This window comes from Centropristis striata, chromosome 11 (assembly GCF_030273125.1).
Source record: "Centropristis striata isolate RG_2023a ecotype Rhode Island chromosome 11, C.striata_1.0, whole genome shotgun sequence".
NCBI lineage: Eukaryota > Metazoa > Chordata > Actinopteri > Perciformes > Serranidae > Centropristis > Centropristis striata.
In genome coordinates, this window is record NC_081527.1 from 9,371,756 (window position 1) to 9,443,844 (window position 72,089).

General features: G+C 37.7%; 5 protein-coding genes across 5 annotated transcripts in view; 3 read left to right on the forward strand and 2 right to left on the reverse strand.

The window, feature by feature from the left end:
• Nucleotides 1–5,077: 5,077 nt before the first annotated feature.
• Nucleotides 5,078–35,770, forward strand: LOC131980601 (MAGUK p55 subfamily member 7-like). The gene is made up of 19 exons (XM_059344858.1): nucleotides 5,078–5,177; nucleotides 6,206–6,324; nucleotides 7,279–7,356; nucleotides 8,775–8,855; nucleotides 13,975–14,109; nucleotides 16,866–16,947; nucleotides 17,358–17,443; nucleotides 18,116–18,190; nucleotides 18,823–18,825; nucleotides 18,879–19,075; nucleotides 20,056–20,114; nucleotides 20,300–20,311; nucleotides 20,780–20,824; nucleotides 25,672–25,845; nucleotides 28,365–28,445; nucleotides 28,544–28,637; nucleotides 29,617–29,725; nucleotides 32,535–32,678; nucleotides 35,349–35,770. Exons 1-19 carry the CDS (start codon nucleotides 5,153–5,155, stop codon nucleotides 35,577–35,579), a joined length of 1,830 nt encoding a protein of 609 aa, XP_059200841.1. The 5' UTR covers nucleotides 5,078–5,152; the 3' UTR covers nucleotides 35,580–35,770.
• Nucleotides 35,771–39,686: 3,916 nt separating this feature from the next.
• LOC131980774 (homeobox protein Mohawk-like) lies at nucleotides 39,687–50,377 on the forward strand. Its single transcript, XM_059345073.1, has 6 exons — nucleotides 39,687–39,999; nucleotides 40,297–40,456; nucleotides 40,577–40,730; nucleotides 41,424–41,765; nucleotides 48,459–48,492; nucleotides 49,728–50,377. The coding sequence occupies exons 1-6, from the start codon at nucleotides 39,773–39,775 to the stop codon at nucleotides 50,068–50,070; spliced, it is 1,260 nt and encodes a 419-aa protein (XP_059201056.1). The 5' UTR covers nucleotides 39,687–39,772; the 3' UTR covers nucleotides 50,071–50,377.
• Nucleotides 50,378–52,245: 1,868 nt separating this feature from the next.
• LOC131980881 (ras-related protein Rab-18-B) lies at nucleotides 52,246–59,837 on the reverse strand. Its single transcript, XM_059345189.1, has 7 exons — nucleotides 59,636–59,837; nucleotides 58,717–58,772; nucleotides 58,538–58,599; nucleotides 57,453–57,525; nucleotides 57,108–57,226; nucleotides 54,468–54,534; nucleotides 52,246–53,751 (listed from the first exon to the last, which is right to left on the reverse strand). Exons 1-7 carry the CDS (start codon nucleotides 59,701–59,703, stop codon nucleotides 53,579–53,581), a joined length of 618 nt encoding a protein of 205 aa, XP_059201172.1. The 5' UTR covers nucleotides 59,704–59,837; the 3' UTR covers nucleotides 52,246–53,578.
• Nucleotides 59,838–61,268: 1,431 nt separating this feature from the next.
• On the forward strand, nucleotides 61,269–66,185 carry LOC131980880 (patched domain-containing protein 3). Its single transcript, XM_059345188.1, has 4 exons — nucleotides 61,269–61,982; nucleotides 63,133–63,254; nucleotides 63,336–63,481; nucleotides 64,666–66,185. Exons 1-4 carry the CDS (start codon nucleotides 61,269–61,271, stop codon nucleotides 66,183–66,185), a joined length of 2,502 nt encoding a protein of 833 aa, XP_059201171.1.
• Nucleotides 66,186–69,681: 3,496 nt separating this feature from the next.
• Nucleotides 69,682–72,089, reverse strand: part of yme1l1b (YME1-like 1b) — a 13,153-nt gene continuing 10,745 nt past the window's right edge. The window contains exons 15-18 of the mRNA XM_059343732.1: nucleotides 71,404–71,530; nucleotides 71,206–71,279; nucleotides 70,665–70,751; nucleotides 69,682–70,542 (exon numbers count right to left, since the gene is read on the reverse strand). Coding sequence (XP_059199715.1) covers nucleotides 70,399–70,542; nucleotides 70,665–70,751; nucleotides 71,206–71,279; nucleotides 71,404–71,530 — 432 coding nt within the window. The 3' untranslated portion in view covers nucleotides 69,682–70,398. The remainder of the gene's footprint in view (nucleotides 70,543–70,664; nucleotides 70,752–71,205; nucleotides 71,280–71,403; nucleotides 71,531–72,089) is intronic.

Here is a 72,089-nt window from a genome sequence, read left to right on the forward strand (position 1 = left end):
CAAAATCAAATTTCAAATAAAAAACACATCAATGTCATTAATTTACAATAATAATATAATAATTTGGTATTGCCTCGCGGGCCAAATAAAATTACACTGGGGGCCAAATTTGGCCCGCGGGCCAGAGTTTGACACCCCTGCTCTACGACCTTATAGATAGATAGATAGATAGATAGATAGATAGATAGATAGATAGATAGATAGATAGATAGATAGATAGATAGATAGATAGATAGATAGATAGATAGATAGATAGATAGATAGTTAGATAGATAGATAGATAGATAGATAGATAGATAGATAGATAGATTACTTTATTCATCCCCGAAGGGAAATTCGGTTGTCACAGCAGTCCGGTATTCAAGTACAATAAAATACAATAGAACAAAATACTGAGGTAGCATAAATAAAAACAACAATAGAAAAAACACAGATCAGAATAGATTCTGATTAGATCAGAACAAGGACACTTAAGAAGTTAAGAAAAGAACATCATCTGTTGGTAGGATGGTTGGCAAGATGATGGTAATAACTAAACTGGTGATATGATGGCAACAATGCTATAGTGACTAGACGGTATATAATAATAGTAATAATAGTACAGTATATAATATAATATAATATAATATCATATAATATGTAATAGTAGATAATAAACAATATAAAAGTAAAATGAAAAAATATAAATAGAGTAATTACAAGTAAAGTAATATAATACTACTACTAATAATAATAATAAATAAGGCCTGTAAGGCCGGTATAATAATAATAGTAGTATATTACAGTATATAGTAATAATAGTAAACGCAGTGCATGTGTTGGTAGTCTTCAAATAAACCTTTTAATATATACCAAACATGTTTTGCTTTAACATTAAATATGGAACCAGCAACGCTTATAAACATACAATATATAACTAAATAGTGCAGACATGCAAAATCAAATTTCAAATAAAAAACACATCAATGTCATTAATTTATTAAATAAAAATGTAATAAAAATCGTATGCCTCTTTTCTATTTGCATCCTTCTGATTTAAAAATAAAGTTTTTCAACAGGTTAATACATTTAAAAATAAAATAACAATAATAAATCTAGTATTAGCGGTAAATGCGCCGTATAATACTGGCGGGTCAGCTTTTATAGTACAATAATAATATAATAATTTGGTATTGCCTCGCGGGCCAAATAAAATTACACTGCGGGCCGAATTTGGCCCGCGGGCCAGTGTTTGACACCCCTGCTCTACGACCTTATTGAGTAAACGCAGTGCATGTGTTGGTAGTCTTCACAGATTTTTTGTTTTGTAGACAGGAGAGAGTTGAGATATACTGTTCAAACTCTGACTTCAACAAAAATAAACTTGTTTTTTTTACTTGAAAACTTACATTCGTGTATGTGGTATTTGACAAAAAGAAACATTTAATTTATAAGAAAATATGCATCATCATTCTACTTTGTTGTATTCTTTAGACAGACTTTATTGTCTTTACGTTATACATAAAAAATGCACATTGAATGACATTCTTTTGCATTGGCTTACAGTGATTGTACTCTTGAATGTCATAGGCTAAATAAAATATAAATATAAGTATAAAACTGAGAGAGAGAAAAAAAACATTTATTGTTTTGACGAGGTTGTGTAGTTTTTTCCCCTGCTTTGCCATACTGAGAGGATATTGTTTTCGATACATCAAAGAAAAAAAGTAGAAGAAAAAAAATATAATAAAATATATAAAAATTACACAAAAAATAACAAAAAAATACACAAAAACACAAAAATTACAAAAATTACAAAGACACACAGAAATCACTCCAAAAAAATACAAAAAACACAAAAAATTACAAAAAACACACAAAACAGAAAAACAGAAAGAACACAAAAATCACAACAATTGCAAAAAACACACAAAAAAATACAAAAAAACACATAAAATAGCACAAAAATCGCAAAAAAAAAAAAAATGCAAAAAACACACATAAAAAATTACAAAAAAACACATAAAAACACGCAAAAAACATTATACACAAACTATTGTATTAAAAATGCATTGAAATGCTGAATGCACACTGCAAAATTCGAAAAAATCTCTGCAAAAACTTCAGTAAAATCATTTAACACTTGGTCAAGGTGGTTTTAACCTTTGCTGAAAAAGAGTTGACGTGCTAAATGGGACATGGAAACTTCTAGAAAAGCCAAAACTTTAGAGGGAAGCTGACAGCAGGGCTCTCCGGCGCTTTCATGGACTCCTAAAGTCTAAAGTCTCACTGTGGTACTTTTGAGTTTGCGCTCTTATTTTGAAGTAAGTAGCTTCATTTCCGGTATTAGCCTAGCTGTCTCTGGCTAACGTGACGCAGCTGAAAACTGTGGACTCCTCCTCCGTGTTCACATCTCGTTGGCTGGAAATTTTGTGAGACACACCCACGGCCTGTCCGCTAGTCTGCTCTGTTGTCTCTATAATGGCATTAACACTTGACTTCCATGTAGAGAATCTCTCATAATGTGTTTTCCTCCTGGGACTTGAGGTGTGTGGATAAAGAGGCAGAACTACAGACAGTGTTGAGCAACAGATTAACATTTATTTCTGCATTTATTACACAGCATGTATGTTTTGGTAATATTTTAGTAAGTTCTCAGTAAATTAGCTCCCCCACAGAAAGGTCAGAGGTCAGGGTGATACTTTATTTATTTTTTATTTTATTTGCACAGTTAGAATTACATAAAATGACAAAGATAACATATAGTGTAAAGTGCAGGGAGAGGCAGAAAACCCAGATGGGCTTATTTAAAGCCTCCACCTAAAATGTCATGGTTATAAGAAAGTAATAAACTGATAATAGAAAAAACATCAGCAAGTTAAAGTAAATTTTAAAACAGCAGTTAAATGAGCACATCTTTTGAAACATTTTAAAAGATGGGAAAAGGTTTTCCATAATTTGGTCCCCCTAAATTGAACAATAAATTGACGTGTTGGATAAGAGTGAACCTGAGAATTTAATTTAAAATAAGTCTTAAAGTGCTTTGGAAAGTTTTCATGATCTGAATATACCTTGAAAATAAAAACACATATTTGAGAAATACTGATGTCATGGACAGTTTCTGAAAAAGGGGTATAGATGAGGCATGTGACTCAGATCGGGTTGCCATCCTAACAAAACTTTTCTGAAGAACCAAAATTCTATGGAGTGTAGTAGGAAAGGTGCTTGCCCAAACTACATTACAATATGAAAGATATGGATAAATTAAACTATAATAAAGTGTACTGAGCAGCCCCTGCACTGGGTAAGTATGCACTACATTGCACAGGGTCATGCTCCTGGTAAAAACACTTGAACCTAATGATAGGAGTGATTAGACTCATATTGTGCAATCAGCATCACCCAAAAATGTAACCTCCAGTGACTGTGAAGTGTTCCCATGGACACACTTTATTACCTTAAAAACCATAACTCCTGCCTGTTGTATCACCACATAGAAAAGTGTGAAATTTAAACAAATCAATTCAAACGGTACTGAAATGATGCAACTGCTGACCTGCTGATTCAATTGAATCACTGTGACGTTCATATGTGGAAAGTGAACTGATATAGGCTAACATGCTCTTTGATTGCTGTATCGATTGCCCGCTGGCTTGATTTAGGTCAGGCCTGACACATATTGACTGAATAACAGACTGTCCCTTTTTACAGTCTGGACGGTCAAACACCATACAACCGCTCTCTACAAGTGGATGTTCAAATGTGCATCATAATGTTTAGGTATTAAGCGATATGGCCTGCCTGAAGTGGGCCTGATGGCATGGACAGTCTCTGGTGAGTGCCATTTGAGTTTTGTGTGGTTGTGCTGTGCTGCTTTACTCATGGCTGCGTAAAATTAGTTGTAATGTACATCATCATTGGTGTTACACTCCTAATCCGTATAGCAGATTATGTATATAAATTCAAATGTATTGTTTATTTTCTCAGAATAATTAAATGTATTACCTGCTATTGAAAAATGTAAACATCTAAAAGACAAATGTTGTGGATATAGTATTGTTTTTCCCTGGCTGTGATAATTCAGTGAGAATATATGTGGTTACAGATTCTATTATCTAACAAGTGCAATTATGTTAAACTGATGTTCAAGCTTTTATATGGAATATGCATATCTGAATACCATCATTAAAATCATGGTCTAAGAAAGGATACAAATATATCAATTTGAGCATAGGACATTCATTATTTATACTTTAGTATGAGCAGTGGTGGAAGAAGTATTCAGATCCCTTACTTACGTAAGTAAAAGTACTAACACAACACTGTGAAATTACTCCACTACAAGTAAAAGTCCTGCATTCAAAACTTACTGAAGTAAAAGTACAAAAGTATCAGCATCAAAATGTACTTAAAGTATCAAAAGTAAAAGTATTTACTATGCAGAATAGACCCATTCAGATTGTTCAAATATATTATTGTATTATTATTTTTGATGCATTTAAGTAGCTTTAATTTACTGTTGTCAAGGTAGGGCTAATTTTAACTACTCCATATTATTTTATGTGGTTTAATTAATAAAAATGCATAATAATTTTCAATTTATTATGTGAAATCTCAGCCTGAAAAGTAACTAAAGCTGTCAGATAAATGTAGTGGAGTAAAAAGTACAATAGTTGCCTCAAAATGTAGTGGAGTCGAAGTAAAAGTTACATAAAATAGAAATACTCAAGTAAAGTACAACTACCTCAAAATTGTACTTAAGAACAGTACTTGAGTAAGTGTACTGAGTTACATTCCACCACTGAGTATGAGTTATGTTCTTATTTTTTGTTCAAAGTAATACAGTATTTAATAAGTAAGTAATTAAAAATAAAAAGTTTATTGTAATAAGGAAAAAAACTTTTATTGATCAAATATTGACTGATTTAATAATTTATAGACACAGTTGTATGGGCAAGGGAACAATGCATTACTGTGATGTTGAAATATCTCATACCAGCATTAGGGGGCAGTAATATCTCAGTAGAAGCCTCTTTTTACATATGCTTCCTCTCATTATTTCTCTTTCTCTGTGTCACACTACAGTCTCCCTATTTGCTGATAAAAACAAAATTAATCTGGAGCAAGTTACTTACTTGTTGAATTTTTCTTTACCTTTCTCAGAGAGAGGAGGATGCTGAGTCGAACAGAACACAGAGGTAAGTCCAACTGTGTCAAATTAATAGGTGACATGCACATTAATACATTTGAGATTTTTATTTTATTTTATTTTAAGAGCCCTTATCCTGCCCTTATAGATAAATACCCATAAAACTAGACAATAAAGCAATTATTGCCATGAAAATTTATAAGGCGTCCCTATGGGAGTTGTTTTTTTTATCACACCCTCCATTTAACCTTTGACCTCCCTCTTTGGGTTCTTGACCCTGCCTCATAACCTCCAACATAAGCTCTGTAAATTAGTAGCAGGTGCAGGTGCTGATGTGGTGTTTATGTGTATGTGTGTGTTTAATATCGTCACCCTGTTAAAATAATCTCCAAACTCATTTTTTTCAAGTTTTGCAGGAAACACAAAAAACTTCACCAAAAGTGTAACATATGACATTTATTGATCATTTCACTCAAAAAGGATGTAACAAAGGATGGCTATTGGTATCGTAATAACACTGTGTGTAAATTATGTAACTTAAGAGAAATAAATGACTTAGGCAATTTTTTGAACATGCCTTTGTGACTTAAGCAAGATATGGTAACACTTTATTTTGAAGGTGTCTACATAAGAGTCACACAAGCCTGTCAGAAACATGACATGACAAGTATCATGAGCGTTAATGCTACTTCAAAGTGTCATTAATGTTCATGACACATCCCATGTCATGTTTATGACACGCTCATGTCACTCTTATGTAGGCACCTTCAAAATAAAGTGTTACCATATCTTGCTTAAGTCACAAAGGCATGTTCAAAAAAATTGCCTAAGTCACATTTTATTTTGACTTAAACATAATGAATCTTCTTAAGTCACACACTTGACATAGGCCATTATCTTAAAGGGGTAAAATCACATGATCTGATCAACTGAGGATGTAGCCGATTTTACTATAGGTGGCCGGCGTCATGAGGAGATGATTTAGGCAAAAAAAACTATTTTGAAAAAAATGACTTAGGCGATTATTTTAACAGTGTGACGATATGTTTGGCCTCGGTTCTGCCTCTCCTCCTGTAGGTGTGTGCAAACTGCTTTCATCCGTGATGTCTGGAACAGAGTCTCATACAGACAGGGAGGAGGACTACAGGTTCCTCCACAGCATGTTGATGGAGAAGAAGCTTCACCTGCTCTTTAAGGTGAAGACACTTTTGTGCTTATTTACTGCCACTCATTTTAGTAACTGGTCCTTTTTTTCTTTACTTGGTTGATCTTATTTGTAGTTGTGGCCTACAATATAATAAATATATTAGACCACCATTGTTCTTCAATGTCTTGTTCATTGTAATGCCTGGTACAACTAAATGTTTATTTGCTTGGACAAATATTAAGACAACAACAAAAATAGCTAATGAGAGTTGAGTTTAATTTAAAAGCTGATATCTAGACATTTTCCATGGTTTTCTTGATAATGATTTTGGTTATTATAGATATCAGCTCTTAAGTTAAACTCTTATGAGCTATTTTTGTTGTTATGAAATATATTTGTCCAAACAAATGTACCTTTAGTTGTACCAGGCATTACAATGAACAAGAAATTGAAGAAAAAAAGTGGTCTAATAATTTGAGTCCTTTGACAAAAACAGTAATTTTACTTTGCCTACTTCTCCAAAAGTTGCACTTATCAGAATTAGGTTGCACTTCAATGCTGCAGTTGGTTAAGATGGAGCAATTTTTTACTGTATTGGGAAAATGTAGCTGTTGGGTTATTAAATGTATAAAAATGATATTTTTATATCATATTATTGATTATTGATAGTGATATCATATTTTATAAGCTGATTAAACACTTTGTGTTTAAAATATAATATCTGCTTAGTAAGTGAAGTACAGTTACCTCAAAATTATGTACAGTACTTGAACAAATGTATTTTCCACCACTATTAAAAACAAAGAAACATTAATGCAGTTTCACGTACACTAAACTGAAATACATCTTTACACTGCAGGTCTTTTAATAGATTAAATGTTATTAATATTAATGTTATCAGTAGTAGAAGTAGCAGTTCTAGTAGCTGTAGTGTGTGGAGTTGCAGTAAGAGCCTTTTCAGTGAAGAGAAAACCTTTATTTTGATACTTTCCTGTCTTGACAGATCCACGAGCGACTGAAGCGTTTTGAGAAGCGAAGCCCCATCCCGGTCCAAGAGCACGCAGCGAGCCTGGCCTCAGACGTAAGTGACTCTTTCCAAACATCTTTTGCAGATAGACGCGCTGCCGAGGATGACAGTTTGACAGCAAAGGGAACGGGGAAGATTTGCTCAAATACATTTTTTCCACATACATGACAGCTTTCCTGTCACACAGAAGCTTGATGGGAGCATACAGTCATTCTTATATGTACTGAATGATAAAATGTCATCTCGAAACTCCGTCACCTCGCATAGTATCACTTGAAAGTCTGTGTTTTATAGCAGATATCCTTTTGTATCTGCACGCCAGGAGTTAGGTCACTGAGGACGAGCAAAAGGCTGCTAAAATCATTGTGTGTAGTCTAATGTTTCAGGTTGGAGGAATACAATTAATTTAAGATTTAAGATGAAGTGACAGAGAGTGCTCCCACTACTGCCGCTGTGACTCAAAACGCCACCACCAGCCTTTATTCCCCTCAGATGTGCATCATATTTCATATACCAGTCCTCTTCGTTCCTGTTACCAACCAATCATTCCATCTCAACCCGCTACCTTCCTTTTTGGTCATGTTCCACCTTTATTTCCTGATTTTCCCCGTCTTGTTCCTGGACAAAGTGTTAAACAAGGATGTTCTTTTTGCACTTTTCCCTTACTCTATGCTTCCATCTTTTCTCTTTTCTCCATCCTTAAACCACATTCCCTTCCATTATCTTCCCCTTTCTCTGTACCCTTTCCCCTTTCTCTCCATTTGCTTCCCTTTATCTTCTCCCTACACCCTGCCATGTTTCCATGCTGTCTATCTCCCCCTATCCTCTCCCCCTAAACTTCTCTCCATCTCCTTCTCTTCACTCCCTTTGCTTCAGATTCTGTTAGACAGCCACTCTCCGCCTGGCTTAAATCATCAGGACCTACTGGAAGGGCCAAACCATGGGTCTGTTTCCCCTCAGAGAGGCTTCTGTTTGCTCACAGTGGAAACTAATGACCTTCATGCATTGTGTCTCTGGAGTGTGCCTCGACATCTTGAAGCAGTAGAAGTCATTACAGTAATATGCTTGACAAGACGGGCGACTGCACACAGTCAGTCGCCGCCTCTCCACTTGCCGCTGACGGTCAAGGCTACTCTGTTTAAGCTGTCGCCGCAGCTGTCGTGTAGCCTTGAACATTTGGGAGCTTTTTTTTCCGACGGTGGCTAAAAGACACAAAACCAAAACAGGAAATAGTTAATATGAAGAAGAGAAAATCCCCCGGTGAGGTGAACAGGGTCACTGAACGCAGTCTGAATCAGATACAAGTTTACTTTCACTAACATTTTTGTCTCTCTGCTCGTTTCTCTCTGTCTGTCTGTCTTGGCCGGTGCACTGTAGACTAGAGCTAACCTCACTCAGGCCGTGATATAAATGCATACCTCTAATTATATAAAATATATCCTGCCTCTCCTTCTCTTTTTCTCTGTTTCCAGTTGGCGGAGGAGCTGATATACCAGGGCTGGAGAGATGAAGTCAAAGAACTGGTTGCCCTCTTTTCCAAGCCCAGCTTTAAGGTGAAGAGTATTTCCTTCCATGGTGATGATGTGTTCCTGTAGCTTCACACATGTGTGTCGACCTAAAACTGCCCCAGCCAAGTCCTTTGTCCAGTCAAATCACGTCATTTCCACCAAAGAAAGTCTTAAAATAAATAACTCAACATGTCGGGAAAGACTCTAGAGACTCTGGGCAGTTACTGTGGTTTATCTTAGGAAAGAGACCTTTAAAATATAAAAAAAAACTACAGCCAGGGTTAGCTAGCTAACCTTAGCTTAGCATAAAGTGTTATTATATTATATATTATATTTTACTGGGAATTTAGGGAAACAGCTCGTTCTGCTCTGTCTAGAGGTAAAAAAAATTAGCTTAGATTTTTTTTGTAAGAATTAAAGCGTTTTTGAGGTTTAGGTTCAGGCTAATGTGTCCCTGTTTCCAATCTTTATTTTACATTATTAAAGCTAACTTCAGCTTTATGTTTGAAGTAATTATCTCATTTAAATACATGTCTGTAGTCTATTGCTAATTGAGGTAACACAATGGGGATTCAGCCTATTGCACACTGTTCTGCAGCGACATTCTGAGGAAAGATCACAGGGGTAGACTACTTAGTTACGTGTTTTCCATCACCCTGCAGTGTTTGATCTGGTAGGTGGATGTGACACAATATACTCCAATAATATATATTGACTTTTGTCAGATAGACCATTTGGTTTTTGCAAGCAGTGGGTCGGGGGTCGCTTCCAAGTGCACAAGAGTTCGGTTCACTGCAGGTGAGAACAGTCCCAACCAAAGAAAGGAAGCGAAACAGAACGCAGTGCATTCTGGGATTGGGCAGAAATGTGAGTATCAACACCAGATTAGGTAGTCACAGGCATGAAAAATGTCTCTTGGACAGACGTGGTCTAATGGTGAAGTAAAGGCCCTTATGGAAGTACAGTCAGACAATCACATAACACAGTTACTTGTGGCCTCTCACAAAAACAACAAATTCTTCAAATTATTGAGTGACAGAATGGTGGCTAATGGATTCAATTGCACAGCGGATCAATGCCGCATTCGAGTGAAAAAACTCAATACAATACACAATACATTAAAGTCTGCAACCTGTTTCGCAAAAGTTTTCAGCTTTTTCACTTACATATTCAATCCTATAGACAAAAAGGGCAGTGCCAACAGCGACATTTGTTTACAATGCTTGGTGCGCTTATTAAAGCACAGTGTGACAGAAAACCAAACCAAATGAAAAATGCAACAATGTTGCATCCTCACCACAGAAATGCAACAAGTCTAACAGACTTTATACGGGAAAGCGGCCATAGCAACTTATCGCCATAGATACCGCCAAAGTGAACTAAAGTAAGATCTTGGAGAACAAGTGGTCTCACTCCTCTCATCTTACTTTTGGCAAGAGAAAGAATAAGCATATTTCCCAAGATGTCTAACTGTTCTCTTAAGTGACTTTTTAATATCTGTAATGCCATCTCGGAACCCATCGTCTATTAGTCTAACAACCATTTAACCTCTGGGGAAAATGGCCCATATTTCTGGGGTTCTGGTGAAGCCAGCAAATAACGGGTATCCAGGCCAAGACTTTTCCTTTTCCATATTCTAGTCATTGTTTAGAGTCTGATTTAAGTAACTGAGTTAAGTGAAATCGTTATCAGACAGAGCCAATGCGTTCCAATATTGTATTTCTGCCAATGCATTTTGCTTTTTCTTTGCCCTCAACACACTGTTTACCTGTCTGAACACTTCTGATACCAGAATATGGTCCCACTGCCTGCAAATTCTGCATTCATATGCAGATATCTGTTTACAAAGCTTATATTACCACACATTCATGCACATAAACATGCCCCAAACTGTGCAGGAGTGTTTTTTTGTCACTGAAGCACATCCAATGATTGCCTTTGACATGGATCATTTAAGCAAGAATGTAATCCACTCAGATGAGGTTGTTTTGCTTCCTTCTACCTCAGTGCCCCAATGGAGCATTAACAATAAAAGAAAGCTACTCATGGATGGTGCGGTTACATGTTCAGTCATTTTACTTGACCTAGCTAATACTAGAACTGTAATCTGAGAAACTAATTTCCATGCAGGCATGCTTCATCTGAGCTATTCTGATGCTTTGTGGGCGACTGAACACTGGAGCTTACGCACATCAAAAGGCTTATATGGGTCACACAAAGTGACAAATGAATCCAACTGTAAATTATATTTAAACGTATTTCACCTAATCATTTTGCCCATTGAGAGGTGCTGACATCTATTAACCACACAAGAATTGATGCTAATCTACTCCCTAGTTATGTTTATTAGTGTTCACTCATGAGGCCCAGACTACTCAAATGCATGTTTCCTTATTTCAGATCTGCTGACAGTCGTATTTGAGACACACAAACACACACACACACACACACACACACACACACACACACACACACACACACACACACACACAGCGTATGGTTTTCCAGTGAGCTGCAGAAGTCGTGGCTTTTCTTAATGAGGAGCCGAGGCCAGCCGAGAACTAACAGGTTTGTTTAAACAGTCTTAATGACCTGTTTGTTCTTGGCCCCAACGCAGGAGCTCACACATACTTATGAGAGACTCGGGGTATAATATTCTGTGAATGAATGTTTGTTTTTTGAAAACCTGTCTCTGAAAGTGGCCAGAGACACATTGCTCACGCGTTGGCAGCTTCTGAGCAGAGCAACTGTTGATGGACAACATGGATAAGTAGACTAACTGACAGATGGATTGGCTGATTGTTAAAATCAAGTTGATGAGCAGATGTTTCCCTCCTCGTCTCCATTCTTTCTTATTACACTAAATTCCCCCTTTTTTTGAAATTGTACCTTGTGCAGGCTCACAGCGAGAGATTAACGTTTATCCAAAATATTGTTTTTCTGCAAACAAACCTGGAGTTTTTGCTCGGCCAAAGTTAACAAAGAATGAACTTAAATGAACTGTCTGGGCATTGATAGTGAGTCATATATCAATTCACAGTCCCTTCGCTGGAAAAGGAGTTTTTCCTAAGACATGTGTGATGTCTGAGCCGAGCCAGAAGGACTGTTAGTAGTGTGGGGGGTTGCTTTCAGGTGGCCCACAGGCTGGCAGTACATACCAGACTAAATCAAATGTGGCATGTTGGCATCGGCAAAATTGGAGGTTTGTGACCAAGAGGAAAGTGCTGTATTTGGATTCAGTTGCTGCACAGAGTGCAGGCAGGCCAGCCAAACTTATTGGAATTTTTGCACAGTCTCAGTCACTACCCAGTCACCTTTAATTAGTCAACAGGGATTGATGGCATTTTTGTGTGAGTGCTTACCATTTTTAACCTCACAATTACACTTAACCTTCTCCGGCTTAACCATTTGGTCTAAAAATGTTGGTCTTCAGCAGCACTGGAGACTTGATCCAAAGGTGAGCTTTTTGGATCCATTGACTGGATGCAATAAGGTATTCTGCTATTAACCCTCTGGGGTCTATGATCAGATGTGACATTTAACAAAAAACTAGGTCACATGGAGATACTGCGCTGCTGTCAACTTCACTCCAAAGTACAGACTTGAGATTTTCTCCCAGTTTTTGTTTGACATTCATGTAAAACCAAAGATATGATTTTAATTTGAAGTACAGAAATATTTGAGCGTTAGTGTAGCTCTTTGTGTAATTTTGCACATAGTTTGTTTTGAAGAGTTGCAGCTAACAAGGGAAAAAACACCTATAAATATACATGTTTTTATACTTTTTTGTATATAGTTTTATTATATTTAAATTTTACCTTTTTATATGTTCATATTTGTATCCTATGTTTACATTTTCAAGTTCCACAACAGTTCATTGAGCACATTTGTGGTTTTTATTGTAGTAAATAGTATCATTTTTCAGCTCAATATGTTGATAAAGTAGGTTAAAGTTAAAATGGATACCAAATATGGGTATAGTAAACATTTTTTATGTGGTACATGAAGGGCAAAATCAAAAGTATTAAAAAATGGCCAAAATAGGCTCAGACACCAGAAGGTTAATGAGGATTTATAGACTTTACATGTTTTTTTTGGAAAATTATGTCCTTTCTCCAGTGGTGGGCTCAGGCTGAGGGGCAGGGGCGAGAAAAATAAAATACATACGTATTTTGGAGTGCCTGGATTGCTTTACTGTTTATCCAAGAGCGACCCAACACATTTTAATCTACAGTCTAATATACCGGAGAAGTACCTCCATACTTATTAAGACCACTTAATTAGAATCATGGAAACTACTTGACATGATCAAATAATTGGTTTACTCTCACAGTTCCCCATGTGCAGACTGAACTTGGGAAGTCAGCCTTTTGTTTTAATGCTCCCACAACCTGGAATGACCTTCAACTCACACTGAGGATCAATAGGCCCATAGCAATTTTTTCAATTTCGTGACTTGATTGCAGCCTTTCTCACAACTGTCTGCAAATGTTTTTAGCTTTGGTCATTTTACTTATTATTTTTCTTGTCTTTTATCTGTATTTTGAATTTGTATTTCTGTACTGTTTGTAAATGTCCTTGTCATCACTGTAAATGAGAGAAACCTCAGTGCCTTACAAGTTTAAATGAAGTGTCATATTTATATATAAAGAGCAACCAGTCATTTCTCTTTTTCCAAGGTTCACCAAACTTTTAGCTTTTTTAATTTTTGCTCATTCACTACCTAGTCATCATTAATTAGTCAACAGAGATTTGGTGGAATTGTGTTTGAGATCTTATCATTTTTAACCTCACAATTCCATTTAACCCTCTCTAGCCTAACCTCGTAGCCTAAAAATGTCGTTCTTAACCTGTCTGATGACAGTAGTTCTTTAGTATACTTCTGACTAGAATGGACGGCATTATATAAACAGATTTTGCAGTGATTACGCTGGCATTTGTTCACGATGCTGAATTCGACAGCAGCTTGACAGCCAACACTTTGGTTTCCATTTAGTTTGGAGAATGCTGTTGGCCTTAGCCACTGCCATTTTTCCATACACAGTGAGATGCATTAGAGAATACTCGCAGCCCCAGCGCCACATCTATTCACAACAACTACAATTCAAAGTGACATACGTAAATGCAGATCAGCACCCTCAATGTATTTCTGTTTCCTCTGCAGAGTCTCCTGTCTGTCCATGACGCCGTAGCTCAGAGAGACTTTGAGCCTTCTCTGCCACCAATTCCTGATGATGTGCTGGACGAGGATGAGGATTCAGTCAAAATTGTCAGTCTGGTCAAAACCAAAGACCCCCTGGTGAGTAAATACATTTTCATGTTTCAAAGTGAAAAAATGTTGGCCTTCATGAATTGACATTTGGAAAATACACTTGTATGAGAGTTAATGAAAGGATACAGCACCACTCTCATGCCTGTACTTAAATGTGCAGCTCACACCAGCAGGCAGTTAGTTTAGCTTAGAATGAAGACTGGAAAGGGAAACAATTAGGCCCACTTTGTTGAGAGGTATGGAGATTTTGTTTTTTTATTTTCTTGACACGTCCTGAATTAGATATAACCATAGACTGGATAAAAGAAGTGGACCATTACCCATTGGTTTGTCAATTACTGTTTTGAAGCCAAGAGTTAAACATTTTGGTTCATGGCCATCTTGGTTATTTGGAGCCATAAGCAACCATATTTCAATGAGAGGTGAAGCTCTCTGGGGAGGAGGAAGCTCACAATTGTGGTAGCTAACTAGCTTAGTTAGCGAGGTGCATCCCAATTTGAAAAACAGCTGATTTAGAGTCTTTTGGTGCAACTGAAAGCCGAGCAAGACATTTCTAAGCAACCAAAATGTTACAATTAACTTTGATGAGCTGAAAACATACTGTGAAAGGTCAAAGTTTTACATCAAAAACACACAATGCACAATCATAGAAACCTGTCAGTTATAGCTTTATGGTCTATTTGACTCAAAATAGGACTTATGGGACCATAATTCACAAAGTGAACATCATGATGTATTGCAGAGGACTTGCCACTATAAGAGACTATAAAACTGTTAGAAAAATATTTACTGAGGTATTAAATCAAGTTAGAGGTAGGGTAATTTTCCCATAGATTTCTATAAATTTGACTTTTTTTAGCAACCAGTGGAGTCACCCCCTGCTGGCCTTTGGAAAGAATGTAGGCTTCAGGCACATCCACATTGTCTTTTTAGATACAGAGGTTTCCTGTTGGATATAATGGGTTAGTTAGTGAGCTTTGGAGCTGCTGGAAGAACTGGTGAGCTGCTTTCCCTGCTTCCAACCTCTATGCTAAGCTATGCTAAGCTAAGCTAAGCTAAACTAAGCTAACCTCCTGCTGGCTCTAGCTGCATATGTCACTGTACAGACATGAGAGTACTACAAATCTTATCATCTAACTCAGCAAGAAGCCAAACAGCTATATTTCTACATGGCTCTAAAAAACTGCTTTATCGCCTGTCAGCCTGTTTCTGATTTGGTCTACCTGGCCTTGTAATGCATAAAACAAACACAAATGTAAGTACTTAAGTAAAGACAACCATGTAACAGGACAGCTGCACTTAGAATTTTGTAATTTGTCCAGCCACAATATCTGACATGCACAGGCAGTTCAAAGCAATAAACATATCCACGGGATAGTTGAATTTTTCTCTGGTGACTGAATTTATGTCATGTTGTCGAACTGCGTGACCGCTAGAGCCTTGTATGCCAAGGTGTAGCAGGACTACAGTCCTTGGAAGCACAAGAAATACAAGCAAAAGGCTCCTGCAGCAGCCAGGAATGGTCAGAGTCAATTCTTCCACATCTTTGTTGCCATATATCTGCTGTGACGCACAACATAGTTTCAGCATTGTTGTGTGTGTTTGTGTGTGCACATGTGCATCCACTGCAAAACTATGTCTCTTAAATGAGTCCTTTAAAGCCGGCATTACAATGGATTGGGATAATTTCGTTTCTGTTTCTAATGTAAATTAACTAGTTTCAAGGTCTTTAATCATACCTCATTTTCTTGATACTGCCGGATTGATCTGCCTCAGTCCACCTTCTTCCAAGCCATTGTCACTTATTTCTGGAAATTTCCTGGATCAAGTAAAACTGGACTGAATCAAACTACAAAGAGCGCATACCTCCGCCAAGGCAGCAAATCCTCTAAATTTGTTATTTTAATAATAAAACAGAGTTCAGTTTTTTTTTTTTTTTGCTCTGCGTCTGGATCAAGAACTCCAATAAAATACATATAGTGATGGACAGCCGGGGGTACATGTGCCAGATTTTTTTCCCCACTCAAGTAGATCCAGTAGTTCATTAGAAAATATTAGGAAAATAAAAAAATGTACTCACACACAAAGTAAAAATTCCTTAAAATATAGCTGGATTCACATCAAAAAGTAATTCTTTTTAGCCTGTGGCCTAATTTTCCACAATATAGTAATGAAATCTGTTGGCAAGTAAAAAAATTAATTTAAAAAAAAGGTAAATAAAAGACAATGAAACAGCGGCAACATATGGTGGAGATGTAATTTATTTATTTATTTATTTTTATATTTTATGGATAAATATGAGAATAATTTACTTAATGATGAACATTTTTGCATGCTTGTGTGTCTGAGCTTTGAGAGCTGACTATGCTTAGGCCCAATAATAGAGAACATACTTTTGTATTGATCCCAAAACTAGATTGGAAGGGGACTGACCTTTTTCTGACACAGTCTCTTTGATCGATCCAGCATGTTCCCGTTTTCCAGACAACAGGGTTACACCCCGAGAGTGCACTGATTGTAGTCAGCTACATAAGATGCTCTTTCCATTGCGATTTGCTCCACATCAATAACATCTGTTGAATATAAATGCTGATTTGGATAACCTTTTCCAGCGCTTTGTGTGTTACATGAAGGCAGCCGGCTAAATGGTCCCGTTTTGATACAAATAACCTTCGCTGGAATGAAGTGACTGTATTAAAAACAAATTATCCATCACTTGACCTCTTGACCTCTGTGCATCTTTTTGTCCATCACCTTTACATTCACTAATCACCATCCTCAAGGGGGCAACAATTAAGGTGGATAAATCCACCGGTGCTATTGTAGTGGCGAGGATCATGAGAGGAAGCACAGCTGATAAAAGCGGTAAGCTGATGAATTTATACCACACTTACACCTGTTGTAAATTGCATATTTTAGATGATTACTTACATACTAAGAGGGGGAGATTTCACTTAACCATACCAACAGTGATGGTATTACACTTTTAGGAGGAACGGTCTTCATTTCAGATAGGCTACTCATTATTTTTTACATTGAACATGTGATTATCTATAGTCTATAGATGGATATAGTCAGATTGCAAGAGAAATACAGTAAGAATTTCAAGCATTTACAAGCACTTTATCCAAAATCCAAGCACTTTTTAAACATTGAAAATACAACATTTAAATTCAAACATTTTCAAGGATTTCAAGCACCGTACAAACCCTGTAAATGTTACAGATAAGAGCATGTGGTTCAGATTTTCCTTTTGTATTTCCAACACTTTGAAGGCCTAATCCATGAAGGAGATGAGCTGAAAGAGGTGAATGGAGTCTCGCTGGAGCACAAGAAGCCAAAGGAAGTCATTCCTCTTCTGGTTAGTCTCACCTGCTCAGTTACATTGTTTGAGTCTCTCCACAATGGATGTTTTAGTGTTTTCTTCTCTTGCTCTTAACTGTCTTCTTGCCTGTGTTGTAACTTCAAGGATAAAGTTGACATTTTTTGATATTTTTTTTATTGTGAGCAAATGAAAAATCTAAATAGAAAGCATCAGCCTTTCGTATGAGGGCTGTATGGGCCATAATTCATTCTGCCCTCTCACATACACAGAAAATATCTCTCACATTAACAATTTTACCTATCATACACAATTTTACCTCACCACACAAAAATGTGTGTATGTGGTAAAATTGTGAATGTGAGAGGTAAAATTGTGTATTAGATGTAAAACTGTGAATGTGAGAGTTAAAATTGTGAATGTGAGAGGTAAAATTGTGTATGATAGGTAAAATTGTGAATGTGAGTGCTAAAATTGTTAATGTGAGAGGTATTTTTTGTGAATGAGCACAAACTGCATTTGATGGTGACTATTTCCAACATTTGGTGCACTGGTGAGTGTGCACAGACCCAGAACAAACTTTGTTCAGTTCAGTCTTTATGTTAAGCTATGCTAATTGGCTGCTGGGTGTAGCTTCATATTTTTGTTGTATGGAAAATAAATAAAATAAGAATTTCCTGAAATATCTGACTTCTCCCTGTTACTCCTCAGGCTTGTTCTCAGGGTGAAGTTACATTCAAAATCATTCCTGCCTCCTCCAAGGAAGACATGTCAACAAATAAGAAGGTACAGTAAATATTAGCTACACATATTCCTGTGCTGTGTTTTTTATGTTAGCATGCAATCTGGCTGCATGGGGAAAGCTGCCCAGCTGTTTTCAGTAAAAAGAGATGAAATCAGTGGTATCTTGTGTGTTTGGTTATATTTTGTGTTTTTGCCATAGTGCTGTCACTACAGCAGTTCATTGTCAAGAAGAAAATTCAGATCAGACATTCAAGGATAAAACAACCTCTAACTTCATTACAATTTACAGCTTTTTATCATTTAACCACTTGATTTATCATTTTGCACACATCACACGTTGAGTGAGAACTCAATGAGAACTCAAGTGAGAACTCAATATAACAATGAATCTACACAGCTGAGGTGGAAAATTTCAAGTTCCACAATCCTCTTTTTGTTTCGGAAGACGTCTCGGCCGCTACCATCACATACATCAAGCTGGAAACTGTTAGAGCTGGGAGCATTTGCAATGGATTAAGACAAATTATTTTCTATGATCATGGTCATTCCTCAAAAATGACACCAACATATGTGAAAGAGCACCAGACATAGATGTTGTGTCCATTGCTAGGATACAGAACAAGTTCACAAAGCCGCAGCAGGAAAAGTGAACAATGAACAAGTTGATTATATAGAAAGTCTATTTTCCTTTGTCACCTAACGAAACATGCAATGATTTGTCTTTCCTCAGCTGTTTATGCAAGCTCTTTTTGACTACGATCCTTACGAGGATCCCGCCATTCCCTGCAAGGATGCAGCAGTGGCCTTTAAAAGGGGAGACATCCTCCAAATTGTCAGCAGAGAGGATGACACCTGGTGGCAGGCCTGTCACCTCGGGGAGAGCAACGCTCGGGCAGGGCTCATCCCCTCACAGCAGCTCCATGAGAGGTGCTCGTTTTAGGCTTTTTTCAAAGTAAATGCACTGAATTTGAAGATAGTAGATATCTGATATAACACTGTCACAGGGGCGTGCACAAGGCCTGGCCGAAGTTGCAAGAGCAACAGTCTTTTCACCCTCTCTGGCTTAGCTGAAAAGAAAAAAATATTGTTTTATTTTTGCTGTTTGCGGTTGTTTGAATTTAAGTCGTACATAATTGCTAAAGTTAGACCAAATTAGATCATCATATCATCAAAAACTGAAAAACTGTCAAAAGCTGTGGTGTAGTTAAATGTACCCCCAACAAGTTTTTAAAATCAGACGAACCAAGAAACTGAACTTTTAAAAGTAAAAAAGTGGATATTAGCTAACATTAGCTAACATTAGCTTTCTAATAGCAAACTTGTCCTTTCTTAGCTTCCATTCAAGCGTTCCATTTTAGAAACATTTGCTAGCGCTTCAGCCCATGGTGCCATTGTAACTGCTGATATCTTACGTCCGTATCCACTTTTTTTCTCGTAAAAGTTTTTTTTTTTTCAGTTCGGCAGTTTACAAAAAGTTAGTTCTGGGTTCTTTAACCTGTTGGTAATTAATTCTACCAAACAGCAGCTTTTGACCTTTTTCCGTTTTTTTGCTAATTGATGAAACTGTCAAGGAGGCACCGTCTTTCAATACAAAGGCAAGTCATATCCTGATGGAAATGTTTGTGCAGGACTGCCTGATTAAAGTGGGCACCACTGTATGTCCAGCTCAGTGATATACTGAGTCCCTAAATTGGCACAAAGTCATCCAAACTTTGAGCACCCCTGGTATAACCAATGAGATGCCCTGAGAATAAAAAAAATCTCCAGATATATGTCCAAATAATGTGCAGCTTTTAATGTTCGCATCATATTGTGCAGCATAGTCTTATGTTGTGCTTTTGCATGAAGCAGTCTCAGGTAGCTGAATAAATCCTGTTTTTATACTTGTTTTATTCTGTTTTCTACAGGAGAGTTGCACTGCAGCGACCTAAAGCCCTGTTCAGGCCTCGGAGAGTCAAACCACCAGGTGATGAGCCAGCGTTTCTCCATAAAATCACCACACCTGAAAAGAATAAAACCTTCTAACACTTTCCAATAAACATATTAGAGCTCCTAACCTGGGAGGTGACAGGTCAGGGTCATGGGTGAGCTGAGCTGAGCTCGCCTCCTGTTGTACTCACTGCTTTTGTTTTCTGTCCACATGCTCCACAGATGAGGGGGAAGGTACTGTCTGTTTCAATCTGCTTTTGAAAACTCACCTTGAGCATAATGTACATGATTATAGCACACATGTATAGTTTCAGGTTTTGGTTTTGTTTTTTTTAAAGATTTAAAGAGGTGTGTTATCCAAAAATAATAATCATGTAATGTTCTCTGCACTGTTTTTCCAAAATGGATTATTCTGTTAAACGTTCCTCCAAGCAAGTTTATAGTATCTGGCTGCTTTTGGTGTGCTAGTTTTTCACTAACAACCAATTTGTAAGAGTAAGGTAGTTATTAATATTTCTAAATTGTGGATCTCATTTCTAAATAAAACTATTATTAGACTTTCCAAAGCAAAATATTAGCACATTTAGGTCAGAACACATGTTAATACTTTAGGTATGAAATTTCAGTCATTTCATGTCTCCCCTTGTGGTTTGAGTCCACGATTTCCTCACTCTTTCCTCTCTTGTCTTCCTGTCTTTCCAGTCGTGGAGGATGTCGACTACCAAGCTATTACAGGGATCCACATTGGTGAGATGTTTGACTTGTTCCACTCAAACCCCACTGATACTGGAAAACGGGACAGTATGATACAAAACAACACAACTCGGGCCAATTGGACACATATATTGAATATATATATTGAACTGAGCTGCAAAAAATAGACGAGGAAAAGCCAGCAACAAAAGGAGACCCTGGTTATATTTATAGTGCAAACCAGTGCGTATGATGATGTCGTTTTGTGGTTTGGGGATTTGGGGGAGACGACTAGAACAGCAAATGTGGTTTTAGCCTCCCCATTTATCCCATTTGTCTTGATCTCGTGGATTGGATGTGATGTGCTTGTGTGTGTGTTTGCGTGTGTGCATATGAGCAGTGCAGGATGTTCATATGGGGGCGTTCATATGGCTGATTGTAAAAAGGCTCTGTATGTCTGTACGAGGCAAGGTAATTACAGATGTTGCCTTATATCAGTTCCAAAAGTCATGTGCATTTAATAATGTGCATTTCATCTTATCTCAGGCCAGCTTCCACCTGATGACGTGATTCAGACTCTGTGTTTCCTCTTTGTCTGGCATGTAAACCTTTATCGATGCTGCACGACAAAACGACTGCATGCGGAGTAATCAGAGCATTGAGCATGTGAAAAAGAAGGTGACATAATGGAGCACTATGTAGATCAGGGGTCTCAAACTCGCGGCCCGCGGGCCAAGTGCGGCCCTCGTGACGATATTTTGTGGCCCCCACCCTGATATGTGAGTTTTATATGAATGGCACTTTACCGTGTTGTGTGTGGAAGGTCCCTTTATTGCGCAAGCTGGAGCTTTGTTTCACTTGTTTCTATGACGCCGTGAACAAAAAGAAAGGCAGCTGCTACCGGACCGTTTATTATCTGCCGTGTTGTTGTTACCGGAAGAAGTGGAAATGTTATGTAATGTAATTTTTTGTCTTTTTTTGGTAATTTTGTGTCTTTTTTTAAATAATTTTGTGTCTTTTTTTTTATTTTGTGTCTTTTTTTAAGTAATTTTGTGTATTTTTTTGTAATTTTGTGTGGGTTTTTTTTATAATTTTGTGTCTTTTTTTGTAATTTTGTGTATTTTTTGGGTCATTTTGTGTATTTTTTTGGTCATTTTGTGTTTTTTTCAGTCATTTTGTGTCTTTTTTTGGTCATTTTGTATCTTTGTTTTAGTACTTTTGTGTCTTTTTTTTGGTCATTTTGTGTCTTTTTAAGTAGTTTAGTTTTTTTCTGTCATTTTGTGTCTTTTTTTTTTTTTAATTTTGTGTCTTTTTTTGGTCATTTTGATACTGCCTCCAGCGGCCCCAAGGTAATTTGAGTTTGAGACCCCGATGTAGATACACAAGTGAAGAGACAAGATGGAGGACTAAAAGAAACACTTGTCCCTTTGTAAATTTTTTTTTTTTTTTTAGATCCACCTAAGTTCTGCTGCCAGTGCTTTAAAAAGAACAGTTGTTTTTGAAATATGCTTATTCGTTTTCTGGCGGAGAGTGAGACAAGATGATTGATACCCCTCTCTCAGACAATCTCTTAGGAGGAAGCACAAAACCCACAGCTTGTTGTTATTACAAAGAGTTTTCATTCAAATTAAACAAATGAGATGTAAAATGTTAATTAATGAGTATTAGAGGTGCTGTTAGAGGTGGAGTTTCCTGATACCATTGAACCAATGGTGGAAAGTAACTAAGTACATTTACTCAAGTACTGTACTTAAGTACAATTTTTAGGTACTTGTACTTTACTTTACTATTTAGTATTTCCATTTTATGTAACTTTATACTTGGAATCCACTACATTTTTAGGCAAATATTGCACTTTTTACTCCACGACATTTAGCTGACAGCTTTAGTTACTTTTTAGATCAAATCAAATCAAATAAAAATTACTTTATTTATCCATGAGGGGAAATTCAGTAAGTCAGGTCGAGGTTTAACATAAAAAACATGATCAATTTAAAGTGATAATACTTTTTAAAAATGAAATCTTATAACAGTATATTAAGTAGTTAAATGAGCACAGTCTTTACAAAATTAAAACACTGCTTACATAAAAGCATCAATACAAATAATGTAAAAATATATTTAGAATATATATAACAATCTTAGTGGGTCCATTCTGCATAACGAGTACTTTTACTATAGATACTTTAAGTACATTTTGATGCTGATACTTTTGTACTTTTACTTCAGTAAGTTTTGAATGCAGATTGAATTAATCATTGAGTTTAATTATATCCAAAACTTAAACTTAAACACAAATCACATTTAAATATGAAGATTACTGTGAAAACTAACCTCATGCCGACAGGAAGTCTCTTTTCGTCGATTTTTCGATATATATATATATATCTTTTATTTTGCCCATGTATGCATGTTTTTATACTTACTTTAAACTGTATGTGTATAACATAGCGATTAATGGATTAATTGATCGTTAACATTATAGATGCTCGAGTTGGCAGGTTACTTCCAAACACCCATCCTTACACACTACTGTACATCACAGTGACTTTAACTGATATCAATAAAAGTAGTGTGGATCTTGTCATCTCATGTTACGCAAAAAAGCGGAAGTGTCAAAATCAGATGTCAAACTATTCCTTTAAGTTGTAACGACTGACTTATTCCGTACCGTGCAAATGCACTAAATGGTCCATGACTGCAGAGCTTCATACTGAGAGTTTATCTTTTGCACTGAAGGCTCGTATCATATCATCTTGACACGAAGGGCCTCGGCCCAGTTCATGACAGGCATTGCATGTATTCACTCTTATCTCTGCTCTCACCCTTATTTCAAACTATCGAGTGAAGCACAAATAGCTTGCAGCATTTCCAAAAATGTACTACGGTTTTACAGCTGAGAGCATTTTCACTAACACATGATGAATCTCACTGCCAGAATTACTTAAGATTGACAATTACGATATGTTTTCTCCTAGACCTTACTTCATTCTAGGAAATAAGATTCCTCGTTTGCTGTATAACAGAGGTTGTGTACAGTGTGTGTTACCCCTAGTGAAATCATCGCTTTAATTCCCATGTAAACAAAAGATTGAAATTTCTACTCACAGTGCCATGTTTCTTAAAATGAAGAGGAAATGGACAGATACGCTTACAAAGTGAAATTACAGCTGACGTCAAAGAAAGCCTGGCAGCATCACTTAGCAGCAGTTAACATCATGAAAGAGAGCGAGCCTGCCAAGCCCGGCCAGACCACAGTCGCATGGCAGACGCTGGCTGACAGAAAGCCTCCGAGCGACGCGTGACACACTGAGTTGTTCATCTGGTGACTGAGATTTGTGCTGTTCAGGACGGTGCTTTAAACCAGAGTTTGGGTGGTGGCGTTGATCGTTTCTTAGATGATGTTTCACTTTTTCTGCCTCACATTCCTACAGCAGCTCTCCATGTTGTCATCCCTAATGCTTTTTAACAATGTTTCAGACTTTCAAGTGCTGTCCAAGTGGTAGAGAAAGGGAAGTAATGTTGGTGAAAAGTGGAAGTTAATTATTTCTTGAATAAATCAGGCCTTCCATGCTTGTGTATTTATGCATGAAGATAAGTTGTCTCAAAAAGGTGTGGTTGGAATAAATATCAATAAATAACATAACATAGATTGTCATGATGGATAAATATGTACTGGTTTTAACCTTCTTGTGTCAAGGTAAACATTCTCTGTCTTCTTTATGTCAAGTTTGATATGATTTAACAGGAAAATAAGCACCTGACTTTGCTGTTTCCCCTCAGCTGTATGAACTGTTTTAGCCTCTTTCAGCCTCTTGTTTTTATTTTATAGTGATCAATTAATGGTCGTTAAGAATTTGGTCGTTCACGTGTAATATTTAATCAAACTCTGTATTTTTTTTATTTTAATTTTATCTCTGACTGCGTATCAGTGTCACTGAACTGAAACACACCGAGCATTCAGTTCTGCGGTCGTACATCAGTAAGCCAATGAGCTGAGAATTAAATTGGATAAAGCTACAGTTTGCAAACTGAAAGTTGCAATAACAATTATAAAACACACAGAAATACATTGATTTGAGCAAAACTAGCTTACTGTATCAAACATGAATTACTGAGTTTAATTTGATCCAAAACGTATTTAAACACAAAACACATTTAAATATGAAGATTACTGTGAAAACTAACCTCATGCCTCTTCGTGGGCTAAAACATAAAACATTGAACTCCTTGACGTTATCTTTACAGTATCACCTCACTTGAGTTAGTTTTACGATCGACAGGAAGACACTTTTTGTCCTTTCACAATAAAAGCGTCCATTACCAAAACAGGCTTTTGCATAGTACTATATATATATATATCTTTTATTTTGCCCATGTATGCATGTTTTTATACATATTGGAGTATGTTTAAAACATAGCGATTTATCGATTAATTGATCGTTAATGTTATACATGCTCGAGTTGGCAGGTTTCTTCCAAACATCCATCCCTACTGCGTTGACTTTAATGGTTCTGTTTCACTCTCACAGCACCAAATGGCAGACAGACAAAGTTAGCAACTAGCTGGTGAACTTAGCAGAGCATGAAGCAACTGAAGAGCCAGATATTCCCCTCAGGGGTTGGTGGAGACCAAAAACAGAGATAAAAGGAGAGTGAAAAAAATACTTATATTAGCGCCAGAAGCTGCTGGATGTGTAATTTAGTAGGGGATTGTTTGCTAACACAATTACCACATCAGCTTTATAAACCGACAATATTCCAGATGTTGTGTTGAGCTGCCAAGTCATCAAAAAAAAGGATAAAATACAGGTTTTAGGACCGTCACAATGAGCCTATTCTCCTACTAGGTTTTCAGTTATAAACCTGGCAGCTCAAAGGTCCCTCTCTCCCTTTTCTAGCTGGTTTAAGAAGGAGTTTCCGCCTCGGGAGAAAGAGCAGTTGGGCCAAAGAAGCTGCTCGGTCCAGGAGGTGGAGCACAGGGGTGCACAGCTCAATCCGTCCTCCTACCTACAAAGAGGTGATCCCCTACCAAAGAGACCCCGAGGACAAGCACCGTCTGGTCGTTCTGGTCGGTACGTATGAGCTAAACACATGGTTGCATAAAGAAGCAGATAAATCCCCATCTTGTGTAGAAAGTTTGCTTAAAAAATCTTGTAAAATAGGTTTGTATGGTGTGGATACTTAAGTGGCAACTACTGTGATATTACATGCTATGAAGCCTAAAACAAAGTAGATACTGTGGTTTTATGTACAGCATTGCTCATTGTGGTCAATTGTGTTCTGTTTTATATCACACCACTGCCTTTTTTGTCCATATAAAATTAAAACAACATGACCCCATTCACTAAAAGGACAGTTTTATTGTTGATCAAAAGGAAAATCAATGCTTTGATTAAGATTTATGTCCCCACTCTTGAGTGCAAGAACAATCCTTTCCCATCAGACCCACGTAAACACTGTCAGGGAGCTCCAAGTCAGAATATATTGTGTTCTCTTAAGTTACCAAGTGGCCCACCCCTGATTCACTTCCCTGCCAATCCTGCAGGTCTGCTCTATGTATTTTTGAGCTATATCTCCCCATGGGGAATTCTACATTGAGCCCTGCAGAAGGTCTTTTAAATGTCATATTATGATACGACGGTAGGTCATCCGTGACTGAGGGAAATCAAAGAAAGGAGAGAAGGGGAGAAATGCAAAAAGGAGGACATTGAAAGTGGAAGTGGAAGGCAGAGTTAAATAGAAGAGGTGCAAAAACAAAACCAGATAGAGAGATAAATGATCGGTGAATGGAGAGAAGGGGACGAGTGGATTGTGAATAAGATCCCTTATAATGTCATCCAAGTGCTCCATCATCAAACTGGAACAGTTAAGACAGCTTGGATTTAGATTTAGACCTCTTTAATTGAGTTGGAGCTTACTCCGACTCTGGATTACGTTTTACTGTCTGCTGTGAAGGCTCTTCATTGAACGGAGGTCATCATTAAGAATATATAGTTTATTGGCAATGAGGGGTTATAGACGGGAAAGCTAAAACCCGGATCGCTAAAACAGGACCAGCTGGATAATGTTCGACCAGGTTGGAAATATATCTGTTTTTGTTTGCATTGCATACGCACTTTGAATGAAACAATAGCCCGTTATGCCCCGGGACAGTTGGTAAAGCGACTGCCAGCCACTTTAAGCCCTACAGATCGTGTAACTCCTGAAAAAAAAAGGGACAGGAGAGAGTATCCACAGAGCCCGATGATGCTCCTCTCCAGTTCTGTGGAGCAGCTGTGAAAGATATCAGCAGTGTAAGAGTGGAGAGTCTATAAACTTGATATTTTGTAATGTATCGAGCTCATGCAACGCTGTGATGGAAAAGGCAGGTATGTCAGGAATCCTACTTTCAGACAGCGCTCCATTAGAGGCTGATGCAATCTGGGGCTGCACAAACCTGCTATAGAAGAAAATCCCAGATGCTACAGTATGTGTGTGTGTGTGAGTGTGTGTGTGTGTGTGTGTGAGTGTGTGTGTGTGTGTGTGTGTGTGTGTGTGTGTATGTGAGTGTGTGTGTGTGTGTGTGTGTGTGTGTGTGTGTGTGTGTGTGTGTTCTTGTACTTCCTACATAGTGAGGACCAGAACACGTTTTTAACCAACAGAGTGAGGACATTTTTGCAAAGTGGGGACATTTCGGCCGGTCCTCACTTCTTTAAAGGCTTTTTTGAGATTTCAGACTTTGTTTTAAGGGTTAAAGGTTACATGATAATGATAATTAACTGACACTGTATTGTGTGGTTCCAAAACGAACTAAAATTATAGTGAAAATGTCCCTCATTTTTGTCTTTGTCAACTTTTTTCATACATAATGAAGGTGGATAAGGCAAAGGAAATCAAGGCAAAATTTACTGTGACCTCTTTTAATCTCCCACCCAACAAATACCCCATTACAAAAAACTAAAACTAACACTAAAACAAAAGCATTTCAAAAAATAAATACTAAACTAAAACTAGCAAACTGACTCTAAAAACTAATTAAAACTAACTGAAATTGAAAACAAAAATTCGCAACAAAATTAAAACTAAAACTAATGAAAAATCCAAAACTATTACAACCTTGCAAGGGAATTCACTGTTCCAATGAAGGTCCTCACAAAGATAGAAGTAACAAGAATGTGTGTGTGTGTGTGTGTGTGTGTGTGTGTGTGTGTGTGTGTGTGTGTGTGTGTGTGTGTGTGTGCTTCATCCTGTGCATCCTACACTATAATGACACTGATACTGTGTGGCTTTGCAGATGTCACGTTTTAAATGTGATGCTATGGATTTTCCAGAGGGCATAGGAGCATTTAACGTTCAACAGAGAGAAACCGGCGGAGAAAAGAAAAAGAGTGAGAGAGGCTGGTTGGAGAATCATTTTCAGACTGAAATCAGTATGAAATCAGAGCTCTGTCTGTCTGACTCTCTCTCGCTCCTCTGATGATAAAGACAGATGTGTCACCAGATCACTAAGCCTATTTGATGTCAGACTTGTCGTGAGGAAAACATTAGTCGGCAGTGATATTGGGAATGAATACCCGCGTACAGAACACAGTGTTTTGATCTTTTTCCCCAGGGCCAAGCGGCGTTGGCGTAAATGAACTGAAGAGGAGGCTCCTGATGTCCGACCCTGACCGCTATGGCGTCACCGTACCGCGTAAGACAGACGTCCAAAAGTGTCACCTTTACCTCCCGCGCATACAGTCGTCTTTTTACAGCTGTGTGTCTTCAGCCTCCCGTCCTGTTCTCTTTCAGACACCACACGTGAGAAGAGACGGCAGGAGAAAGAAGGAGTGGATTATCATTTTGTGTCAATCCGCATGTTTGAAGAGGATATTCTCAATCATAGGTACTTAAACAGGTGTCACTCTTAAGGTTTCCTTTCCCATGGTAGTAAAAATAGTCCCACTCCCTCTCCCTTTACAAGAAAGTGATGTCAGTCAATCTTATTGTCTACTAGAGGTGGAGGAAAAAATCGATACACCATAGTATTGCGTTATTTTGCGTGGCAATATTATATCGAATCATGGCTGCTAGGTATCGATATTTGGCATTCTGGCGGCTGTCACTTTGTTTTTTTCCTCCGGAGATCGTACTGCCTTATAACTGCAGTAACTACATTTTTGGTCAAAATTGAGTTATAACTAAAAATGAACCCCTCAAAGGTCAAATAGTTCGTCATGATTTTGAGCATAAAATTACATCATTAACACATGTAGAAATAAGTGTCATATCACTTATCTACATATAACATTTTTGACATTAATAGACTTTTACCATTACCCACACATCAATCAAAAACAGATTAAATGAATGAATGAACCACTCAAAATCAAATTAAATTGTTCTTGACAGTGATTGTTCCCATGCTGACACTGTTGCAGACAGACAAGAGGCCATCACAAATAGTTGAAATGACAGTAAAGGTTTTGACCAGCAGGGGGGTTTGTGAGCACATGAAGCCTCGAGAAATTAACCTTTTTTAACCAATTGAATGGAAAGCTTCAAGGCTTCATGTGGCTTCACCTGGCCATCACTACTAAAGACATTGGAACCCAGACCATAGTGTTGTCCTGAAAAAAATTTCTGAGGTAATAAATAAAGTGAGAAGTTTTCGGTAGAATGCAGCTTAAGGCACTTCCTGGTTTGCCTCCATGCTCAGACATGGAGGTTGCCGCCTGATTGTATTGCAATACTCACCATAAAATCGCAATAATATCATAGCGTGACTCAAGTGTCGGTATAATATCGTATCGTGGGGCCTCTGCTGATTCCCACCTCTATTGTCTACCCTGTCTGTTCATGTCACTGTTTTTTTTTGCCTCTAGGTTTGTAGAATATGGGAGATATGGGGGACACTACTATGGGACAAGTCTGGACTCTGTGCACAGAGTGATGGCTGAGGACAGAGTGTGCCTCCTGAATATGCATCCTAATGTGAGTGTTCTGCCATTTAAAAAAAAAAAATGACATGCATGTTTACGTAGCCAACTGAGTGTCTGAGGAGGAGGATGTTTTCTAGCCAAAATAATTAATGTGTCCGCATCATCATCATTTGCTAACAGCTAGGTATGTTGGACCAGGCTTCCTCCAGGAACAAAAGCATTCATTTCAAAAGTTCCATCACTGATACTTGAAATGTTTTGAGTTTGCTCCAGTGTAACATTTCCGGTCTCTCTTCTCATCTGTTCTTGAATGTGCTGTAGCGAGCATTAGGGAGAGAGTTGTAGTCAGCATGCTGTTCAGCAGTGTAGGGTCCCCTCAATAAACACTGCACAGTGTGTAAATAATGCCATACTGACAGTGGTAGAAGAAGTATTCAGATCCCTTACTTAAGTAAAAGTACTAATACCACACTGTGAAATGACTATTCTACAAGTAAAAGTCCTGCTTTTAAAACTTACTGAAGAAAAAGAACAAAAGTATCAGCATCAAAATGTACTTAAAGTGTCAAAAATAAAAGTACTCGTTATGCAGACTGGACTCACTCAGATTGTGTTATATATTATAAATATAATATTAGATTATTTGTATTGATGCATTTATGTAAGAAGTGTTTTAATTTTGTAAAGATAGGACTAATTTTATCTACACTGTAAAAAATGTTTGCAGAAATGATAGTAAAACACTGTCAAATTGCATCAGAAATAGGTCATAAAATTAAACATCGTACATCAACATAGTAAATACTTTTAATGACTGTAAATCAAAGAATGGCATAAAACTTTAAATTCTACTGCCATAAACTGAAAATTTACAGTTTTGCTGTAAAAATATAAAATTTTCATGTAAAATTAATGGAGTAATACCATGATGACACAATTATCCTAAAAGCAATGGGATTATTCAGTATAAATTACAGTTTTTGTTGATATTTACATTTACATACACTCACTGTATTTTTTACGGTGAAGTTCTGACAAATTAAACTGATTTTGAAAATCAGTTTTAATTGATCATATTTTTATGTTAAATCTTGACCTGAAAAGTAACTAGAGCTGTCAGCTAAATGTAGTGGAGCAAAAAGTACAATATTTGCCTCTAAATGTAGTGAAGTAGAAGTATAAAGTTACATAAAATGGAAATACTCAAGTGAGGTACAAGAACCTCCAAATTGTACTTAAGTACAGTACTTGTAAGTAGTACCAGTAAGTTTACAACACTTCCTTGGGTCCCAATCAAATCACCCGCCAAGTGAGAAGTCGATTGGATGAACGGTTGTCAAGAAAATAGAAAGATAGAACAAACAGACAGAGAGACAGACAGACGGAGACTCATTACATTTTAGTTAAATAGAAATTAAGTTTCCAAGGACCCGTGTGTGTCTCACCACTACAGGGTTTAGTTCCTGGCAGTGGTGCTTCCCTCTTGGCCCGGCCCTCCCATCAAACACAAATGGCAGTGTTCCCATGGTGGGAAGCCAGTGAGGGATTATGTGCTGCTGGTTTGTTGGGCTGCCTGGGCAGAGGAGGGATAGCATGAAAATCCACTTGTTACGCCGTGCCAATCAAGGTCCCTGCTAACAAGTAGGGACTGCTAACTCTATTTGTGTCACATGAGGCTGTTCACTCTTCCTACGTCAACAGTAATAATGAGCAGTTATAAACCCTGTGGTACACGAGAAGAGTCCAAAGTTTGGGGGAAAAAAGGGGGATAAAATGCAAAACAAAGGGGGGAAAAAGAAATTTGCAACACATTATTGCCTGTATATTATTTACACAGTCTGGAAAGTAATCCTTAATGGATTCCTCATTCTACATAGAGAATTATCACCCAATTCTGACGTCCCTCATCGCCATGGAGACACTAAGGCTTTTGTTTTGGTTTCCTGGTCTGCAAATTTACTGTGCAGCAGACAGACAAAGTTAACGACTAGCTAGAGGAAATAGTGGATTTCGCTAGTAAAAACCATAGACTTAAATAGAAGAAAAAATGGGGATAGACGTTTCGAGTATAATCATTTTTGCAAAATATAGTTTCTCTATGATAACCCGTTATGGTACATGCATGTTTGACTAGTGTTAGCAGGTGCTAGTGGTGCCCGCTGGAAAAAAACTTCTTCAACACACTAAGAGTGATAATGCATAACTTTACTTTTAATAAAGATAAAATATCTATTTTAATGTTTTTTTCAGCATGTTAGTACACTAAGTGAGCCCAACACACTGTTACAGAATTGTAATTTAATTGCATCGATTTGTCGTTAAATGTTGAGACCATAAACTCATGTGTTTAATGTTTAATGAGGAAATAAATCATGTGAGAAGTAGAGTCATTTTCTAATAGACCTCGATACAATCTGACTTCTATTTTTCAGCCAGTGGAGTCGCCCCCTGCTGGCCATTAGAAATAGTACAGGTTTAATGGTCACTTTTCAAACTTTGAAGCTATGTTCGCTTCTTTCATACAGTGTACGATTGCAGCATTTAAGATTATTCAACATTTACTATGTCGCTCATAAAGTTGGAATAAAGTATTTTTTTTACCTCTTTCCATGAAATGATTGTGACAATGTGATTTATTCTTGACAGATAAAGTGTATATCTTATAAAAATGTATTAATCATTCTCTTCCAAACACATCACAATGAATGAAACTACAATTAACAGAGGATTATATCTGAAAACTAAATTATTCCAACTTTCTTATGCTACATTTATTGTATCTACATTATTTACACAACCTATTGTACTACAAAAATGTTGCCTTTATCTGACCTCCTTCTTTGTTGCCTTTGTCACCACAGAAAATAAAGCACGTGTACACATCTGAATTCAAACCGTACGTGGTGTTCGTGAAGCCCCCGCGTATAGAGGAGCTACGCCTCACCAGACGGAGAGCTAAATTCATCTGCGACGAAGACGACAAGAACTCAGTCCGGATCTTTTCAGTAAGAAAAACTAAAATTATGTGAGAAGTAGAGTCATTTTCTAATAGACCTCGATACAATCTGACTTCTTTTTGCAGCCGGTGGAGTCGCCCCCTGCTGGTCATAAGAAATAATTCAGGTTTAACGGTCTTCCACAATGGCTTCACTTTTCAAACTTACAACATAAACACACTCACAGATACATGTGTGGAGTCAGGTGCTTGTTCCATGTCTTGTAACATGCAGGGCGGTGTGAGGTCAAACAGCCCGACCCAACCCACAAACTCATGACATACACACCTTGCCTTACACATGGCTGACCCTGCAGTTTGCATTTAAGAGACATTTAAGAGACAGGAGCGAGTTACAAGGCTGGCTGCTTGGTGGGTGGCTTCTTGTTCCATCACTAACATACAGATGAGTACATTTTGTCCAGGAGATGAAGGACATTTCTTTGATTTAAATAATGAATTGATGACACAACAAATCTCAAAACGGAATCACTCAAATTTCTGTGAAACTGACACAGATTTTGCTGCAATGCAAGTTAATGACAGTCATATCCCGTGGCTATTCCAACATACAAAGTGATTATGTACATTCACCGAGTGAAGATTTAGAAAATAAAACATATATTTCTCACTAGAAATGTAATCAAAATCCATTTTTATGCAGAAACAAAGTCAAAATATAGATTTTTTCACTAAAAATGAGAGAACTGTCCGCCATGTTTTTTGTATGACTGTCATTAACTTGCATTGTGGTGAAATCCGTGTCAGTTTCACGGAAATTTGAGTGATTCCGCGGCTAATACACAGATTTTGAGTTAAGCAAATCCGTGGCTATTTCACAGATTCCTGTGAGACCAGGTTCAACAAGAAGATGATTGTGTGAAAAATGCCAAAAAGATGCTAGGTCACTTTCATCCATCCCATCTGGCTTCTCCTTGACTTTTTGACCCTGGCTACCCATGTTGCCCTTATTAAACCCACGAGGTCACACACCTGTGCTGCAGCATGTCTGGGGTTTGCCCAGTGCCAGGCACCACAGCCTTTTGGAGAGCTCTTCTGGGGCCGTGTGAAAAGGGCCTCTTCTTCTTTTACTCTCTGCATGTAACGACGTGTTACGCCTCGCTCAGTGTAGCTGAATGGTCACGGGGATGTCCTGCTCATGTCCTGTTATATTACAGTATGTGCACATTGTTGTAAAGCAACTTCTTGGAGAAAGTCACCATATGGTCAGTATGACTCCCCTCGAGATGTAAAGACGAGCTCAACGTGGATTCTGTTTACGGGCGTTTATTAACTATATTAAAACGCATAAAGCACAAATAAAATACAAAACCTTCTCATAACAATTACAATAATACATATTTGATATGTTCAATTTGATCAATTAAATGCTTGCAGCTTAAGTTAGTAAAATATGCGCTATTTTGCAAGCAGGCACCTACCACGTGAACATAATTAAAACAATAATAACAACATTATACAACAAAGAAGAAGAGTTATTAGACCACCCTTGTATTCTTCAATTTCTTGTTCATTTTAATGCCTGATACAACTCAAGATACATTAGCTTGGAGAAATATAATGATAACAACAAAAATAGATCATAAGAGTTTAATTTAAGAGCTGATATCGAGCCATTTTTCCATGGTTTTCTTGATAATGATTTTGGTTTTTATCAAGAAAACCATGGAAAATGTCTAGATATCAGCTCTTAAATTAAACTCTTATGAGCTATTTTTGTTGTTATCATTATATTTGTCCAAACAAATGTACCTTTAGTTGTACCAGGCATTAAAATGAAAAAGGAATTGAAGAAAACAATGGTCTAATCATTTTTTCCATGACTGGAATCATGGAAAAATTAAAAAAATAAACCTTTGAAACTCTGCAGCATCAGGAATTAAACAACAAAAATAACTTGCAAAACATAGAAAAATTCTTCAAACTTTCTCTGTAACTTTTAATATTAATTCTACAAATATGAACTAAACTATTTATTTATTTCCTTACATGTATTAACATATTTATTACTAACTTGTTTATTATTGTGAAGCTATTATATGAACTAAAATTATTCATTAAAACTGCTTCTGCTGGCAGTTGCAGTCAGGCTTTAGCTGTTCTCTTTCCATCAACAGTGTTTGTCAGAATAACAATGAAATCATCATTAATCATCAATTGCTGATTTTTTTTCATGCTGCTTTCCTGTACAGATTCTTTTAATCTTTTACTCGATGGTCTGAATAACAAGCAGTTTAGGGCGTTTTTTGCTCCTGTCCCATTTTACTCTGTGTAAACAGACTGTAGTTCAGTCAACATTTCATTTAATTCTTTTCATGCGACTAGTATCCTGAGCTGAGTCATTCAAGGCTTTCCAGTTGTGCTGTGGAGCATATCATTTAATGTTTTCACCTGTTTAGTCCAAACACTTTATTTTTGGCAATTTTTTAAATAACACATGTAGAAAAAAGTAATTTGATGAAATATCACTCTTTAGTTATTCGCACATGATTCACTTGGAAATTCTTTGGTAATTTCTGTTTTGACTTTTCCTGGCTATGATACATGGTGTAATTTTAACTAAGCAAACATGCCTTTGAAACCCACCAGCATGAAGTATGAAATGAGCAGAACAGAGGCTACTGCATATTATTTACCCAAGTGTTCTTTCCTCTCTCAGGAGGAGGACTTCGAGGACATGATTAACTCGGCTGAAACCATGGAGAACAAGTACGGTCACTGGTTCGATAAGGTGATCGTTAACGGAGATATCGTGGTGGCGTTCAGAGAGCTGAAGGCCGACCTCGAGAGGGTGGAAGAGGCGGAGGTCCAGTGGATTCCTGCAGAGTGGGTTTGCTCTTCTCCGAGCAAGAAACGGAGAAGTTGTGGTCATTTGGACAGCTGGATTTGAACTTTGAACTCACAAAGAATAAAACAGTAATTTCTCAATTATATGATAGTAGAATTTAACAACTTTTACCTTAAAAACATAGAATTTTTGGCATGATTTAAATATTTTTCCATTTATAAAGAAGTCCTGTGATTACCACAGTTTTCCATAGTGTCCCCTAGTGTGTATCTAATTAGGCGAGCAGAATCCATCTCTCTCTCTCTCTCTCTCTCTCTCTCTCTCTCTCTCTCTCTTTCTATCTCTCTCTCTCCATCTAAGAGCCAGTTTTTCTGTTGGCATTTGGCTGAAATAACGTCGGCCGGAGAAGAAGAAGAAGAAGGAAAAAAAAAAGGAAACTCTCCAGAGCTTGTGGCTGAGTGTAATCCTTCCCTGCCAAGTCGCAAACATCAGCATGTAATTATTCTGACAGCTGCTGCACTTCAATTAACTGTAATGTACACCAGAGAAATATTATTAGTAGCAGTCAGGGAGGCATTTTGCCAACAACATGCTGTACAAAATAGAGACACAAAAACAAGATAAGAGTCAATCAAAGACTGCAGATGAAGAAGAAGGAAAACCTGTTTTTATTGCTGCGACTTCCAGAAACGTGAATATGGACATGATAGAAACAAGATTTCTAAGGGTTGAATTTGTGAATTTTTCAGCACCCTTTCCTGACTCCATTACGGACCATTAATTGTAAAAAATCCTTTTTTTAAACACAAACATATTAAGATAATTAAGAATAATGAGCCGTTAGTAACACCCCATTAACAAACACTCATATTTGAGCGTCACAGCTGCCTGTCGGCTGCATATTCTCCTGGTCTCCTTCACACAAGCTGCTTAATCTAATTCTTTTTAATGGCTGCATTCCTCCACATTCATGGTGTTTCCTTCCCCTTTTTGGAAGCTGTGCTCAATTGGGTGTGAAGGAGTGTTAATGTGTCTATCATGTCGTGTTCGGGAGGAAGCGGGAGCAGTGTGATGTGGGGAGACAGTAATGGCTTTCTAGGGACTCGGGCCTTTGCAGACGTACGGGGAGAAAGTTACGACTGCACATAAAAGCTTACTGTAAAAGCACATAGTGGATTAGGCTGCAGGGATAAAGAGCACGCCATTTTGTCTCAGGTATTTATTTTACTTTGGCAGGCTTATATATTGCCAGTGTCACAAGCAGATGAGTGGAGATGCACTCATTGGTATGTCTACATGTCACCAAAAGGTACAAACCAGACCGTCATAACACAACGGTCGCACTTCTGCCAGGCCTGAAGCCCGACTCAGCCAAAGCGTGGCAGTATAACTTCATCACACCACTGAGAATCTGCAGGCACCCTCTGAGATCATAACGATGCCATTTAAGACACCGGAGTGATCCAATAAAAACCCACCGTTTTATGTTCACTGCAGCTCCCACTTCAAACATTACACAGAAGTATGATGTCAATTGGTCTCGGATAATTTGGCTCAATTCGTGTAAATGTCTATTGGAAGTATGTAAAAATAAATACGACTGATGTTACAACAATATCTTCATCTTTGCATGAAATGTTCATAACTTACAACATGCTGAAAGTATATGGGAGTTCATTATTCAAAACGTAAAGCAGGAAAGGGGGAAAAGTTCATTACAGAGGGCTGTATATCAAAAGAGTCATATTTCCTGATAGGGACACATTAAAGGCAAATAACACAATCTTACTCCTGCAAATAAAAAGTTTAATTTATAAGCAATGATAAGGTGGCCCTGAGAGCTCACAGCGCTGCAACTTAAGAAAACATCTTCATCAATTTGACAACACAAGCACAACATTTTGAAAACGCACTGCAAAGACCACAACACAACACAATAAGGAAAAGCAATGCAATATACCACAACACAACAACAGAAGTGTTTCACTTAAAAGGACACTTAAAAGTCTGGACAGGCATGTGATATTATCAGGTTATTTCAAGATAATGTTAATTTTACGTTATAAGGTTATAACCCGCTAGACTGTATCAATCACATTGCAGTTAAACAAATCAAATAAACGAATGACGCACATTTTAGTTGGACTCTCTCAACGGCACCGAATTGGTTGTGGTCTTGCTAGCCCGCTAACTTTAGCATGCTATCTATCGCCGGCTATTGTTAGCATACTATGATCAGCCACTAACGTTAGCATGCTATTATCGGCCACTAACGTTAGCATGCTATCGATCGGCCGCTAACATTAGCAAGCTATGATCAAATTATCATTATCTTGAAATAACGTGATAATATCACAAGCGTGTCCAGACATGTGCATGACTTTTAAGTGTCCTCTGGAATCACTTCTGTTGTGTTGTGGTCTATTTGCTGCGCTTTTTCTTATTCTGTTGTGTTGTGGTCTTTGCAGGGTGTTTTCTAAATGCTGCGCTTGTGTTGTCAAGCTGATGAAGATGTATTCTCAATTTACTTGTGTTTTGTGTATTTGCATGTGTTTTCTTAAGTGGCAGTGCTGTGAGCTCTCAGGGCCACCATACAATAAAGCCTTGTTTAATTGAATCAACCCAGGGGTTTTGCTAAAGCACATTTTGATCAGGCACTGCACTAGTTTGTGCTAATGTTACTTATTCAGGATATTCGAGGATACATTCAATTTCTCGAACACACACACACACACACACACACACTCATTACTAGATGTCTGGCTCTTTGGATAGGCCTTGAGTTTGTGAACCTGCAAGACGCGCACACACGAGTGCCAAACTGCCCAAACAAGAAGAGATATATGTCCTCCCTCAGTGTTTTTTACAGGTCTCCTGGCTGCCGAAAGGAGGTGTGTTCCCAGCTAATATCAACAGTCGCACCGGTGAACATATCACAGAGGGACAGGAGTAAATGGTGTGTGATAGCATGTAGCATTCTCCGACCGCTGCTGAGGAATGTGAGCGAGGAATTTACTGCACCTAACGGGGATGCTTCTAGTCCATGTGTTTTTCAGCTTTGAAACCATTGAAACTCAACCTCCCCACCGATACTGCTGAATTATGAACAGGGACAAGAGTTATGGAGCCCTTTAATATGTTTAACGGTTGAACAAGTGCTGCTCGGATTATAGCCATAACCTTCAAAAGTTTCAACTGGAGGCAAGAAAAACACATATTTATCACATATGTTTGCTTAAAGATTATAAAGTTATGATTGTGCATGGCAGAATCATTACTGTGTATCCAAACAGACTTATGTAAGACTGTTTGGACGTCTGGAGGAAAAACATACATGATGAAAGCTCAAGTTAAACCACAAAGTCTTTGAATACTGGGCCCAGAGCCAGCATGTTGTCATGTAGTTACACTAATGACGAGGCTAAGCTTCTGTCAGACCTACTTTTTATAATTGTTCACTGCCCTAAATGGAGCTAAACTTGACTAATATGAGCATTATGATTGGATTAGCCCTGCTCACAATGCAGACAGCGTAAAAATACACATTTCTGACACCCAAATGCACACGCTGACACACTTTCTGACTCAAAATCAGCGTGTGCAACAGTGGATTATATAGGCAAGGATCAATTTCATTTTCCAGTGTTTGTGATAACTACATTATGAGCCAATTTGTACTGAAATCCATTTCAGCTCAGCAGGACTCGCTGCCTAACACGAGGCACAGTTTGGTGGTTTTGCTGGTTATTAGCAACCATGCAATTACACCCATAAATTTCCAGAATCCCCTGGTAAAACATGCATTAATATCTGCTGACACAATTTTTGGTAAAACCACGAGATATTCATACGCCTCATGTAGAAAATATGAGCGCATGTCAGAGTGCTTAGCACAGCCTGCAGTCACAACAGGCAAAAATCTCTCTAGTAAATCTGACAACCACATTTGCTGATATTCATGTGCAGTGTTTTTTTTCATACTACCTACCAAGGCAGCAGGCTTTTCCTCACAGAGCTCTCCAGAGATGTGATTGGACGGCGGCAGAGCCAATAAGCGGCTGAGCAGCAGGTTATTTGAACTCTCCTCACACAGCTCAACTAAACCAGACAACATCCTCTGACTTTTCAAACATTATTCTCTCATAAGAGTCTGTCATCATCTGTCTGCTCAGCCTTAGCTCCCGTGGGCACAAAAGGAAGTGGAAGGAACACTTTTTCACCTTATTTCTAAAAAAAAATTACCTTTGCATCAAGATGGGAACCTGCTGCTTCTATTTACATCTGGAAGTCTACTGATGCACCTGTTGATCGAGGAAAAACTCTGTTTAACAATGAACAACGCTGCCGAGATGAGGTCTGATAATCTGATTAATTCGGAGGACAACAGGAGAGCAGAGGAGAGGAGCAGACTGAACTGTGTAGACTTACCTCAGAGCAGTTTAACAGACGGGCAGAACACAGACCTGCTGCGATGCCAGGAGACCACTGACGACAGCTCTGCTATCAAGTACAGGAGATATGGGTACGCCCTTTTGTCTGGGATGGAAATATTGTTTTTAACAGTTAAACAGGGGGCCATATTTTGTATTTCAGTTGTAATACGTATCTAAAAATTCTGTTTTTAACATAATTCTCTACTTGACATTATCATGATCACTGTTTTTGTTCTGCTTTTACATGCATAGTTCTTTTGAATTCTTTAGATGTGTAAGTTACAGATAGAAATGATGACTGTTTAATGCATTTATGTGTTGTAGTCTGAACAAAGGGGGTTGTGGGTGGTCTTGTGAATCTATGAGGCAACTTGTGATCCCTCCAGGTCTCGTCTGGGTGGGGTCAAAGTTCGCCACAAGAGACAGGTGCTGCAGGACATGGCCCGACCGCTTAAACATTGGCTGTACAAACACCGGGACAACCCTTATCCCACCAAGACCGAGAAGGTCCTGCTGGCTCTGGGCTCACACATGACGCTAGTGCAGGTGAGAGACGAGCTTGTGCAAGAAATGAGGATGGTGGAATGAAAGAAAAGTGTGTTGATGGGGATGTTTGTGGGTTGAGATTACAACAGTGCTGTGCCATAATAAGGTGCATGTGTGCAGGTTTCGAACTGGTTTGCAAATGCGCGACGGAGGCTGAAGAACACAGTGAGGCAGCCAGACCTGAGCTGGGCCCTGAGGATCAAACTGTACAATAAATACATCCAGGGAAACGCTGAGAGACTGAGCGTGTGCAGCGATGACACCGACTCAGATGGTAAGGGCTACAGTATCATTTAATAGTGTATTTAAGTGTATTTCGCTTCCCTTTTAATATAAAACAACTTTTAAAAAATGGATTTGGGTAATTTAGAACAGTAGTTGTCAACCTTTTTGAGTTGCGACCCCCAATTTAACATGCATGTTGTCCGCGACCCCCGCTCACTGAACAGAATCTCACGTGCACGGTTCAGATCATATAAACTCAGTTGATACGACGGATTTTGGACAAATAATGAAGCAGAGAACAACTAAAACATCTCTCTGTCTGTGCATTCATATATTTTTTCTAATATTTTATTGTTACTTTTAATCTAAGTCCTTTGCCATGATCAAAAAAAGACACAAAATGACCAAAAAAAGACACAAAATGACTAAAAAAAGACACAAAATGACTAAAAAAAGACACAAAATGACCAAAAAAGACACAAAATGACAAAAAAAAAGACACAAATTGACTAAAAAAAAGACACAAAATGACAAAAAAAAAAGACAAAATGACCAAAAAGACTAAAACACATTAACACATGCACACTTTAACACAGTGGAGACAGAGCTGACTTGACTGACTTGACTGATTTGGCGACCCCCAGAAATCATCTCGCGACCCCAATTGGGGTCGGGACCCCAAGGTTGAGAATGGCTGATTTAGAACATGAAATAAGTCCTGGTTTTGTTTCCTTTGCTGCAGATGAAGAATGTCCCTTACAAACTCCCATCAGCCAATCAGACTTCGGCAGGTCATCCTCCCACAAGCTGGAGAAGCAGGGCAGCGTCCTCGCCATGGCCGACTCGGCCAACAGTGACGACAGCACGTCACCTCCATCCAAGTACAAGAGCAGTTTACTGAATCGCTACCTGAACGACACCCTGCGGCACATGATGGCGGCCAAGCCCGACTGCGTCCCCTCGGCCCGCAAGAGGAGGAGCCACTCTGAGTCGTTCAGCTCCAACGAGTGTGATCGAGACGTCGTCTCTCCGGCGTCGTCTTACGAAACAGAAGCCAACTTCGTCTACCACATGGGTGAGAGATGTCAGTGTTTATCACTCTGCAGGATAATGTTACACATTAAAGGGGACATATGAGGTTCATTTTCAGGTCCATACTTGTATTTTGGGGTTCTGTAAGAACATGTTTACATGATTTAATGTTTAAAAAAAACCCAAAACATTTCTCTCATAGTCTGAATACACCTGTATTCACCCTGTCTGAAATGCACCATTTTAGTCTGTCTCTTTAAGACTCTCACAGAATAGTCTAGTCACCTCTGACTGGTCTGTATCTGTGCTCTCGGTGTCTCTGCACCATCACTGACTTGACTTTGTACCTATATATAGTACAGGTTATGACATCATAACCTACAGACTCCCTGACAACTCGTTTAAAGGCAATTTTTTAATACAGGCTGTGTGGATTGATCACTTTGATAGATATATGTATAGACTTGACAGAAAAAGACATTGAAATGTCACGTTTTACAATATGCAACCTTTGAAGCAATCACATGAGTTTTTTTAACCTTAAAGGATAATTGCACTTCGACTCAAAAACTGAGTATGTGTAAATAAATAGAATCAGGAAAAAGCATGTCATATTGCAAAACAGAGGGTAAATTGGGAGGAAAGAGATGGCAGCACCCCCTGTCCTTAGAAATCATTAAAACATCCTACTTGTTAATTGCAGATTTATGTTGAATGTGAGGTAAAATGACACTTTAACTACCCTGCTTCCCCTCAGTTCATTTTTAACACACCACAGCGTACAGTAAAATAAGAACCAACCGAACAGAAACTTCCACATGGCTCCTCAGAGCTCCCTGACATTAATAAATCTTTGGCATTCCACTGAAAGTCAGAAGCTCTGCGAGATTCAATTATAAAGTTTCAGCCAATCTGGGAAGGAGTTTGACACCTGGGTGCCCTTTCAGACCTATAGGGAGCCCAGCACATTGACAACCCTCAAATCCGCTAAAGGTAAAGCAGCCAAAGCCTTTACAAACATTACTAATAAAGACTCATGCAGACGCTGAAATCCCTCATTTTAAAATTGGAAGGAGCTCACGCTGGCTGCCGCCGCACACCGCAAATATCATTTCCATATACTAGAATGTGCCATTTGTTCCGCTTCAGCTTCTTGCCATGGTGGAAATGTCCAGTCCAGTCTCAAGGACAATTACAGAATGTCTGAGACTTTATTCTTCCCAGGGTGAGAAGTAGGAACCTCAGCCAAATGTAGAAATGGAGCAGTCTGTCAGTAAAGCGCTGAAGACATCTCGTAGAGAGACTGTCAGAGCTGCCAATCATCTGTGAGACAACGCAGAGCGAGATCACAAATATCCATCTGGCCTCTGCCATCGCTGTTTCAGGGTGTAGCTTTGCTTCCCTGACTCATGTGTGCTTTGGCAGGCGGATTCTCCCAAGTGTTACTTTCCTACTCAACATCAATTTAAATGTACATTACATTATAAGAGTTGTGAAAAGATTTTTGAAACCAATTCTACTCCTCAGCATATCTCGTCAGTTTCACTCTAAAAAATGAAAGAAGGCATGCTATAAGTTGCTTTCATATTATTATAGGACCATTTCCTGGCAAATATTAAATTCTGGTCCCACTGTAAAGACGGATATTTAATGGATATTTTTATAGTCTGTGACAAGGCTTAATCTGTATCCGGGAAACTCAGGTTAACCTCAAATTGGCCTAAACATTGGCAACATAAATAATTGGAACAATTCATCATTTTAACAGGCTTGTAGGCTACTATATATTGCACTACTTATTTCATGTAAGGTGAACAGACTTGCTTAAATAAATATAGAAAATAAATAAATATATGTATGATTTTGCAAATATTTTAATTTGTGTTTATAGGAATTAAGCAATAGTTATTTACCCCAAGCAACAGCTGGCAGGTGGTTATCTTATTTTAGCATAACAGTGTAAAAAGAATGAAACAGCTGACTTGAGTTTCTCCAAAGTTAACAAAATTCACCTACCAGCACATCTTAAATCCACTAAATCACACTTTATGTATATTTTCTTTTATCAGTTCAACAAGTGTTTAAACGGAAAGTTGTATGTGGTTTTATGTGCCGTGCTATTTCTTAGCTGGGTGCATGAACTGTGTTCCTTTCGATTTTGACATTACAGATTCATATAATATTAAATTAGGTATAACATTTGAGACAGGCTGTTTCCCCCTGTTTTCAGTCTTTATGCTAAGCTAAGCTAAGCTAACAGGAGTGGTATCAATCTTCTGAAAGCCAATAAGTGTATTTCCTAACATTTTACACTATTGTTAATCTCTATAAACATATGAAGACAGATTCTGTATACAACAGGACAAGAATTAATCTATAGCCAAGATTTGTTTTTAATTGTTGGACAGAGCCAAGCTAGCTGTGTATAAGTCTTTATGCTAAGCTAAGCTAACATGGTATCAATCTTCTCAAGAAAGCTTATAATTGTAATTCTGAACATTTTACATTTGTTAATAAAATAAAATGAATAAAAGCAGATTCCATAAACAGCAAGAAAAGACTTAATCTAAATCATAGACTGATTGCCAAGATTTGTTTTTAACTGTTGGACAGAGCCAAGCTGGCTGTTTCAATCCTTATGCTAAGCTAAGCTAATGGGAGTGGTTTCAATCTTCTCAAGAAAGCCAATAAGTGTATTTCCTTTATTAACATTTTACACTATTGTTAATCTCTATAAACATATTGAGGGGGATTCAGCATACACCAGGACAACACTAAATCTAAACCATAGACTGAAGATTTATTTTTAACTGTTGGACAGAGCCAAGCTAGCTGTTTCAGTCTTATATTTTTCTAAGCTAAGCTAAGCTAAGCTAACAGTCTACTTGCAGTATTGTCAATCTATTCATGTAGCTCAGGGAAAGTAAGCCAAGAAATGTATTTCCCAAAATGCAACACTATTCCCTGAAGCACGTTACTGGAGGGTTTTGTTGCCAGCAGTGTGTTGAAATGTTTGTACAAACTTTTAATGTATCCCTGCTGGTCATATTAAGGGTGTTTGCAACCCAGTACAGCTCCTCTGTGGAGGTGAAGTGGAAAGTCAAGCTGCCAGATTCATGACAGGCACTCACACCATTAACACATTTATACTCCACCCGGGAGACGGCTACAAGTAAAAGTCAAGTGATGGGCTAACACAGTGATGCCACACAGTGTCTTACAAAGACACTTTAAATTATCAGTTTGAGTCCTGTACACAGTCAACTCTGGAATAGAGATGTTATTATTACCTGTATAAGAATGTGAGGATGTTTACACCATATAAAATGGTACTCACATCAACTTCAGTATTTCCCTTAAAAAGTCTGGAGAGCCATAAATGTGACCAGAATCATGTTTTATTGGACGCAGAGCGACGAAAAACATATCTGGACAAACGCCTCACTGCGTTTTCCAACCATTTTTGTTTCAAATGAAAACAAGCATGCTGAGAGGGGAGTCTCCTATTCATGAATACATATCCGCATCAAGGAAATAAGGTGTTATAGTGTTTTCTCAGTACACAGTTGTTTTCCAGCGTGAATCCCAATGACACACTTGTGAGACGACTGAAGGGATTTAAACTGATATTGTGGGAGAACACTCAAACACTTAAATCATGCAGACATTATTTCATTGTGCCAATCTCCGGGGCTGAGAAATTAAGCCAATGATGAAGTGCCAAAAACTGCAGGTCCTCAAATGGACACTTGAGGCTGAACTTTACAGCAGAAATAAACATGTTTACAACCTGGTACAAAAATGGTTATGATCTCTAAAGCTAATTTCCCTTTTTTAATGACAAGTATACTGGGGTGGATTTTATATAACTATTTAATAACACCTGTTAGGCTCAAGGTGTTATCACAGGTGGTGCGTTTCAGCACCTGGGCTTTATTCGGCCCACTTCACTTCCACCTCTTTTCTCTTTTTTTGGATTAGCCAGGATTTAGATGGAGTCAGGCAGTGCCAAGATAACGCGGGGCCACCACACTGGGCTTGACAATGGCTCTTCAGAACCCTCTGGGTGACGTAACAGAGATTAGGTTCATATTTTATACAGTCTATGAGCTGGCCGCAAGTTAGCTTAGCTTAGCTTAGCTTAGCTTAGCTTAGCTTAGCTTTGAATGGAAGTAGGGCAAGAGTGCTAGCCTGGCTCTCTCCGAACTTAAAATATTTCACTGTTTTACAGTTGGTTATGTGCCATATTTGTGTTAGTCTGCACTGTCTTTCAAATGAATTTCCCGACATGATCAGGATAACAAAAGATGGATCCTTCATGTGTGTTCACACATCTCTTCTTACATGCCCTCAGGCTTGGTGTAGGCTATAATCAGTTTCGTTATGTCTTGTAGAATTTCACATTAACATCGATTTATTCTCATGTTAGGATTCGTCAGATCAACAATTCCACAACAATCATTCAATGCAATGTATCACAACATTTAGAGCTACTCATTTCCAGTGCCCATCCCTAGAAAGGCCTTTAACAAATATGATTATTGTCCAGATTTCTACTAAATTACTATTATAATTTTGTAAACTCCCCTCTGGAAGGGATATCAGGAAAAGTATGGCAGATACAACTCAAGTCTCCCTTTTTCCTTTCACGTTTATTGCATAAACATGCATAACAAACATTCACACACCAGCCTACTGACATCCTTAATCAGCGGTTAGCTCGATGGACAGAAAGTTATTTAGACCCCTAGTTAGGTTGTAAACCTGAAATATATACACAAAACACAGAATTATTTATGCTACATTAATTTTTGTTCCAACACTGGCAATGCTAACATATAACATGTCACTCATGACAAGGCGTACCAGTCCTGACAATTATTTAAGTGAAGTGGAATAAAATCAAAGGATTAACTTCACGTTGAACAAACAAGCATACAGTCGTGAGATTAGGGAATACTACGCAAACAAACTTCTTAAGATTATTAAAACACACATCACTTGTAGTAATATGAATGGAACATTATTTTCAACTGCTGGAAAGTGACAATCGTAAACCTCTGGTACGATGGTTTAACTTTTCCCATCTGGCAACGCTGCTGAGATATAACATGTAAATCAGCTACGTTCAAACAGAGAAAGGCTAGCTTTTTTATGCTAAGCTAAGCGAACCAACTGCTTGCTGTAGCTTCATATTTAGTGAGTATCAATATTCTCATTTCTTGACAAGAAAATAAATATAGAATTATTCCTTTTTTTGTAAATAAATAAGGTTAGAAGCTCTAACATGAAATACTAATTATGGCCTACTATAAATAGTACAATGTAATATATTAAAAAGCAGCAGTGAGCAGCTTCATTATAAAATGTAGTTGTAACTGATCCCTGCTGCGTGAGCTCCAGCAGAGGTAAAACAATGTTTTTACTTGTAATAAATACAACAGTGGTACTGAAGTACTTTCTTGGAAAAGCATGTTATGGCTAAAGAAAGAAATGCTCAGGGACGTTCAGTAGCAAAAAAAGTTCTAAAACAGCAAAATGATTTACTATCAGAAAGTAGTTGCTGTTGGCTCCGGCCCGGCCTGAGAAATCAGAGACGGAGGTGTTTCGGGCTGTTAGCATTGAAAGACTGTGTTTCACAGTGGGCCTCTAATTTCCCTGTCTATTGCTCTCTGAAGAAAAATCGCTTTTGACCAGCTAGTATCTGCTCCAATGAAAAAAGGCTTGACTCCAAAAGAGAAATGGAAAATAAGTTCTACTTGTGATGCACAGACCTCAAACAGAGATTGTGCAAGTAATATAATATTACTCTAAAGTCCCATTTATCCAGCTCCTGCTACTGAAACAGCCAGAAATAGCGAAAAAAAAGACGAACTCTTCCTTCTCCTACAGTTGTAGCGAGGTTTAGAGCTGCAATGATTCATCATGTCAAGTATTACATTAATCGGCAACTATTTTGATCATAGATTAAACCTTTTGAGTAATTTCTTGATAAAAAAAAAGTCTAAACTGACCTAATTCTAGCTGCTTAAATGTAGGTTTTTTTCTGTTTTTTTTCCTTCGTTATGACAGTAAACTGAATATCTTTGAGTTGACGATCAAACAAGACATTTCAGGCATTTTTAACCATTTTCTGGCATTTACAGACCAAACAACTAATCAATGAATCAATTAAATAATCGACAGATTAGTCAACAATGAAAATAATTGTTTGTTGCAGCCCTAGTGAGATGCTCATTTTAAGGTATTTATTCATGAGACACTCTTTTGGAAATGAATAACACAGAGTGGACCAACTTTGCAGGTGCTAACAGAGCCACAGTCAGTTCTCGTGACACGGTGCAGATATCAGATTTTTTTTTCCCCTCTCAAAAAGCTCAAGAGAAACAGTGCATTGCATTTGTTTTGGCCGGAGAAGCCGAGCACAGACAGACTGGTGCACTTCACCGAGTCAAACCTTTCTGGCACCGTAAAACACATCCAGATAGACGCACTGAGAGCAAATTCACATGAACAAACACACAAACCAAACCCCTGCAGATCCACAATCATTGAGATTACACGGATACACACACGCATGCTGCAAATAAAACCTCTCATGCATCAATATGTATCACTAACATACGGTCAGAAAGCCTAATCCAGCATTGATTGTTCTGTGAATATTCTCTGTTTGCAATTTCACTGCTATCCAGTAAACTGATTCATGGAACATTTAGGTGGGTCCTTTTCTTCTCTCTTGCAGACACAGTGGACTATACTTCAACTAAATGTGACAGGTAAGTGTAATTATTCATTGCTCATTCTGCAGTCCAATCAGCTGTTTGCACTTTTCAACTTTCATCAGTTTGGAAAGTAATACTATTCATAATCCCTCTTGGAAGTCGTTTTTGAAACTGAACCATCACCTCTAATTCATCCATATTATTCTGGCTTTGTATCAAAAGGAGAGGCAAATCTTTAAGCTTTGCATTCCTAAAACTGCTCTTTAAGGCGAGAGGTGAAAGGGTATTTAATAATCTACCTCATATACAGATGGTACCCCTACGGAGGCCCTGACAGCTCGCAGCGCTGCAACTTAAGAAAACACATGCAAATACACAAAACACAAGCAAGTTGAGAAAACATTTTCATCAATTTGACAACACAAGCGCAGCATTTAGAAAACGCGCTGCAAAGACCACAACAAAACACAATTTGAAAAAGAGCTGCAAATAGACCACAACACAACAGAAGTGTTACACTTAAAAGTGATGCATGCTAATGTTAGCCTCTGATCGATAGCGTGCTAGCATTAGCAGGCTAGCAAGACCAAGACCAACTCTGTGCTGCTGAGAGAGACCAACTAAAACGTGTATCATTAATTTATTTGATTTGTTTAACTGCAATGTCATTGATACGGGCTAACGCTAGCCAGCTAATGCTAGATATCACTTTATAGCATGGGTCTCAAACTTGCGGCCCTCGTGGCGATATTTTGTGGCCCCCACCTTGATATGAAAGTTTAATGTGAGTTTTATATGAATGGCACTTTACCGTGTTGTGTGTGGAAGGTCCCTTTAATTACTTTTTTTGGTAATTTTGTGTCTTTTTTTGGTAATGTAGTGTTTTTTCAGTCATTTTGTGTCTTTTTTGGTCATTTTGTGTCTTTTTTATGTAATTTAGTTTTTTTCTGTCATTTTGTGTATTTTTTAAGTAATTTTGTGTCTTTTTTGAAATTTGAAATTATCACTATCTTGAAATAACATGAATATATCACAAGCATCTCCAGACGTGTGCATCACTTTTAAGTGTCCTCTGGAAACATTTCTGTTGTGTTGTGGTCTTTACATCGCTTTTTCTTATTGTGTTGTGGTCTTTGCAGCGTTTTCTAAATGCTGTGCTTGTGTTGTCAAATTGATGAAGATATTTTCTCAATTTGCTTGTGTTTCGTGTATTTATATGTGTTTTCTTAAGTTGCAGTGTTGTGAGCTCTCAGGGCCACCGTACTGATGTTTTCTTCATGTGTTCACAGGGAGCAGCAGCAGCAGGCCCGAGGCCAGCAGAGGCGAGGCGATCAGGGCTGGAGGGAGATCCACGCCGCCGTGGCTCTGACCAACTTGGCCCAGGGGCAGAGCTGCACAGCGGGCCAGAGCGGCGTGACAGTGGCCAGAGCTGGCGCGGCGCAGAGCTGCACCCGAGAGCCATTCTCAGTTATGAGGACCACTATCATAGACAGGATGTGTGTCACAGGACCTACCGCCGCTCTGAGGCCGAGCTGCACCGCGGGGCCCACTCTCACCAGCCGCATCATCCAGAAGTCCTCTCATATCTCTGAGGTCCAGACTGTTAACGTGGCCCTGGCAAACAGCGCGTAGGCATTTCATTTGAGCATCTGGTCTATCGTTCCATATAGGAATACCAGATGCTTAAGTGCCTTGCAAAATCTGTACAGCCTCTGTTTTTGTGTAATGCTGATAAACTTTGACATTTTCAATCATTTCTACATTGTAAAATGGAAAAACTAACCTAATGCAGTTGAATATTTTCTACATTTTTTGCCATGTTTCTAATGTCTTCCTATTGCCGTCTGTTGCAGTAAGTTATATTAACTTCCATGAGACAGGATTGTCATCCAATGCTAAACTTTGACAGCAGCTATTTGAATAAACCCAATGTGAAATCTTTTGACCAGTCGTTGGCTTTAAATCATTGCTTTGCAGTGGCTGGAGCTGCATACTTATGTTCTACTGAACTGTATTTAGTGGTAGTTTTCATGTATGCAATTGTGGGTCTTGCAGTTTCATTATATACTTTTAAATTGCTTTTTAAAAGGTTGTAATATGGGCAGAAGGGTGGCATAGTGGACTGAGCAGGGAGACAGTTCGTCAGGCAGATTACAGTGGTTAAAGTTATTTTTTGGCATCATGTTTCATGGACTTCTGCTGATTTATTGGCATGTATTTTAGCATATAAAAATTTGCTAATGCCTAACCATCACTTTGAATGTTTTTATATTTGCTGAAATACATAAATAACCAATCAGCAGAAGTCCATGAAACATGGTGTTCAAGGCTGAAAACTCACAGGGGATAACCTATTAGTTTCCTCATACAAAGTGAAAACAGCTGTAATCAATAATTTTAAAGAGTTGCTCATTGAAATGAACCCACAGAAAATGGAAAAACACAATTTTCATGATTTTTCCTGCAAGCTTTATTTTTGTTTAATGTCTTTCAGGCTAACCTATTGTTTTGATTTACCAACATTACTGATTTGGTTCACAATCACAACTGTCATAACATTATTTTGGCTACAACAAGCAGCTGTAACGGTTTACGATGGTTCAGTAATGGTTTAGCTCTAAAAACGACGGTAGTTAGCCACTAGCCATGAAACATTGAGCCAGTTCATTCCTATGAAAGTTGCACAGTGGCGCATTTAACCAAAAGTTCACCTTTACTTTCTATCAAAAAACAGATCTCATTTCACTCCCCTGGCCAACCCAAACCCCCCATGTTTCATTCATTCATTAATTATCCGTAATCGATTATCCGCATTAGGGGGGCTGGAGCTGATCCCAGCTGACACTAGACAGGTCGCCAGACTATCACCAGGCTGACACATAGAGACAGGCATTCACGCTGTCATTCACTCCTACGGGCAATTTAGAGTCACCAATTAAACTTAAGAGCATGTTTTTGGACTGTGGAAGGAAGCCAGAGTACCTGGTAAGAACCCACGCTGACACAGGGAGAACATGCACACTGAGAACTTGATAAAATGTTGAAGGCGGGGCCTGTTCATTCCTATGAAAGTTGCTCAGTGGTGCATTTAGCCAAAAGTTCACCTTTAATTTCAAATAAAAAAACTGATCTCATTACATTCCCCCTGGCTCTGTCCCTGCCAACTCAGACCTACATATTTCGAAAACAAAAATCACCCTTGATAGTGATGTCAGTGGTATGTTTTCATCTTACGCTGCCCCCAAGTGGCCTAAAAGTCCATTAATGCAGGCTGATAAGATGAGTACAATGGGATGTCTGTCTGAGGAACAAAAACATCTTTATGATAGGTGCAACACACAACTGTCATCTGTTTTTGTTGTTTAAACAAAATAACTAATGCCAAATGAGATCTAAGGAATTTTCTGACCTCAATAAGACAAAAACGTATGTTACTGGAAACATAAAGAACACGATTAGCCTCAGGAAAATATCTGGTAGAGAGAGTTGTGGTGAGCGTCCTCCATCTGGGGACATCATGACACCAAACATAAGCTTGTAATCACACTCCCTCCTCTGGGACTACTTTACAAAACATGATTAACAGGATTTTTCCACTCCCGGTTTCAGTCTGTTTTGTGACATTTTGTGCAGAGAATGTTTTCAGTCTTGCGTGTACGAGCGGCTAGTCATCAACAAAGTATCATGGAAAGAGCACCTCACTCCTGTTTCCACTGTAAAACCTGCTTTTGATTAGACGGGCTCTTACACAACATGGAAACGTGATGGCAGACCTCAAATGGCAATTAAACAAAAATTAGTCATGAGTGACGGCATCTTGAGGTTGTCATTTATTTCAGTTTGAAATAATACAAACGTTACTGGACCATAACTCTAGCGTGTCATTCAATGTTAAGGCAGATATTAATTTTACATATTGCTGAATATGATTCAAAATAGATGCACAGCAAACGCAACAGGAAAAAGGGAAACATGATTTTAAACAAAAAGGAATTGAAACAAATAGCAACTATACATCAAATCCATATTATAGTGTAGACAGGAAGGAACAAAGCTCTTAGGAATGTTCTCATACTATGAGAAATGCCTTCATTAACTCAGTGGGACATCATATGGACCACAGCACCACACAGAAACGGATAAATAAAAGAGAGAAAATGAACAAACTGCTTGTCTTTTTGCCAGATCAGATACAAAAAAAGCTTTGAACTTAAGTGAGTTTAAAAAAAGGGGTTTTACTTATGTATTGCAAGAGCTCTTAAATACTGTAAACCTTACACTGTGGAAGTTATGGTCCAGATTAGACATGCAAAGACAAGTTTGGTTGCAGGAAATCCTACAAGAAAAATATGGTAACTTGCACATTCCCATGAAAATAAGAAGAAGAAAAAAAACTTTCTGAAGCATTGATTTCAATTGAAATCACCATCAAATGAATAATAATGGAATTAACAGTCAAAATAAACTAGTGTCGGCAACTGGGGTCCATTGTAAAATGTCTTACTCGGGAGGATTCACAGTGTTGTAGTGCTTAATGACAGATCGCTCACACTCCACACGTCTCTTCCACCACTGTCCTCATTTCAGCTGATGTGTTGTATATGAGATAAAGCTTGCAGATAAATGTCCCGTAGAACATTTTGTACTCTAACTTTGCAGCAACAGACGTTTTACAGCTCACAAATCATAAACAGGGAACTTCTGAATTGATTTTAATTGATTATTTGGGGTAAAATTTGACAAGCTATGTACTGCTAGCTACAAATTGGTTCATGTAATAGGCACTGCGCTATTAACCTGATGCCTTAATGCACAACAGAGTCACTGCTGCCAATAAGCTAAATTCAAGCCAGACGTACTCGTATGACGTATACTTGGCATGTCAATTTAAAACACTATACTTCCTTAGGCAAGAGGCTATTTTTGCATGATCCTTTCATTCATGTTTTAAACAGAAAGTAGTGACAGATGATGGTTGAGAAGGAAGTGTGCAAACAGCAAAGTCTTTCGACCGACAGACCAATATTTAACTTTTTCTAAAAAGCACTCATCCAGTTCCACCTCCTCCCTTTCTTTCTCTCAGTTCCTGGTCCGTAGTCGTTCCTATTAGGTTGTTTTTTTCTTTTTCTTCTGTGCAGTTTCAGGGTATGGAACAGTATCCTCCACATGCCCCGCCACTGCCCCGCTCCTGGTCCCCCAGACGGACCTTCTGACCCTGGTGTTCACTCTCCCAAAGCCCTGGAGTCTGGAGGATCTTCTCCACAAGCTCCTCAAAGGCACACTGGACACCATCTTTGGTCTTTGCACTGGCCTCTGTACAAAGGAAAGAGGGTTAACAAGATTTATGAGATCAGCCAAAAAAAAACTTTCCAAAACGTTGTTTAAAAAAAAAAAAAAAAAACCCTACACGTCAGCTTTTAAATCCAAAGCAGAGCAAAACACATTTCTTTATACAATATAGTAAAACTAATGATAAGAGATTTAAAAACATCCACATGCTGACAAACATGACATATAAAGTATGAAATGACTTCATTTAAGAAGCTGGAGACATCCAGTGGGATGAAGACATCCTCACAGTGGATTAAATCCTCGACATCTTCTTGCCCAGCCCTTTTCAAAACCCCTTAATTTAGCCGTTCTAAAATGGAAACTCCACAGACATGTTAACGTAATTTCCCAGAGAGAGGCAGATTGGAGATGAGAATCAGGAACACGTGTAGACGTGGATCCGATAAATGAAAGCCCGCTAGATTTTAATCATAATGCACTTCTTCTGGAGCGGCCGCATCTCTCAGCGCGAGACTCACAAATGCCAAAGCGGTATAAACAACGCAACAAGCCCAAACTAAATGCATGATTTACCGAGTGATGGCTCGACTTGTTCCAACAACACAATTACAGCTCTGACTCTAAGTACAGTATGGTACCTTTTTAATGGCTATACAGTAAGTAACATGTTATGGCTCTATTAGTTTAAATGACCATGTCTGACCACGTCTGATTCTGACTCTCACATGGACACTTACCAATAAAAAGCATGGAGTGTTTCCTAGCAAATTTCAGCCCCTCATTTCTGTCCACTTCATGGTCGTCCTGGAAAACAAATAGACATCCTATGTAATTTTCCCCATGTGGAATATACATTAAACATCAAATGAAGAAACACCAATGGCCAAAAAGCACAATTATTAAACATTTTGGTACCACTTTATATTAAGGTACACATATTCAACATTTGTTAGTTGCTTATTAGCATGCAAATAAGTAACATATTGGCTCTTAATTAGTCATTATTAAGAACTTATTAATGCCTTATTCTGCATGGCCTTATTATACAACCAGTAAGCCATTAACTAAGACTTTTCCCTCAGTAACCTCAGAATTATTGCTGATTAGTAGTAAGTAAGGAAGTTGTTGTATATGAGTTATGATCTTAATATGCTTTGCTTTGTATGGACTTTATAAGGTGGTAGTACCACAAGAATAATTATTCTCCCTTAATAACACTTAATAAATATGGTCTGTTCCTACATAACTGCCACCTTATAAAGTCCATATTATAAAGCATATCAAGATCGAACTTCCTTACTTACTAATAATGAATAATTCTGAGGTTATTCAGGAAAAACTCTTAGTTAATGGCTTACTGGTTGTATAATAAGACCATGCACAATAAGTCATTAATAAGTACTTATTAATGACTAATTATGAGCTAATAAGGTACTAATTTGCATGCTAATAAGCAACTAATTAATGTTGAATACGTCTACCTTAACATAAAGTGTTACCAACATTTTTAAGTATTTTTGGTGTTGCATGATTTAATTTTTTTATTATCAACAGTCTGATAGGCTAAGTATAAAGACAACATTAAAAGGGTAGTTCTAGTGTCAGATGAAGTACTTTATACTAGTGTATTACCTGCAGTAGATGGCAGTTTTAAAGAAGCTAAGCACTGCACTGCTGAAGATTGGTGCATTTTAAATCAATATCAGTGTAAGAGTACGCTATATTTAGATTATTTTCACCGCTTAATGTTGGCGTCAGGCAGCCCTTTGAAAGCTGAAGCTGTCATGTCCATCAATGCTCCCTTCAAAGCTACCAAGGCACTTAAGCATCTGGTAAAAAAAAAAAAGACCTTGCAGAACTCAGGAGTTGCCCGTCTCTGCTGTTTCCATCAGTGTGTGGTATTGTGTGACTTAGGTAAAACCAAACTAACCCTTTAAAACACCAAAGTCACATTCATAAACTAACCAACCGATGCAGCGGCAGACTAGCAACTCCTGCGTTCTGCAAGGTAAATTTACTGTTTTTGTCGGAGGAGTCTGGTGTCTTTAAAGGGCTCACAGCAGCTGGACTTAACACCTTCAGTTTCCCCATTAAAAAGGGCAGCAAAGGTAAAGCAGTAAAAGTATTCTGAACATAGTGTTCACTTATACTGACATTCATTTTTTTAAGGTGGCCTGTACACAGCAGCACAGTGCCACTACTACCACATACAACCCAACTTCAATAACATCCAAACTAACCATTTAAAGCCATTTTGAGCCTTTATGCTGCAAATCCTGAACATAAGATAATATAAGGTAGAACTTTATTAATCCTGAGGGAAATTCTGGTTCCAGATTGCTCCAAAGCCTCCAAAACAATTACAAAAACAGTCACAATATAGGATAATATATAAAAAAGCAATGAACAAAATAGGTAACACTAACAATTAACTAACTAATTAATTAATATAAATATAACAATATTATCCCATAAGAACCCAGACCCAGTTATCCTTAAAGGATGTGTTCTATAAGTGGACCACATAGAACACATTTCTGATGTTTTTAAAACAAATACTACTGCTAAATGTCAAAGATCTGTAAAGTGACATATATGTTACAATGGGCGTTTATGGTATTTATGTTTATAATATTTCTTATTTAAAAATAAAAAAATAGACACCTTTTCTGCTTACAGAGACACAAATTTGCTTTTGTCTTTTGCATCTCCACATTTATCAAAATTGTGACATTAATAGTGCTGTTTAACAACAAATTATTTTTCAGATTAATTTTTAAGTAACAAAATAATAATAAATAAAAATAAATAACCATTTGCCTTTTTGTTTGCATCACCATAACTTATATCAAAATTGTGACTTTAATCTGTTCAGGAAATATGGTCAGAACAAGTTAAATAAAATACAGGACAAACTATTAACGGATTAGTATTGTGAAATGGGTTTAAACTTAGCCTCGTAATAAAAAATAAGCTTTTTGAAATTAGCTAGTTTTTCACATTTCTGTTTCCAGTCACAGCCACATTTTGGAAGAAGTCACTTCTTTTCAAAGTCACATGATCACCACACCAGGGTGTTGAGTATGTGTCACTTAGGGATTTAATGAGTGAAGGATAAAGCTGAATATGGGAGATTCTAGAAGATTTAAAGTGTTTGTTATACGAGTGTCACCATGGGTTCTTATGGGTTAAAAAAAGTAAAGTGTCTAAGCAGTAAAGTGAGTAAAGTAAAAATAACATGGCAGGATGTAAAGATACAGATAAAATTACCAGTATTCAAGGTCCAGCAGAGAGATGGGCTGATGAATAGTGACGACTGTCATTTCAGCCCTTACAACTTGTATTGTGTGTGTCAAACTGGCACAAGTGAGACTCACCCGATCAATTTTGTTCCCAACCAGCATCTTTACAATGTCATTGCGCGTTGTGTAGGTTTCCAGTTCATTCAGCCAGTTTTCAAGCTTTGTAAAAGTATCACGCTTTGTCACGTCATATACTGTCAAAAACCATACAAACAGAAAATGGGATTAGTGGGAGTATATGATAATAACATCTTATTCATAACAATAATAGCAGGATGATTTAGTGATCACGGCTCTTGGTTTACAGTTTTTATCCAAAGTGGCTTTAAAGAAAATGCATAAGACAATGGATATATTTCTTTCACTGGACAGAAAAAGCACGTTATGTGGCTTTATAAGCATCATAACATGATGTTTTACCAAGTATGACTCCCTGGGCACCGCGGTAGTAGCTGGGCGTCAGGGTGCGAAACCTTTCCTGTCCGGCTGTGTCCTGCAAAGGTAAAGACACTTAAGATCAATGGCAGCAAAAGCCTCTAAACCTTTAAGAACAACAGGTAGACTAGCAGGGCTCTGACTCTGGTATGTAAAGTATCTAAAATATTAGACCAGCCTTGTTTTCTTCAATTTCTTGTTCATTTTAATGCCTGGGACAACTAAAGGTACACTTGTTTGGACAAATATAATGATAACAACAAAAATAGCTCATAAGAGTTTAATTTAAGAGCTGATATCTAGACATTTTCCATGGTTTTCTTTATAATAACCAAATAATTATCAAACAAACAAATGTACCTTTAGTTGTACCAGGCATAAAAATGAACAAGAAATTGAAGAAAACAAGGGTGGTCTAATATTTTTTTCCATGACTGTATTCCCAATAAGTCTGCAAGGTCTAAGGACTGTCCTGCTATGAAATTCTCAATTTTTTTGAAAACTCCACACATACTTGTTGCAATCCTTACCCCTTTACTTACAGGAATAATCCACAATTCTAAGTTGAAAACAGGGGTGATTTGAAAATAACCACGAAAACAGACCACTGATAGAGCTGGCAAAATCTAATTTACATGTTATTGTGGTGTTTTATTACCTATAAAAATGTTTTGATCCAATTTAACCTCATTTAAAATTAAGGAACACTCAGTTGTTTACATACAATATGAGCCTTGCAGTGCCTCAGCCCATGTAACGTGACTTCACAAAGTGCTGTCCTCCTCCTCCCTCTTGTGCACACAGACACATTTCTCCTCAGAAAACAAATAATAAAGTCTATGGGAGTTCAGTGTGAAGGGCTTAGGTTATGGCCTCACTGTGTATGGTGTGTTTTCATTGGACATTATGCCTCATGAAAGGAAGTCGAATGTGTTTTTCAGTTTCTTTCTGTGATTCTGGCTGTGCACTGTCGCCACCTTGTGGAAAAACCTTGTAGTTCATCATATTTTCACCTGAAAACAAAGACAAAACTACAGACCATAACTAGATGACCTAAGACTGAGTCTTACCCATATGGCGAGCTTTGCTTTGTTCCCATCGATTGCGAGTGTCTTTACTTTAAAATCCACACCTGATCAGTCATGAGAGAGAGAGAAAGGACTTTAAATATTCTGTTTTAAATGACCAGCAGTTTCCACAGCAGCTCTGTGAATATGTGTTTATGTACAAATGTGTGTAATGTAAAAACCTATTGTCGCTGACTGCTCGGGGTCAAAGGTATCCTCTGTGAACCTCAGGAGGAGACTGTTAAAATAAAGATAACATGGAAATTAGCAGGCCATACAGTACAATAGGCAAATTTTGTAACTTGACTAAAGGCTCCATCAGTTTGCCTGTGTTAGTTACAGGAAGATCACAACAACAACAGCAACAGTTTCAATGCTGATAATTAACTGGGGATGAGCAACATAATCTCTTATCAGTAGAAAAATACCAGTAAAATGTTCCACACCTCTTTATATGACATATTGCGTTCACATTATAGCTTTTGTTTTGACTATTGCTATTGTTGTTTTGGTTATTCTCATTGGATTTGTTTGTTTTTCAGTTTACTTTGTTGTGTTACTCGCACATTTTTCGAAATGAAAAAGCTAAACTAAAATATTATGTTCATAATATAGTCATGGAAAAATTATTAACCATTGTTTTCTTCAATATCTTGTTCATTGTAATGCCTGGTACAACTAAAGGTACATTTGTTTGATATCTAGCCATTTTCCATGGTTTTCTTGATAATAACCAAAATCATCATCAAGAAAACCATGGGAAATGTCGAGATATCAGCTCTTAGATTAAACTCTCATGAGCTATTTTTGTTGTTATCATCATATTTGTCCAAACAAATGTACCTTTAGTTGTACAAGGCATTAAGATGAACAATACATTGAAGAAAACAATGGGCGGTCTAATATTTTTTTCCATGACTGTATTTGTCACCTAGTTAACAACTTTTAACACTAAGTATATGGCGTGAATTGGCATAAAGGGGGCACCAAGACTAGCAGCTAGCTGTAGCAGCAGCAGAGAGGAATAAACTTACATAACAAGGAGAATGTCAACATTCTCAACAGGCTGGCTAACAGCTCGCTACAGACACACACACACACCTGGACTTCCCGACGCCACTTTCGCCAATAATCAAGAGCTTCAGGGTCGTCAGCACGTCGTCATCCATATTCCTACAGGAGAAAGTTTAACTTGGACTTGACGACGTCTTTATCAAAGAATTTCACTTGTTGTTTTCAGGGCAGCAGGCGGCTAACAGCTCCGGTGACAGCCTGCCGAACACGTCACTTCCGGGCAACAGCCGACGCATGACGTCACGAAGGTTCGCTGTTTGAAAATAAAATAAAATAAAATAAAAGACAAAAAAAAGAACTAATTCTTCAATATTATGACAGCCTGATGAATGTATAACCTTAATTTCTAATAACTATATGATTTTTTAAATCATTATCAGTGAAATCACAGACTTTATGTACTTCGTAGTCCCTGCGTGACCAATGTATGTATCTCTTTTTCTTTTTTTTTATTATTATTTTTTATTTATTTTCTTTTTTACTACTATTTCTCCTGATTAGTTATTTGTTTCGTGACATTTGTTTCTTCTTATCCCTTTTTGTCTGACCTCATGACTGTAATGTTCCTTGATTGTCAATAAAGACAAAAAAAAAATAAAAAATAAAATAAAATAAAACTTTTTTTGAATGTGATGAAACCATAGACTGTATGGATGAAACACTTAAGATACTGTAATCTAAGATACTGTTGTTAATCTCTTTGAAACATTATATTTATAAAATATTTTTTATTCACTTATTTATTCACTATTCACTTATTTTAACCATTTTTTTTAGTTCAAATGAGTTTTATTAATTAATTAATCTCTTGCTATGAATTGACCCACTGGCGTTCTGTTATAATAATAATAATAATAATAATATTAATTGTTATTATAAATATTATTATAATATTATTATTAATTTTTTTATTAAATGTTAAATTAAATTGTTTTGACTGACTGTTTATAGATTTATTCAATAAAATAAATAAATACAAAATAAAGTAAAATTGAAAATATAAATCTACATGTTATCAGTACATTATTATTGTATTCTTTTCAACTTAGTTTTGTCCCTGACGTGATACTGAATGTACATTAATGTGTAATGTAGTTTTGTGTTCATGGTTTGTATAATGGCTATACTTTAAACAAAGTCACACATTGTTCTGCTAATTTGGGCCAGTTAGGCTGAAGCAGAGCTGGATGGATGAGGTTAATTGACAGGTAGAAGACAAAGTAAGAAAGAAAAAGATCCACATCATAATAGTCTTTGTTCTGGGCCTTCGCTACATTCACCAATCTTGAAGGCCCAAAAGTTGAATGCTATGAGCAGGAATCACCTGGGGGTTAAGCAATTGGAAACCATTGACAGTAAGTACTGAAATGGAACCAGTGAGCCATACTACACCAACTGCTCTTCAATAGGCTCTTTGATTGAGCCTTTCTCAAACCTCATCTGCCTCTGTTCATTACAGAGCGAGCCAACCCTGTTATTATGCAAATCTCATCTCATGAAGGAGCTGAAAAGAGTCTGCAGCACAATAAATACAGCTGGCGGTGAATACCCTCTCTAATGTTGAGAAAAGGAGCTGCTCTTTTATGTTCCCAAAAGTAGTTTTTGTACCAAATACCAACAAGAAATCCAATTTTTTTTTAGGGAAATAATTTTTACAGCAATGGCCAGATTCCGCACAGATTGCATAGAAAGACCCCTTCGGATCTGTTTTGAGATGATGGGTCATTTTATCGGCTCTCATCCCTGGTGGTTCTTGATTGCCCCCCTTATTCTCTCAGCAAGTCTGGGAAGTGGATTTTACCTTCTCAAAGACAGAATGTCAAACGACATTGAAGAGCAGTTCACACCTGTCGATGGACGAGCCAAGCTGGAGAGGAAATACATCCGAGAGACTTTCCCCGGAAATGATTCCATGTTTTCACGGTTAAGACTGAGCACGGATGGGAATTATGCAACTGTTATAGTTACGAGTGACAGGAATATTCTGTCTGTGGAGTCTCTGCAGGAGATCCTAGACTTGGACTTCACAGTTAGGACTATGGCAGTGCAGTTAGAGAACCAGTCATTTGAGTATGTGGATGTCTGTGCTCAGATGATGGGATCCTGCACCTCTAATGACATTTTAGATATACTTGAATACACTGCTACCAATATAGACACAGTCAATTTGACATTTCCGTGGCATTACACTGATTTAAGGAGTTTTCCTTTATATTTAAGTCTGGGGAGTGTTAAACTCTACGAGGAGAGCTCAGTTGTTGAAAGTGCTAAAGCCATACAGCTCCATTACTATTTACATCAGGACAACAAAACTGATCTTTGGTTGGAAAGCTTCATTAATATGATCTCAAACATTTCATCAACTTCCATTCAGGTAAGCACAACTTTAACCCATCCCAGTGTTTTAAATGATCATATTTTTTGCTCCATTAACCCTACGGAGACTTGGGCTGTTCAGTCAGTTTTTGAATATTTTTCATTCTGCCACTTTACTAATGTTTACCATGCCATGTTGGTATCATTTTTTTCAGCACGACCTCACCTATATGACCTGATAACTATTCATTTTCACTTAAATTTACTGGATCAACATTTTGAACCCAAAAGAAAAACACAAAAAAAACATAAAATTGGATATCTAAAATGTTTTTTTTAAAACTTTCAAAACATAATATAGATAGATAGATAGATAGATAGATAGATAGATAGATAGATGGATAGATGGATAGATAGATAGATAGATAGATAGATAGATAGATAGATAGATAGATAGATAGATGGATAGATGGATAGATGGATAGGTAGATAGATAGATAGATAGATAGATAGATAGATAGATAGATAGATAGACAGATAGATTTTATTTATTTATTTTATATAGACTTTATTTATCCCAAGCTGGGAAATTACAGTGTAGCAGCAGCATTCCACACAGAGACAATAACAACACAATTAAATAAAAAGAACTACCTAGGCATACTTCAAGCAATAAAATATAAAAATGCAATAAAAAATAAAGTGTCTAAAGAAGGAGTATGTATTAAGGAGTAGAATTCCAGTGCAGAATAAATATGAATATGCAGTATAAAAATGTTGGTGCCATGAAACAAATAAGGTGCAATGAACAGTGTGCATAAAAAACACATGAAGTGCATAACGACGGTATGTAATGAACCAGACTATTTGTTATTGTACAGAGTGATGGCATGTGGCAGGAAAGATTTTTTATATCTGTTCACGCTCAATTAAGAATTTTTAATGTTGCAAATGTGAACACAGGTTGCAAATATAACATATAAGAGATAAAATTAGGATATTATATAGTTATATATTTTTATACTAAATATGTTTTGGTATCATCAAACAAAAACTAGCATGTAGTTTCAAGCCAGGACTTTCAAGGGAAGTTTAAGTCAGGGAACGACACTGCTTTGTTTTTTAGTTGTGACATCATGAAGAAATGATGCTTCGCTGCTTTTGTGGACTCCAGAGGGTTAAGTGACTTCTGTTAATGATCTTTCCAGGTGTCATACTCCACCTCCATGTCAATGCAGTGGGAATTTAAAAAATCTCCATCTTCCGTCATCTACTTATTCTCCATCACCTATGCCATTGCCATCACATTTTCCATCATATCATGTTGGAGGTTGGTAAAACATCTTCTGAACACGTTTTATGAGATAGAGTTTGGATGTATGGCTATTTCTGATCTCTGATTTTGGTTTAGGTTGGATAATGTGAGGACGAAGGTGTGGGTGGCGTCCTGCGGGGTTTTCTCTACAGGACTGGCAGTGCTGACTGGTTTTGGTGCTCTGTTGTTGCTAGATCAACCTTTTGTCATGACAGTTGCCTCCTGTCCTTTCATGATATTAGGTAAGTGCTGTTGAACATCCAGGGTTTCACATTGTCTACGATTTAATCAAAGTTATAAAGCATAAAGCATGCAAAACACATAAGCTTTATTAATCCATAAAAATAGCATGCATTGATATCCTCTTGCCTTCAATTAAAGTTTTCCTCCGACAAGTTCTAGGGAATAGTGTCCCCTAGTAATCCAACAGTGCTTTTAAAATTATCCCATCTTCTTTTAATTTATTTAAAATTTTATTTTGTTTTTTTGTTTTTGTTTCTTCCACCTTTGTCAATTCTGTATTTTATTGCACTTTTTGCACTTTTATGTGAAGCACTTTGGTGTGGCTCAGCCATCTGTAAATGTGCTATATAAATAAATTTGACTTTGACTATCTGCATGACCATGTAACTAAAGTGGTTAAGTCAAAATAACTAATTGTTGACCTTTTCATTGCAAACAGGACACAAACACTGGTCTCCTGAGTGAAAGTCCTGTTCCCTGTGTGGACTTTGTTGCTCTTTATAGTCACCTCTCTTTCTCCTTTGCTCCCATCATAACTTCCACTTCCACTTCCACTAGAGGTCGCTGGTTAATAACAAACGTAAATAAGAGTCGTAAGTAACTGCTGGCGTGACGACCTACACAACTTTTTTTTGGGTCAAAAGGAAACAAAATAAGGACAAAACATGTGCACAAAACATGAAAGAGTCACATTTGCCACTTATTATATATTACTACTGTTATGTTGTGGGTCAAATTGACCCATTTAATTTTTAAAAGTATAAAGAAATGGTTAAAAGTATTTTTTAATTTAAAAAATAATAATAAAAATGTTAAATAAGATTTTTTTTTAAATCAATGTCATGTAAAACCATTGTATTTTATAGGTAGGTCTTTCTAATGTAAATAAACAAAAGTTTTAAAGTGCATTTTTAAAGTGCATGAAAAATGAGTGAATTATCCTCATTGAACTATGATCTGTGAGAGGTAAAGAACGCCATTGCACTAAATATTGATTAAATGGTTAGTAATGGAGTTATTAATGAAATATAAACAATTTTTATTGGGAGTTTTTGGTTTCTGACATTTTTGGATAATTAAACATGCCCCGGGTGAAATTGACCCACAAACATTATTGCTGTTCCTGAGAAATGAACATAACAGGAGAGTTAAATCTCTTTCTCCTCCGGCTTTAAATCTAAAGGTATTGGACTGGATGACATGTTCATCATGATCTCCTGCTGGCAGAGGACTCGTGTTCTGGACAGCGTCCCCGAGCGGCTGGCTGACACTTACAGGGACGCTGCCGTCTCCATCTCCATCACCACCCTGACCGACGCTCTGGCTCTCTTTCTGGGTTACAGCTCGCCATTTGGTTCAGTTCGCTCCTTCTGCCTGTACGCTGGCGTTGCTATTAGCTTCTGCTACCTGTACAGCGTCACTTTCCTGGGGGCGTGTTTGGCTTTGAACGGACAGAGGGAGGCGGAGAACAAGCACTGGTTCACCTGCGCCAAAATCCCAGAAGATTTACCATCCAGGAATTCAAAAGCCTTCAGTATCTGCTGTGTTGGGGGGAGCTATGATCGAATCACTGAGAAGGAGGAAACTGAGCCAATGAGTTATATGTTTGAGCGGTTCTATGGTCCATTTCTGACCCATAAGTTGGTAAAATCTTGTGTATTTGTCTTGTACGCAGGCTATCTGGCTATTAGTATCTATGGTTGTTTTATCCTAAAGGAGGGACTGGACATCAGGAATCTGGCTTTGGATGATTCCTACATCATAGATTACTACAACAGTCAAAGGCAACACTTCTCTGAATACAGCTGCAACGTGATGGTAGCAGTGGAGCAGCCCTTTCCATACTGGGACGAGAATGAACAGAAGCATCTGCAGTCATGCATTTTAAATTTTGAGAGTTTGAACTTCGTCAATGGCACTTTTGCTTGGTTTCTCTCCTTTCTAGAGTATGCAAATGTCACCAATCTCACTATAAGTTCTCAGGAGGCTTTCCAAAGACATCTGGCCCATTTCTTAGAACTCAACGTCATGTTCCAACAAGACATCAACTTCACCGCAGACGATAAGATTCAGGCCTCTCGCTTTTTCATTCAGACGCTCAACAATGCACCACCAAAGGACATGATGATTGGACTGAGGAACACAGCAGAGGGTTGTCCTGTAGAGCTACTGGTGTATCACCCTGCCTTCATCTACTTTGACCAGTACACTGTCATTATGGACAACACCATTCAAACCATCCTGGTGGCTGTGGTGGTGATGCTGGTCGTCTCCTTCGTCCTCGTACCCAGTCCTCTCTGTTCCCTTTGGGTGGCTTTTGCAATTTGTTCAGTCATTGTTGGCGTGACGGGGTTCATGGGCCTGTGGGGTGTCAACCTGGACTCCATCTCCATGATCAACCTGCTCATGTGCATCGGTTTCTCTGTTGACTTCTCAGCACATATTTCTTACTCTTTTGTCTCCAGCTCCAAGAGTGACGCCAATGAGAAAGCCATGGACGCTTTGGCCCATTTAGGCTATCCCATACTGCAAGGAGCACTGTCTACCGTTTTAGGAGTGGTGGTGCTGTCCGTGTCCGAGAGTTACATCTTCAGGACTTTCTTTAAGATTGTTTTTCTGGTGATTACTTTTGGGCTGCTCCATGGTTTAGTGTTCATTCCAGTGTTTCTGACTCTGTTTGGGACCTTTGGGAAGTGGTGCTGAGGTGGGCATGTACAGGTACATCTCAAAAAATTAGATTATCATGAAAAAGTTTAATATTTTTTGTCAGTTATTTCAGAAAGTGAAACTTGTATATTATATAGATTAATTACACAGACCGAAATATTACAAGCCTGTATTTCTTGTAATTTTGATGACTATGGCTTACAGTTTGCTGGCCAGTCCAGCCCAGTAACACCATGGTCATTGAAGCAGCTTTTGGTACCTTTGCCAGTGTGGGTAGGTGCCAAGTCCTGCTGGAAAATGAAAGCAGCATCTCCAAAGAGCTTGTGGAAGCATGAAGACTCTAAAATGTCCTGCTAGATGGCTGCTATGTTGACTGTGGACTTCAGAAAACACAGTGGACCAACAGCAGCAGAGGACATGGCCCCAAACCACCACTGACTCAGGACCAGCATATTGAACTTGAGTTTTGTGTTTTCATTATATCTAAGCCAGAATCATCAAAATTACAAGAAAAACAGGCATATAATAATAAATATTTCACTCTACATGTAATGAACCTATACAATGTAACAGTTTCACTTTCTGAAATGATTAACAAAAAATATGTAACTTTTTCACGATATTCTAATTTTTTTAGATGTACCTGTAGCACCCTATAATGAAATAATTTCCTGATAATGTAATAATGCCTGAACATGTAATAAAATGTGCATTTAACTTAATCGAAAATGGAACTAAAACCCAATAATGTAATAAAATCCTGACTGATATTGTAATGACATTTTTACCTATAATGTAATACCTTAATACATTATGGGGAATTTATTACATTGTCAGGAAGTTGTTTTGTTGGTTTTTGGTTGTTTTTAATGAGGTAGTGATTTGTACGTTTAGGGAAGAGTTCCCTGGGGTCTCCAGTGCTGCTCAGAAACTAATTATCTGAGCTGGAAGTCTATCAGTGAGGATATTGTATTACATTATTGGGTTTTATTACATTTTCGATCGAGTTAAGTGCTAATTTTATTAGATTTTCAGGCGTTATTACATTATCAGGAAATGATTACATTATAGGGTGCTACAGGGCATCTCCAGTTCATCAAACTGAAATGATTTCTAAAATGGTACTAAACCTATCCATTAAAAAAAAAAGAGAGCCCCAACACAATTTTTTAGGTTTCTTTTTATTCATCCCAGTTGCACTAACATTCATTAACCCCTGTCATCACATCAATCATCAATCAACAGCAGAGAGCCATTCAATGTGTTCTCAGCATAAAAGCATCACTATACATCTATATACAATGTTCCCATTACATCCCAGTCATATATACAGCTAAGCATGGATAAAAAGGCCAATAAACTAAAGAAAGTGTCTCAAATTGAAAACAAAAATGAAAAGAGTAACACTATGACATACATATGCTGGTGGTGATCTTGATTAGAGCTATACCTTTGATGAAATGTTCAAAGAAAAAAAAGCTAAAATGTGGACTACACACACTGCTGCTGCTTTAACTATTCACTTAAAAATTGGGACAATGAAAATTTTAACAAAAGACAAATGTTTCTACCCACAATCTGTGTTGAGGAAATGTCATATTTAGAGTCAAGGATGGCTTGACTTTCTTTATACACAAAGCAGTGAGCACTGAACACCTTTCTACCAATGCACTGTGCAAAATGTGTTGAAACTGAAAAGGTTTCTTAGGACTAGAGGCTGGGGCTTTTCTGAAGCTGAAATCAGAATATTTAATTAAATTAGACCGACATTACAACTTTAAAATCCTAAAGATCCCAATGCTCTATCACAACATAAACCCGGCTTGAGCAGCAGTTTTTGGATCCATCTGTACACACAGCATAAATGAAATAAATTACATGAAGAGTGCACAAGTGCATTTTCAATTTACACTGAGCAATCCAAAGTGCTGAGACGTTAGAGTTTAACTTTATACACTGCCTCCTTCTACAGGAAAAAATACACTTACAGTACATTCCCCAAAAGGCCACCTTTAAAAATAAGTAACAGGGACATGTGCAGAGGGGGACAAGAGAATGTAAGCTATATACAAAGCGCAGCACCCCATTGTGAGGCTTCTAGGTGTCGAATTGAGAGACACACAAGATGGAAATAGAGAGTCGGCTAACATGAAGATACTAGACGAGTCACATGTGAGCACAAACCCTGAAAGACAGCTGACAAATAGGAGTTGAGATTTAGTAAAAGGGAAACTGGTATTTTTCAACCCCATTTTTCCATGTTTTTATATTTAAGTGACTCGTGAGGACAATCCCTTTTGAATTCGGTCAGTATTAAGTGAGAGCACTGTAGTGGACAACTTTATTATTCATTTTAATGCCTGGTACAACTAAAGGTACATTTGGACAAATATAATGATAGCAACAAAAATAGATCATAAGAGTTTAATTTAAGAGCTGATATCTGGCCATTTTCCATGGTTTTCTTGATAATGATTTTGGTTATTATCAAGAAAACCATGGTCTTTGTCTAGAAACCAATGTCTAGATATCAGCTCCTAAATTAAACTCTAATGAGCTATTTTTGTTATCATTATATTTGTCCAAACAAACCTGTACCTTTAGTTGTACCAGGCATTAAAATGAACAAGAAATTGAAGAAAAAAAAGAGTGGTCTAATCATTTTTTTCATGACTGTACCGCCTCTGAAAGTGCTTTTTTTGGTCACTGACAGACTCACATTGTTAATTTAAGTGTCTGACAACGTTATGGAAAAGACCCAACAGAGAAATAACAATGGCCTGAAGACAATGTAGCAACAAGTCATCTCTTGTGAGATTTCAGAACAAGATCTCTCCTTGAAAGGACTTGGAGATGCCATAACAAACAGACCTGAACAAGCGAAAGGTAAAGAATAAGATTTTATTCCTCTGTAGTGTTCTTTCCATACCGTCCAGACACATAATAACAATCTGAGCCTGTCAGAAGCAAAAAAGAGCACTTTCAGTGGACACACACTGATGGTGCGGTGCAAACCAGCTAATGTTTGGGGCCCTGGAACAAACTTTGGAAAAGGAGTTCCTGATGGTCGCTAATATTGGCACATTTTGCAATAACAACTATAAATGCACTTAAACCTCCCATAAAGGCACTACACAGTGCACTGCCACTGCCTCAAACCCCCCTGTAGGTGGAACCCCTTCTGGTTACCCTATGACAGCTGGATGCTCAAAGTTAAGACACTCAGCTCTCTAACTGTCATACAGTCATGGAAAACATTATTAGACCACCCTTTTCTTCAATGTCTTGTTCATTTTAATGCCTGGTACAACTAAAGGTACATTTGTTTGGACAAATATAATGATAACAACAAAAAATAGCTCATAAGAGTTTAATTCAAGGGCTGATATCTAGCCATTTTCCATGGTTTTCTTGATAAAAACCAAAATAATTTTCAAGAAAACCATGGAAAATGGCTAGATATCAGCGCTTAAATAAAACTCTTATGAGCTATATTTGTTGTTAACATTATATCTGTCCAAACAAATGTACCTTTAGTTGTACCAGGCATTAAAATGAACAAGAAACTGAAGAAAAAGTGTGGTCTAATACATTTTTCTACGACTGTACATACAACGGTCCTCAGTGGCCCCGCAGAGTCAACGACTGCCACCATTTGTCGCTTAATACTGGACCAATTTCAAAAATCGTTGCACCTACTTGTAGAAACAAAACCATGGTGAAACGGGGCCAAGTTTTCCTTTAAAGTTTGGTTACAATGATTGCACAGTTGCTCTTTGGGTAAAATATAAATACCACTCAGCATTTCCTATAGACAGAATAGGAATCAAACAGACCTGGCTGAACAGAATTAGACCAAATTTCAACTCCTTTTTCACATTTGACATTAAAAAAAAGGAACATTCATGTATTATTTCCTCCTCCGCCCCTCTGATAAAGTGACCTGAGCAACATCCTTTACATCAGGCATTTAACCTGTTAGCCTTCATCACATACAGAAACCCGTGCAACATACAGCTGCTTACCTCTGGACACAGGAGAGTCTACTACTACTACCTATCTGGGAATACTGATGAGATTACACAAAGGGGACAGCGTGAGTGTATGACAAAGTCCAGGCCATGACTTGTTACTCCTTTGATTCACTGCTCATGAGCTGAGTCCATCCCTCCTTCCACGACCCCTGAGCTCTTAAAATCTGACCCCTGACCCCATGGTTACCCCGTGATTGTTGCTGCCCTTGCTGGTTTCATCTGTCCTCCAGAGCCTTGCCCTCCAGGACCAGCTGGATCTCTTTGGCGTCCAGCGTCTCATACATGAGCAGGGCATCGGCCAGGTTTTTGTGCTCTTTGGTGTGAGACTTCAGCAGGGCTTTGGCACGCTCGTAAGAATCCTGGAGACAGCAAGAGAAAAGATGGTAAGAAAAAAAGGTTTTACAAGAGCTGGTGGGATTGCTGAGCTGTTTTTTTTTTGTTCAGCCGTCTAAAAAATAAAATAAAAAAGGATCAGACAGACCTTCAATAAGACCCTGACTTCATGCTCCACAGCTGCTTGTGTCTCTGGGCTCTGGGCTGTCATGTCACTGTAGGTCATCACACCCAACTGGAAGACAGGAAAGGGAAAGAAATACATAAATGTACATAAAATTATGGAGAAACGCTGGAGTGGAAAGCATGTGCAGCACAAATACTACAGCTGCATATCAAATAAAAGTTTATTTATGTCAGTAATCTAATTCAAAAAGTGGAAATAACACATTATATAGATCCATTACACACAGAATGAAACATTTCATGTCTTAATTTCTTTAATTTCTTCTAATTATAATGATTATGGCTTACATTTAATGAAGACCTAAAATTCAGTGTCTCAAAAAATGTAATATTACAGGAGACCAATTTTAAAAAGTATGTTTAATATGGAAATTTTGGCCTCTGTATGTCCATCCATATGACTCAATACTTGGTTGGGGCTATTTGACTTATCCATCATATTCTAATGTATTGAGATGCACCTGTATGAGCAGATTTTTTTTAAGTCCCATAAATTAGCGTACCTTTTCACACATTCCAAATCTGGTCACCATCATCTTAGCGATCTTTGTAGCACCATCGAAGTCACTTGATGCACCTGGAGAAGAAGATGAAATGACACGTTGCATTTAAACATTTCCAGCCTGTCAACCTTTCCACAATCTAAAATTTGTGTCACAACATTTTTCTCACCAACGGGCACTTTAAGTTCTCTTTCTTACCGGTTGTGATTTGCTCATTGCCAAATATAAGCTCCTCTGCTACACGGCCGCCCATACTGACGTCCATCTGGGCCAGCAGCTGAGAGCGAGTCTCACTCCAGCGATCGTTCTCTGGGAGCATGGACACCTGACAAGACAATTTAAGGGGATGAGAAGATGTAGAAAGTTTCAAGTAAAGAGCAGTTAGGACTAGAACTGGTTTCAAATCTTAACCCTTGTGCATCACTAGAGACATGTTTTGCTTGTATTTTTGTTTGTTTTTTAAATTCTTTTTATTAGAATTTTTAAAGACTTGTCTGTTATTTAATAATTTTAGCTGTGTTAAATGCATGTGGCAGACATATTGGCAATCATGTATATATATTTTTTTCTTAACAAATTTAGGAAGTTCAAACTCAGCTCCTCTAATAAGTCTACAATGAACTGTGTGGCCCTTAAGGACAAAAATGTATTATCCCCATTAAAAAAAACAACATTTTATCCCATTGCCATTATAGCATGAAATCATGCATTCTATTATATCAGACTTTCAATCAGAACCCTGGCTTCAAAATTATAATTTTTTACTAAATACCACCACATTATTTATTATTTCTCACATTTGCCCACTGGGTCATTTTCCTGCTGCTGTATTATGGAGCACGGCAGTGTTTGAAGCAGTGCATCAAAATCAATGTTGTTGCAAA

Bases quoted from the DNA above. Each gene is read 5' to 3' on its own strand.
- LOC131980880 (XM_059345188.1), top strand. From the start codon at position 61,269: ATGGCCAGATTCCGCACAGATTGCATAGAAAGACCCCTTCGGATCTGT. The intron at 61,983-63,132 runs GTAAGCACAACT...TGATCTTTCCAG, and splicing joins TTTCATCAACTTCCATTCAG to GTGTCATACTCCACCTCCAT. The intron at 63,482-64,665 runs GTAAGTGCTGTT...TTAAATCTAAAG, and splicing joins CTGTCCTTTCATGATATTAG to GTATTGGACTGGATGACATG.
- LOC131980881 (XM_059345189.1), bottom strand. From the start codon at position 59,703: ATGGATGACGACGTGCTGACGACCCTGAAGCTCTTGATTATTGGCGAA. The intron at 57,526-58,537 runs GTAAGACTCAGT...TTACCTTTGCAG, and splicing joins AAGCAAAGCTCGCCATATGG to GACACAGCCGGACAGGAAAG. The intron at 57,227-57,452 runs GTAAAACATCAT...GGTTTTTGACAG, and splicing joins TGCCCAGGGAGTCATACTTG to TATATGACGTGACAAAGCGT.
- LOC131980774 (XM_059345073.1), top strand. From the start codon at position 39,773: ATGCACCTGTTGATCGAGGAAAAACTCTGTTTAACAATGAACAACGCT. The intron at 40,000-40,296 runs GTACGCCCTTTT...TGATCCCTCCAG, and splicing joins ATCAAGTACAGGAGATATGG to GTCTCGTCTGGGTGGGGTCA. The intron at 48,493-49,727 runs GTAAGTGTAATT...ATGTGTTCACAG, and splicing joins ACTTCAACTAAATGTGACAG to GGAGCAGCAGCAGCAGGCCC.
- LOC131980601 (XM_059344858.1), top strand. From the start codon at position 5,153: ATGCTGAGTCGAACAGAACACAGAG. The intron at 16,948-17,357 runs GTAAGCTGATGA...AACACTTTGAAG, and splicing joins AAGCACAGCTGATAAAAGCG to GCCTAATCCATGAAGGAGAT. The intron at 28,638-29,616 runs GTACTTAAACAG...TTTTGCCTCTAG, and splicing joins GAGGATATTCTCAATCATAG to GTTTGTAGAATATGGGAGAT.